At 38.5% G+C, this 62718-nt stretch overlaps 1 protein-coding gene across 1 annotated transcript; it reads right to left on the bottom strand.

Annotated features, from left to right (window-relative positions):
• Window positions 1-8306: 8306 nt before the first annotated feature.
• Window positions 8307-59008, bottom strand: TAPT1 (transmembrane anterior posterior transformation 1). Its single transcript, XM_082315982.1, has 14 exons — window positions 58753-59008; window positions 53820-53950; window positions 49418-49536; window positions 36226-36388; window positions 32263-32398; window positions 31286-31383; window positions 31072-31141; window positions 22835-22915; window positions 20708-20817; window positions 19045-19104; window positions 17601-17669; window positions 15997-16073; window positions 11857-12017; window positions 8307-9161 (listed from the first exon to the last, which is right to left on the bottom strand). The coding sequence occupies exons 1-14, from the start codon at window positions 58991-58993 to the stop codon at window positions 8932-8934; spliced, it is 1746 nt and encodes a 581-aa protein (XP_082172108.1). The 5' UTR covers window positions 58994-59008; the 3' UTR covers window positions 8307-8931.
• Window positions 59009-62718: the final 3710 nt, after the last annotated feature.

Raw genomic sequence — 62718 nt, 5'->3', positions numbered from 1 at the left:
CCCAGGAGATGGGGTCTCTGTTAGCACCCAAGCCTCAAAGGCACGGGAGAGGCACAGACTTAGCCAAGAGTCACTCACCAAGTGACCCTGGCTGCTCAACTAAGATACTTTCAGGAAAGGCTTGAACAGGAGAGAAAGTAGTGGTGATGTTGCTCTGGACTTGTGAATCCTAATCCTTCTGCTCAAGGATCGGGTGGAGCCAAATCCTTCCTGGAGACGAGCGCACAGATGATGTTTCCAAGATGGCTTTGTCAGCCACAGGGTGACGTTGCATCAGCTGGTGAGGAAGATGGGAATCCTCTTGATGAGGAAAGTCTCTTTGCCTGTCAGCTTTCCAGGATGGGGAAGCTTTAAGTAAGATTTGGGAGGAAAAGAGTGACAGGAGCCCATTGGTAAGCAGTAACAGCTTGATCTGGACTAAAGTCTAAGGACCAGAAGAAATCAGGTCCTTATTGTAAATCCAAGGGAAGGACAGGAAGGAATATGGGGGATCCCTCCAGTGAATGTTTTAGATGCCTGAATACTGCCTGAGCTGCACGCTGCTCCCTCTCCCCGAGCCAGCAAAGGACAGGGACGGGGCAGAGCCACAGCCCCCACCCTGTGCTTGAGGGCCATGGTGGGACACAGCCTTGCCTGGCTGACTTTGACAGGACTTTGCTTTCTTGTGACTGATTGCTGGACGTTAGGACATCACAGGATGCGTCAGAGGGTTATCTCATTTCTTCCTTATTCCTCCTTAAGGCCCTTTGATAAACATCGATTCTGGTGACAGGTTAGCACTTTCTGCCTTTTATCCCTGTAGCTACTTGAAGGCACATTAGTAAGGCATTGCACAACATCTTATGAGAGCTTCTTACTCAATTCATATCAACCTTCTTTGTGGGAACGCCACAGAAAGACAAAGCACAGCAGTACAAACCCACCATTCTCCCTACCCAATATACCACCGGCAGTTTCATGGGGACTCACAGAGGTCCTGGCACATCAGTACTGCGGGATGAGAGACGTTTTCACTCAGCTTAGGTCTTATCCTGGGCACCAAAACAACAAACTCGAAAAAGTGACTAACAGTCCTTAGCGGTTTTCTTGTGATTTAAAAGAGCAATCTTTAGAATGGGGAAAAAGGAAATGATAGATCAAACCAACTGCAGTCTTCCAGAATTTTTCTGGGCAAGTAATCAGATTTGGGTTTTGTTCTTTTTAGTGCCTGAAGAGTAGCATGATGATGAATGAAAGCCAGCATAAATTTGTCAGATCATTTCAAACCAGTGCATTTCCCTTCAACAGCGTAATACACCATAAGGTGACAAGCAGCAGATATCACATATGTTGATTTTCATGAGGCTTTTCATACTCTCTCACATGATATTCTCAAACTAAGGAAACGGTACAGACTAAAATTGTTTGGCGCAGTTGACAAAGCTTGTTGGGAAATCCTGCTTGCGGAGTATTTATCACTAGGTCATCATCACACAGCAGTAAGGTTCTGCAGAGGTTTCTTCATGCTCCCTTGCCATTCACTGTTTCTAATCAGTAGCATTGTGCTGGTGACAGAGAAGGGTGAAGGGCGGGCTGTGAATACACTGCACAACAGGAGTTCAAAACAAACTTGACTAACCACAGAAACAGATGGTAAAAAAATTAAACCGAAGCCGCTCTAATACAGGATTTCACATTTTTGCAGCACTACACTACAGCACAAGTGGAGGCTTGGGAACGATTAGGCAGTTCCATAGAAAGTACATAGGCCTCGCAGTGCATTCAAACTCTCCTGGGTCAGGAGTGGCATCCTGTTTTTAAGAGGTAAATCCCATACCAGGATATGGCAACTAAAACCTGGCTGATGTAATCCTCAGGCTCAGCTCAGCTGGGTAGGAAGGCAGCAGCTGGAGTTCAGTGCCCAGGATGAGCCCGGGACAAGCCGTCCGCACACAGAGAAGCTGAACTCATTGGGCTGGTTTAGCAAGGGAGCCTGAAGGGAAACATGAAGCAGTCTCAGCTGCCAAGGATGGCAGAGAAAGAGAGGGGGAGGGAGGAAGATGGGAAATTTATTCTCCGTGTCCGGGAGGGACAAAAAGTAGGGGGGATTAAATTTCAGTAAGGAAGACTTAAAACAGACAGAACAAAGCTTTCTACAGGTAATAACAGCATTTGCAGTGTACGTATTTACTGTTCAAGAAGGTTGTGGAATCTCTGTCATTTCAGACTGAGGAAGAAGTTAAGTGAATACCTATCGGACATACATGAATTGGATGCTGCATTGGACAGGACCTGAGCTAGAATAAGTAGCTCTATCCATCTTCTGATACTGGGAAACAGGCTTGATTAACAAGGTTAAAAAAACATAGACAAGTAAAACAAGCGAGTGCAGCAGTGAGCACTGGAACAAAACAGGCAGAAAGCAGCTGAGCAGCTCGGAGGACAAGCCTCAGCCCTGGCGTCAAGCTCCTCTCCACTGCTCTCGGGGCAGGGAACCCAGCCACCAGTGCTGGACTACGCAATGAGCACCACCACAGAGGAACAAGGAGGAAACCACAGCAGAATAAAACCAGAGAGATCCAAATTATGACATTGGCCTCCCAAAATACCCTAGCTGCTCTAGCCTAGTCTACTGGACTGTCTTCCCTGTTTCTTTAAAAGCTGTGACGGTTGTGTATGTATGGCCTAATAAGGCAAGTAGCTTAAAAAGCTCCAGTAGTGGAAGGGCTGGAGCTGCTCTACTTGTAGGATAACTCCTATAAATGCCTCCTTCGCCTTCTACGAGGCGCTGGCTGGAGCTCAGATGTTCTTATCCCCATCTCCCACGGTGTATGCCAGGCTGCTACGTGCCCACACACAAACCCACACCGCTTTACATGGGGCAACTGGAACAAAGCCCTTCTGCCTTCTTCCTGTGCCAGTCAAATCACACCACCATCATCACCACCACCCCAGCACCATCCCTCACCCCTCCCCTGGGTGCTCAGCTGTTGGCTTTGAGATGCAAGAGAAGTCTAAATGATTCTCTCCGGATGCGAGAGTACCGTTTACTTGTTACAACATGAGGTCAAGTAGGAAACTTCTGGGCCGTGATGCACAGGTGCGTTATTTACCGTTAGAAAGGGTCTTTGACAAAGGCCTCCATTTTCTGCTCTGTTCTCTACATGCAATCTACATCCAGGAGAGCCTGTCAGAGTTCACATCAGGCCACAGCCTCACCCCGGCGCCCATCAGCAGAGAGAAACCATACCTGGCCGAAGGAGAGGGAATATCTGCTCTTACGAAGTGCCGAAAGCCGCCCCCCGGCCCCCCCAGCACAGTCAGTCAAGGATTACACCCATCCACGGACAAGGGCCCTTGTTCTCATCTACATACCCAGATCTTGCTCCACGAGGGCGTCTTGCCCGGCATCTCAGAAAATGCTGCTCAAAGGAAGCCCTTCCCCAAGCCCTGAGCACCTACCTTTGCAGAGGCAGTTACATGCTTTGGAGACCTGGTATCCAGCCGGGGGAGCAAAAGCACCCAGGAACTAGCATGAGAGCCGAATTTCGTTCACAGACCGTTCGGTTGATTGGAAGGGGCTAGGCTGACAGGCAAAGTGACAAAATGGCACGGCTTAGGAGCTTAGAATGACAATGAAAAGACTTTACGTTGTCCCTACAACATAAACATACACAAATGTATCTCTGGAAACGTGCACCCAAATGCATGTTATTCCTACTATTACACTTGATAGATGAAGTTCTACATTTGCAGAGGCTATTTTCAAATATTTAATTTTTGTTTTTTCCCACTGGTTGAAGTTATTCATCAGCCCCCTCCCTCCTTCCTTTTTTTTAATAAATAAAATCATATACATATATTCTTTGTAGATCACTAGCAACCATATAAATGACACAGGCTTTAGAAGCCCCAGTCTGCTGAGCATTACCCCACAGTGGACAGGAGAAAATTCCTGATTATTTTTTCTGTGAAAAACATTACCCTGAACAATTTCTCTTCAAGACACTAGGAAAGACTTTCAAATGCTCCGTAATATGCTAAACAGAATTAACAGGTTCCATGTGGCTTGTAGGCCACAGCTTCTCGTTGATGAGGGAGCTCTGGCTTACAGCCCTTGCAGGATTGTGTTTGAAGGTCCCCAGGTGTCCTCATACTTGTGTTATCCAGTAATGAAATCATAACCCTGATAATTCGATACCCATCTCGCTATTCACCACAGGTTGCCGACAGCTACTTTGACTATTATGGCAAATCCAAAGCCAGCAATTGTCTTTAGAGGAAAAAAAGGTAATTACTATAAAAGTAAGACAACTAACATTTTTTTAATAGTCCAAGAGCCCTTCACTTCTCAAGTTAAATTCCAGTGAGAGTATTTTCCTCTACAGGCAAGATTTATTCAGTATCTTACCTTTAAAAAAAAAAAAAAAAAGCTGCAGATTATGGCCTGGATGAACACTAGAATAACCAATGAAAATTTGACATATCCAAAATGACAGCAGGCAGAACACCATTGCCTTGGGGTTTAAACTGTGAGGAGAATTTACAGGTAAACTCTAGGACCCGCCAACTGAGTGTACTGTGTGCTGGTCTCTTACTCCCAGTGCTCCTCCTGCTGCCACAGACTGCTCACACCAGAGAGAAACCAGAGATTACCTTGCTCCTTACAGTGGTTATGTGGAACTATGCAGCCTGTATTTTTGTTTCTTAGAGTTTGCAGTTTGGTTAGCATATCAAGAGCTCAGCACACCTACTGCCCTTAGGCCCCGTGGGACAAAAATCCACATTACTGAAAATTTGGACTACTGGAATTTTAATGTTTTAGAAACTAGACTTGTCAAATTAATTAAATAAATAGCAACAGAAGAAATGATGCATGTATTCAGATCCAAAGCTGAAACTCACCTCCCGCAATTTGCCATTTTGAATGTAAGAGGTACAAAGCAGGTAAATTAATTGCACGAGAGGACTCTGATGCCATTAGCAGCACATCTCCTGTACAGAATCACTTACTAAATACACACAGGGGCTTTGGTCCTTGCTTTCAAGAAACGGGGGTCGAGCACAAAAACTAGCTAGAGAATTTACTCCTGCCTGCATGGAGGCAAAGAGCCTGTGGTCACTGAACAGCAGAACAAGCGCCATAAACCACTGCCTCAGATGGAGCAGAATTCACTTGCCTCTGTCAAAGTAATTTTGAGTGACTAAAGACAACTCAGATTTTTAGACCAGCCTAACAGCTGGGTTCTCTGCTACTGTCTTAAGGACATTGTCTCCAATCAGTAGCTAGTGCCAAGCCTCAGTGCAAGATTCATCTTCATTACAGCTACGCCTTGCAGGACGCCAAAGGGCACCAAGCGGTAACTGACCTGAAAACAAGGTCCCACAGCTCCAAGGTTAGATACATACACACACGATACTTCAAGAACTGTTTCCAGAAGAGACTAGTTTAGCACGGCTCCTGCTGCCTTGGCTATAGAAAGACCTTGCATTCCTCCTTGCTTACCTCCACCAAATAGATAGAAAATTGTAGCTCAACAGCTGAGCTGGCGTAGCAGCCACAACCGGGCAAACACCGGCTTTACCAAGTGACCTTAAGAACTATGCTGACTTACAAAAACTGACTTCTAAACGAATATTTAGAATATAGAAAATTTTGAACTACAAAAACAAACAAGACAAAGTTGAAAAGTTTCAACAACCTTACTCTAAATTAAGAGGCAAGTAAATTAACAGTGCACTTGTGATTGTAAAACTACTTTGCCTGAGGGGAAATCCTGCTTGGCTGATGAACATCTGAAAGGCTTCCAAAGATTAATTAAATAATCTTATGGAAAACATGATTGTTCCTTAATGCTCCCATAATGAATAATACTAATTATGAAAATACACTGTACTCAGTGTGTGCTCTTGGAATTCATTTGGCAACTGTGACTTCCGTTGAAATATCAGTGCTTGCATCGGAACTGTCTAGGTTTTGGTGGGATTTATTAATTGAAGAACTCAATTTATTTACTGCTTAACCTCTGATGCTCTTATTTCTTTCACTGTTAAGACAAGAGCTTTTCAAGAAAACCTAAAGAAATAAAGAACTGCATCTATAGGTGAGAAATTTGGTCTTGCTGGGTTTTTTTTTGTTCTGTGGTTTGTTCCCCGCCCCACTCCAGCCGCCTCTGAGTTCCGAGAGGACCATCCGGGGTCAGAGAAGCAGCTGTGACCTTTCATTAAAGATGCACTGCTAGATATTCAAGGAATCCCTATTAATCACAAACAAGAACATGAGAACAATTTGAGGGCTCGGAGCAAGAGAAAACCATGACATTTCATGCCCAGTTGGGCCCGTACCAGACTTTCAGAGTGTTTAAGGGAAGTGTTGCATTTGCAATGCCTCAAGTATACCTTTGAATTATTTTGATCTGTAAGTCGACAAAGTTACACCTGCACAACAAACGGAGCTGCAACAGCCATATCCCAAAGCCCAGCTGTACTGTTTTACATCTAGTTATCATAATTCAAGTGTAAAAACAAAGCAACAAAGGCTCCCAGCCTCAAGACGAGGATCTGGGCCAGGACTTGGACTTAAGAGCAGTTGGCCATGACCCTTTCACTGTTACTGTCATGCGCTCAGGAAAGGATTTGCCTAAGCTTATACTGCAGTTACGTTTGGCTTTGCTGTGTAGGTGTAACTAGTCCAATTGTAGCAACTGACTACATAAATTACAACTCCCTTAAGACGTAATATTTTTTCATTTACACGGGTTTTGCCTTTAAAAACTAAATTAATAGGTATTGATGCGAACCTACTTCTTCCTACAAGTGGCAATAACCAACTGCCACAGAAATAAATCAGAAGTAATGCCATTAATAACCTAGTCCTTATGCACATTCATGTCCCACATTTGCAAGAATCTTACTTTATGGAAACTGGAATTTAATACAGTAAATACATTGCAAGTTCACCAACTCTGAATACTATGAAAGAAATGCTGACGCTGTACTTTTCCTTTTTTAAACAAATATTACAAAATTGAATTTTATTGAGTTTCACACAAGATGCACTTATAAAATTGATACAGAATGTCATTCAACAGAAAAAAAAAAAGAAAGCAATTCCAAGCTTCCTTTAGCATCTGCTAAATAATTCAAAAAAAAGATACAGCAAATTGACAGATAATCTGAATTTCAATGTGTGAACATCTCCAATTAGTATGAAATACATCAAAAAAATCAAAGAATTTCAGACTTTTCCCCAGCACAAGTCCTCTTCTTTTTACTCTCATCCCTGAACAGTAACCACAGATTTTGGCCATTACTCCAGCTACGCTTGATAGGAGAGGAGAGGCTGAAAGAGTGCAGCAAGAAATTCCCATCAGAGCAGACCACGCTAACCTGTATGGCAAAGCTGTCTCATTACCAAGTCTGCTCAGATACGTGATAACTCTGTCCAGCTGTCTCCATTTGCTCTATTACTGTAGTCCTGCAAGTTTCAGGCATTAGCATAGACATTAAACTTTCACATGTTCATAAAAGAAATAAATTTTTGGCTTTCCCGCTCTGACAAATTATGAAATCAGCAAAGAGCAAATTTTGTCTTCATCTGTCCAGCACTGAAGTACTTTTTTGACACTTTCCCTTGGAAAGTAAAACTGGTGCTTACTTAAATATCTGAAAGGCTTTTGAAGTTAATGCTGTCTTTTAACAATAATATATGAATAAATTATCATTAACTAAAGGGCGTCTTCTGATACAAGTCTCCCGCCTAAGTTTTGAGCTCAAATTTATTCCATTCTTGGTCTCAGGATTCCAAACCATCTTTCATCAATTCTCCCACAACTGCATCTCACACTGAAAATTAAGATGCATTGTTATGCTAAAATGCTCTTTATAGATCTAGTCCATCTACTTAAGTTTGGCTAAAACCAACCAATTAAAATGGATAATTCTGATTTGATTGTCAGGATGAGCTTTTATAGGCATGTCCTCAGGCAAGTTAATACACAGATGTCATTCTTATCAGACTTAAACCCAAAATGCAGTGTAATATTCCTTTCTGCTACATTAATGCCATACATACAGTTCCAATACAACAGTTGCTTGCTGCAATTAACACTGCCTTTCCTCAGCATAGAGAAGTGCCCCATTATAATTTTTTCCTACAGCAACAGAAAATCCTCAGCTTTTAAAAATAATTTTATAAATAATTTGCCTTGCAGGACACACAACACAAGAAATGATTATGCTTCATATTTGCCCAGTTAAGCAGAACCTTCATTACTGTGATCTTTCCTTGGTGTTTAGTATCTAGATAAAATAGTATGCAGTAAGTCTTTCATTTAAAGGCAAAATTTTATTCTGATTACAAGATTTTCAAGATACATCTTGAAAAGATTTTTGTTGACAAGAATAACTATCTTGACTTACTGGTTTATGTACCAATGCTTTATGCGTTTGTTGATATAAGCACAAGTTTTGAATTCTGCTTGCAGATGTTTAATAAAACAGGTAACTGGAAAGGCAAGCTTCCGGTCAAGTTGTCATACATTTCCAGGAATATCCTTACACTGGAGGAACCTTCATGAAAAGTAGTATCTTCTGGAAGCATGGTTTCATAATGCAGAACAGGATTATGCTTTTTTTCCAATCTATCTTCCAGAAAAGTGATACTGCAGCTCTGCCACCAGGCTAGAGACTCACGATCCACCACATTTTCCAAGAGGCAAGTTAAAGATCACTTACTTGACCTGACCAGATACCAAGCCAAGTTACTTGTAGAAAGAAATTAATATTTTTTGCCATTAATAATTTAAGTTTTTAAATAAATATTTATGTGCCTTTTTTGGCAACTGTCCATTCTGGTAGCATCTGCTGTCCCAACAGCTCAGTATCCTTAGCACATTGATTAAAAAAAAAACAAAAACAAAAACAAAAAAACCCCAGAACAAAACAACCACCTTAGTCAATTCTGTTTCCACAAATAGTAAACCTGTCTATCTCCAACAAGTCTTTCTTTGAAGACCTGTGTTTTAATTCTGAACTGTCTTGGCTTATATCTTTTTCTTCTCCATCAGGAGTTGTCAGAAATTGATCAGAATTGCTTGTGACAAGTAAAGATGGTGTATTCTCCTTCTGATGGACAGGTTGATTGGTAACTGATGTAGATCCATTTTCATCTGTGGAAATTCCTGTTGAAACATAAGACAATTACAAAGATAATCATGAATTTAACACAGACATACTGATACATCTGTAACATCCAGATTCATCCAAAGCTGTCCTGAAAAAGTGTGCTGCATCAAATCAGGAGAAGCAACCGAAAAATGCTTTGTGGAAGCCACTACCTCTTCTTAGTTTTACCATAAGAGATTTCCTTTCCTAATTTGGTAAAAGGATAGAAAATGAATTCTACAGAAGTTCAGATAAGGATAAAGAGCATAAGCAGCAGATGTTAGGATGTATACTGCATTCTTCTGGTTTACATACTCATTTTTGTTGGCTTAGGTAAAAAGATTTTTGACAGTCATTGATTTGACAATCACAAATATTTTCTACTGAAATGAAGAAAAGGAATCTCCGTAGAGGGAACTAGATGTGCCTAATCCTCTACATATGTACGATAAACCTGGCTTCTCTAGGGATAGGTAATGACTCATGCACTGCTACACACTTTAATAGCACTAGCTCCTAAAGCAGTTCTATTAAAGATACCTATTTTTATTCCTGCCTCGTACTTCAGTGGAATTGAACACTGGCTCCATTAACCTAAGATATTTGTAAGTAATATCCATGTATTGTTTCCACATTTTGTTAAAATATTTAAAGAATTAAAACACACAGGCAAATGACAAGGAAATAAATTTTTCTTATTTACTATCTACTCGTAAAGACTGAGTTATTGTTTCTAAAGGAATCTGAAAAAATCTGACTGATGTCGAGAGTACTGCAGACCAGCCCAAGGGAACATTATTTGTGAGAATGGAATCCAAATTACTACAAAAACTTCTTTCTGTATAGCACCTCTTCACAGTATACCATCTACTACTTGAAGGTACATGGATTACTCTCTACAGTCTTATGCAAGTCAAAGGTGCTAAACTTGCATTGAGAAAGAAGACAAGTAATGCTAATTGTAGAACTTCGTTACAAAGGTAAGTATTTTCTAACCCAGCAGCTTCCAGAGAAAGCTGGTCAGCCTATAAATCATTACCAGTAATTAGAACTTCCATCCTTCAACAGCAAATATAAAATTTTATCCTTCAAAATTTCAAACTGTTTCTGTGGATGAGGTGGAAAGACTTAAGAAAATAAACTGACTTACATTATAAACTGATAGAAAGTAGACCAGATTAATTCCCTCACCCTCGTCCTAGTAAGAGATGGGTTGAGAGACTGTACTGAAAAAAAGCTGCTAAGTGGGGCTCAGGGATTAATCGATATTGCAGAGCCTGGCAGTAATAATGCAGGCACACAGAAGCTGGGGAAGGCAAAATCATTCTTTCACATAATTGAGGTTTCTAGTAAACAAAGAGCTGTTAAAAGGTACAAAAACCCCTGGAAAAACTGTTAAAAATTGAGCTTTTTCATCACCAATGGAAGTTTATAATATTCTAAATAAAATCAGCAAAAGCTTTTTGATTGCTACTTTTTAATCAAAATCTTTCCATATGAGGAAATAAGCATCTCTGCTGACTGACCGGATAAACTTGCTGCTGCTTCAGCTAAAAATAGTCTTCAGGATTTATTTACTGTAAGTTTAAGGGTCAATCTAAGTAAGTACAGCTTATTAAGTCTCATATCCAAGCGCAGTACTAGAATCTTTTATTAAAACATTATCATGATAGTCATCTAATGAAATGCAAAAGGCATTCAGACCAATTCATACTACATTCTTTCATGATGAAACTAAAGCAGCTCTATGAATCTAAGCTATTTAAAAATAAATGTCTGCACCAAGTTTCTGCACGATGTGATTTGACACAGGTGAGGTATAGAGATTTATGACTGAAACACTGACAGATTCTTAACTCGACTATTGCTGGCGAGACACTATGATGACTAATAAGCACCTTACATTTCAAGCTCTTCAATTCTTTGGCAAGCAACTGAGTGAACACAATAAAAGCCTCCCTGTTAAGTTCTCTAGGGCTCTCATTGAGCTCTTCACAGAGGAAGATATACAATCCAATTCAGTTGACTGGAACAATGATGGTTTGTTTCCTTCTACAACGTCTCACAGGCATATAATAATGCCCCATTCCAATTATATATTAGCCGCTAATGCTGAGGACCCATATGAGAAAACCACACTGCACAGACTTGAAATGAAGCAAGTAGAGACCAGGCGAAATTCCTATTTGGATTCCATAAAGCTTTTCATTCATGTGCTCATGACAATTATAAGTAATTGTATCTATTGTGTGCCATGTTTTACATTAATTTCCGTAAGAAATGCATAGATTGCTTCCTTATTAAACTTCAGCACTGCCAGAGATGATGTGTAAATATTTGCTTATTCGTGTAGTGACATGGCAGAGGGGTTTGGACTAGATAATCTCTAAAGGTCCCTTCCAACCCAAACCATTGCATGACTATGATTTTCAAACAAAAGTGTGCTACTGTTCTGATGTTTTTATCACCTCCACATATCAGGGTGGGATCTTATTAGAGAGATGAGCATTTATAACCGAAAGAAGATGCACGACCTAAAAGCAATAAATTCTATTACATTTACAGACTTGCGTTCACAGCTGTGATATAGTACAATTAAGGTCCAGCAACAGGGTTACTGTGCAGCAATGTCATACATCTGGTTTAATATTAAATTTAATCTGAAAGCAATTTTCCTTACAGTTGAAAACAAAACAAGGCAGTTAGCCTTACCTTGGGTAGATTTAAACATGCTTTGCTGTTTGCCAGCCGGCTTCCCTGGTGTGGCAGTCGGGACAGGATTAAATAATTTCTCCTCCATTTTAGCCTCCTTTACATATTGACATGATTTCCCCAGCAATACAATACTGTTAAGAACTTTTAGAGATATTAACCTGAAAAAATAAAAGGATTTGTTTACATATTTGCATTAGTGTATTAAAATAATTGCGTATTATTCATACTGCAATTATTCATATTAAAACAATTGCATATGGTTACTGCTGTCTTGGAAGGATTAGCTAACAAATTAAATCCCTTCAATAGCAAGATCAAAAGGTAATTTTGTTTTCCTAACAATTTGTTTCAGATTCAATGCTTACATTTTTTTTTTTCAGCAGGCATCTAGAGAAAAACATCAAATTTTATCATAGTTTAACAGAAGGACTACAAGGACAGTGAAGGAGCCATTTAATACATCAAATATTTAAACACAGAACTAAAAAGGGCCCTCAACAGTGCAAGCCCAAACCAAATGCACTACTGTTGTGGTTTAACCCCAGCGGGCAACTAAGCCCCACACAGCCACTCGCTCACCACCCCCCGCTGGGATGGGGGAGAGAATCAGGATTGTCATGGAAAGGAAAATAACCGAGAGAGAAATAAAACCCCAAGACAGACAACTGATGCAAAGGAAAACCAATTGCTCACCACCAACTGACCGATGTCCAGCCTGTCCCCAAGCAGCGGCCCCCCCAGCGAGGTTTCCCCCAGTTTATATACCGAGCATGACGCCATACGGTATGAAATAGCCCTTTGGCCAGCCTGGGCCAGCTGTCCTGGCTGTGCTCCCTCCCAGCTTCTTGTGTACCTCCAGCCTTCTCAGTCAGTAGAGCATGAGAAGCTGAAAAGTCCTTGATTCAGTGAAAGCACTACGTAGCAACAACCAAAACATCAGTGTGTTATCAACATTATTCTCACCCTAAATCCAAAACACAGCATTATACCAGCTACTAGGAAGAAAATTAACTCTATCCCAGCTAAAACCAGGACGACTACAGTTAAAACTGTAACCTTAAGTGTGCCCAGCTAAGGATCAACTAGTGGACTTTGAGCCACAAGAAAGCAAATAGCTACCTTTCACAAATTACAGGCTAATCATAAAAAGTTGTTTTTCACATCACAAAAGATGGTCCATAAAACTCAACAAATCCAAAGAGACAGCACTGAATTACCATCATAGCACAGTCCTGTTGACGGCAGATTCCTTCTCTATTATCACTAATTTGCAGCACAAGCTTCAGCAAATCACTGAAGTCCCTTTTGTACCTGTCTTCTCATTTGAAGAACAGGAAGGTCTCATCTACCATCAAGTGCTTTTAGATTTACAGCTCAAATGAGCTTTGTAAAATCTAAGTTCCATTACTAGTATTACACAACATGCAGACCAATGTCCACTCCAGAGGTGAATGCAGAGGTGAAGCAGGTAAAGGCTCACTACAGAACAAGGAAGCAGTGATCTGTTCTCTGCAGGACGAATATAAATACGCTCTACGCACATCAACCTATGTAACAAAAGTGAACCAAATGCAGACTCTAAATTCATTCTCCACTCTCTGAAAAACTGTTTATTATGTACATCACTAACAGACTAAAAAGAAGTCTTGAAATGAACATTCACAGATCCATGCAGTGGGTCTAACTGCTTAACCACAAAGCGACCCAAGCACACTTCAGCAGCAGCTTCACTATCTCTCACTGCATTAATGTAATCAGAACTCGCCACACAGAAAAACAAAGCACACTGCACTTTTAAGGGAATTTTATGCCATACATTTACTTGTAGAAGAAATTGAGAGAAATGGCAGAATGAGCAGAGCAGACCACTTTCAGTATTCAGAAGAAACTGACATTTTAGTATCCAAGCAACCACAAAGAAGGTATCATTTTATACAAGTTGAAAGCCATCATTCTCTACAATTTTATTAGGTTATCAGGCCAGATTTTGTTTCTGAGAGCTGAGAAGCTCTCCTCCTTTTTTAATAAGTTTTAGAGGTGTTTTCCTACACTTTTTATGTAACATGCTTTTGTTCTGAGAGAGTAGGTGTTTACAGCATGATTTGACTCTGATTTAATGAGATCAGAAGTTGAAAAGGCCATAAATCAACACTTTACTGTATCAGTTCCAGTTTCTCATGGAAAATTACACAAGAGTTTCTAGCAATTCTCCTTTATTCTTTTCTGCCAGTCTACCCCAGGCTCAAATATCTAACAACAATGTAAATTTGCAGTTGTTCAAAATCCTAGAAAATGAAAACTCAGGCTTCGTATGCTAGGCAAGAGTCTTTAATAGTACAACTTACAGTATTACAGTTGTTAAATATCAATACAAAACAATGTCCTCCACATCACAGTCTCAGTCCTTTTCCCAGTTAACTGTTTCAGATTTTATCACATTGTTTCTCACGTATCTATGCTATAGTAACCTGATGAAAAGCTGAAAATTAATGTTCAGAACACAGTTACTTGAAAGGTGCAAGAGGTGAGTTAGCTCCAAATCTGAGATCACGGCAAAAGTAAAAATGTGTTCTCGCTCTTCAATAAGGACAAAATAAACCAAAATGTATTTACTCTTGTGACCTATGCCTTCAAAGAGCAGCATTTAATCCTTCACGTTAATCTCATTACTTCTTCCTGCCCTCCATCCTCCAAGCCACAGACACAGGGAAAAAAATCCAGCACTGGGCTGCAGCAGTGGAATGCTGGATGTAGGGAAATATTACATACACCGGGAAAAAGGAAAAACCACTGAGCAGAATGAAGGTGCTGAGCTTGGTATACCACAGCTTGAATGTGATGATCAGGGGCTAGTGCTTTCAATTATATAGAACTGGCTTTAGGGAGAACATGGGCACAGCAGGTGGTACACTGAGGAAGAAATCAAAGTATGGTGCAGAGGAATATGGCTAACATTTTAACATTTGGCCTATATGCAGTATCTCAAAGTCCTAGTTATCAGACACTAGAGAGATGTGTCTCTACATGATATGGACTAGACACATCAGACCAAGTCCTACTTTCTTTGCAGATCGAGGTCAGATTAGAGGTAAGAGTCTACCTGTTCATAAAAAAAAAAGTGTAGTAATCCCATTCTTTTTATAAGGTATTGTAAAACAGCAGCCACCCCTCTTCCAGCGTACCTGCTGAACCACCGCCCCAGACCTAGAAGTCTTTTACTTCCCAAGTCTTGCTGCCTTCAGTTACAAACACAACTTGGTAGGGCATTGGAAGAGGTATTCCCACAATACTGGAGGCAGGTTCTCTGTGCTGCGGCAATTTGAATCACTTCATTCTTTATGATCAATTTTAGGAGGACTCCAACATCAGTCAGTACTGAGAGACCACAAACACTGGCACAGCTCAGTATGTAGCTTTCCTAGAAACTGGTCATTGCCATATAGTCTACAGCAAGTGCCTCAAGACAGGCAAACCAGATTGGATTTACAGTACAACTAAACCCATGTCGGAAGTACGTATCGATTGGTGAGAAGTTGAGGATAACACAAGTATAAACTGACTTGGCAGTAAAGGGATATTTGCAAATCATCAGTTTTGGAAAACAAATTGCCATAGGACATTATATTCCTTAACTAAGATTACTTACTGACCCCACCCTTCCCAGAAAGGCGAGCCTTGCATTTACTTTTTTTCCACATAGCAGTTTGCTAACACAAAGAAACCTCGCGTGTAACTACCAGAGAGAAGAATTCATGATCTGCTCAGAGCACTTAAACTGCTTATTTTTGTTGGCATATTGAATCTTCAGTTCTTTTCACAGAAAGCTTCACTCCTTAGAATTCAATTTCCCCTTTTATGCAGAGGTAAGGTGCTTGTCTGTCATAAATTCTTTCATTCATTTTTCCATTAGTTATTTTCATTACTGAAGTTACTTATTGAGGGCTATAATCCCCCAATGCAGTTACAGTACTTAGGGACCAGTCTGCACTCTCAGTTTATGAGCATAAGTGTTTTACATTTATGTTCTACTGAACATAAACTGTGTTCACTTGTATACCTAGAAGTATTGACAGAAGCTTTTTTCACATATCTGATTAAACAATGGTAAATACTTTTCAATTGTGTGCATTTACTTACCCACAGTAGAACAGCACAACACAAACATAAGCTAAGACTCCTTGTACTTTTATTGAGCTTGTTACGACTCTGATGAGCTGTTTTAAGGATAAAAGTTAAACAGTTAAAACATATAGCACACAATTATTAATAGAATATTTTAACAGACATTTCTTATTTGGTAAATTCAAGATAAAAGTAGAAACATTTACATTAATAGAAATCTACTCTAATGTTCCCCTTGGTAGTGCTAACTAGTCAAGATCTTAGTTTGAATACTTATTATACTAGCACCTAGTTGCAATTTTGCCAAAATTACAGTCTGATAATGTTTCCTTCACCACTGACTTCTGAGTAAAATTACAAGTGAAAAAACCCTCCCCAAAAGTCAACGGCTGGAAGCTGAGTTAACAGTTTTGAAGGAAAATGTCAAGAGATGCTGATGCAGTAAGACAGAATCAGTATTTCGCACTATGCTAACATTTTGAATACAAAATTGCTTTGTGGACTAGCCATATGTATCCCAAGTTTCAGCACCAAATGATCCTGAAATCTCAGTTTTACTTCCGTGTTTCACAGTTAGGGTTCCAAGTTAGCAAAGCACTTCAGTTTGTTTTAAACCTATTAGTATCCAGGATATCATATCAGAACACAACCTGAAAAAAGCATTTCAATCAAATTCTCACTGGATGTACTTTACTTAGTTATAAAAGAAATCATGATTATGATCATAGTTGTTTTGTTTTTTTGGGGTTGTTTTCGTTTTTTTTTTTCCCCTTTTCTTTTCTCTTAAATCCTGGATAAAAAACTAGGCAAAGCCTGTCAATAGTATTTTTCCCCATCTCCGTGGGACAACATTACATTTAAAAGTTAATTCATATTGATATTTTTCCAGGAAAATTATGAATCAGCATCTTTGCTGGCAAAGCAAGGACACATTCCCAGTATTACGGTAACTATTGCTTGTCTACATGTGTGTATGGGGAAAGTCAGAGCAGCTATTTACAGAAAACATTCTGCAATAGTTTATTCAGAACAGACAGCACGTGGACACAATTCCAATAATGAAGTGATTCATTTTATAGCAGCATGTCCATGTAACACGGTCAACTATTTCAGAATCATGTATTCTGTAACAGCTCAGAAGCTCAGTGCTTCATATAAAAGAAGACTTAGTCATTAAGCATACCATTACAGGGACAACCACAAGGACTCCTATGAAAAAAATCTAAAAAAACTAGTACACTGCTGCTAACCTTCTGGCAACCAGCTGCTTTGACTATTCCAAATGAATGAACAGGATAATTGCCAAAATGAATAAACGTTTAATAAGCACAAATGTAGTTTAATTCCACTGCTAAAATTAAAGTGCTTATAAATTCTGTAAAATTAATATATATTCAATTTTCTATGACAGGCTGATAAACAGTAACACATTCGTGAAGTCATAATTAGGATGTGATAGAGGTTATACTGAATGCTAACTCAACCTTGCAGTATCATTTCAGTTACTTAAGGTGATCATTTCATCCTCAAAACATCAAAATGAGCTAGCTGTCTCACAGGCATATATTCTCAAAGTGAGATCTTATTGACATAGAACTGATAGGAAAGATGCAACTTACTAAAACAGCCAGTGGAAGAGGAATGAAACCCATTCTTCTGGAAACTGAATCACTATAATCTGTATATGCCTAGGAAAAAAAGAGGAAGAATAATGAACTATTTATGCAAAGGAATCAGCTTATTTTAGCTTGGCACACCCTCTAGATAAGAATCAATCTCTGCTACCAAACACTATACTGGTATAAAGTGCACCTATTCACATTTTGAAATTCAAATGCAGATAGCTGTACTCTCAGACAAAAATGTAATACTACCATGACCAGTAACATTAGCTTCAGTGCTCTAAATCAAGACCAACTGGAGTATAATACAAATCTCTAAAATCGAGAGCAATTAGGACACCGAATCCAAACACGCTATGATATTTCATCTGTACATTATTACTAGCTTAGAGACCTTTTTGTATTAATTTGACTTTTATCCTCAAATACTGTACAGAAAAACCCATAACAGGGATAAAAGAACAATTATCCACCACACTAGCAATTTTAAATCATTCTACAAACATCTATAATTAGCCTCAGCATAACTGTGTTAAGATAATTTTGAAAATATGTTTACATTTGAACTGTCAAAACACGACTACTTTGCATGACAGCTTCCATGCAGTATTGAATGTCATGCCAAAGTTAGTGCCTATGCGATGCTACCTCATTTTCCGCAGAGGATCCTCAGGAAAAGTAATGGAGTTTTCAGAACTAATAAACCCTTTAATTAACAAATTATTAATCATTAATTATTTGTAATTGAAAGTGTCTAACTTCTTTATGAGGTATAACTACTGCACTCCTAGCAATAGCTAGTACACATGCCCAAGAAAACTACATAAATTATTATAATAAAGTTAATAGTTAGAGCACTCATCCAGAGCACTCACTAATACTTAAGAGACACCAGGAAAGGTGTGCCATAAATAGTCTTCCAAAAAACAGCACTAATGAAAAACACAGCAGTCTGTGTGTTCTGTAAATACCCATGCCACAACAGTAACGTGCATGGTACAAACATCCCTATACATCTGTGCATGCTGTCTGTGAAAAAATAATATAAATTCCCAATGAACACTGTATTTTGATTCAACACAGTTAAAGCAAAAAGAACAGTAATTTAAAACTAAAGAACACCTTGTTAAGCTTACTTACTTCCAACAGATCTCAAAAATGTCAAAGTTGTTACAACCATCCCCTGACTAAAAGTATATTTGGAAGAGACTTCTCAACAATGTATTACATAAAGCCCTAAGTGACCTGAGCAACTGGATAAAAATAAGACCATAAATAAGAAGGAAATATTCCTGTTATCTTTTATTAAAAAAAAGCAGAGTAGAATTTCAGTTCTGTACAAGTGTAACAGCTCTGTATTTCTTTAAGTATTTGTTCCAATATCCCCCCTGTAACAATTATGTTACTTAACAGAAGAAAATGCCTTTATTTTCAGGCTTACATTTTTCTGTCGACTGCTAACAAGGTCAAATGCAAGACTGGCTCTGTATTCACTGTAGACCTGGAAAAAATCCAGCACATTGGATGTGTGATTAATTTGTTATCACACTTTATAGAAGCAACAGAGACATTCATAAAATATTTCTGTAAAAATATTATAAACACTTATGCACAGGCTGAAGGAGTGAAAGCCAGTTTTTCTGAGATCTAATTGCACCCTTCAACAGACGAGCCTATATTTCTGTGATAAAGTAACTTGTGTATGTATACACAACAAACAACACTATGCTATGTTTTAGGAACCGAATGAGACTTTATAAAGCATTTACTGAATTTGAGGATCATCAGAAACACAAAGAGAAATCACGTTTACTTTTTTCCTCACAGTTCATAATTTGTTTTAAGCTACATGAAAGGTAGCACTGGGATAAAATTAAACAAATGAGAGAGCTTACTTATATACTAAGCAAGTGATCCCATGAAAAAAGCAAATTGTTTCAGAAGATTAATGAAGCTTTTTTCCCTCTTTAAAACAGTTCTGCATATTAAGACAGAAAAGCATCTATTTTAAGGATCAAGTGGCAGGGCAACTTGTATTGCAGGTGTTCAAAACTTCTGAAAAAGTCTGACTTAGCAACCATAAATCTTTAGAACTTCATACAAAAAATAGAAAGTTTGTTAAATAAACCTTGCAAAATTGTCAGTCACTACCCCCATCCTCCAGCTGTTTCAGTACACTGAAGCATGCAACATTTTTTGCTATCATGACTTCATTATTGCTCTTTTCCACACTCTCTATATGAAAGTAGGGCATGCATAAATGCCTCTGGCATAAGGGGGCTTATTAAGTACATCTATTAAACTTGTTTCTACACCACACAATGCAGTTACTTTAGAGATGCTGAAAAAGACAGCACTTCCAAGTTCTGATCTCATTTCCTGAAAAGCAGCTTTAATAGTGAAAAAACAGTCACTCATCTCTTCACAAATTTATCAAGTGCATTTCAATTCACACAACGTGCAAGGCAAATGGCCAACGTATCATGCCACAACACACAAAAAGTAACCTCATCTACTACTTTAAAAGAACTGCATAATGCATATGGCCTAAGAAATTTCAGGAGTGGGAAACTAACATAACCTACTTCATATTAGTGCTCCAGGGACAGTGGAAAAATATATCTCTGATTTCAGATTCCACCTTTAACACACATGCAAGAACAGAGATTCAGCAGCCTCACAATATCTGTTTTTCCTAAAGCTTGAATTTTAACCTACAATCCATTCTGTTAGGAAAAGATACAAGCTCTGTCTAGACTGTAGAACAAGTAACCTTCTGTTGATTTAACTAGCAATCACTTCACAAAATGATCCGCCAGTTATGTGAATTGTAGTTATTATGTGAACTGTTATACAACACTTCCAATAATTTATGGATCTGGAACTACTAATTTAGAAGCAGAGGTGTTTGTTCCACATTATAAAGATCCTCAGAAGTATATTGTACCAGGAAATTACCAAGCTTTCCCAAATGATATCCTATATATGAAAAATAACAATTTTTACATTTTCTGCACTGCAATTAATTATAATACTTAAAAAAAATATTAGCAAAATAACCTACAACTTAAAATAGCACTCAGCATTCCAAACAGGATACCTACATCTGCTGTGATGTCATTGAATTTTGTTATAAAGGCATGTTTCACAATATCCACCGCAATTTCTGAAGCAACCACCATGCAAACATCTGGGAATAACACCCAAAGATGATCTGAAGGTTGGGAAGAAACAAGTTAGGCCATTTCATTTGATGCCAGTATACAACACAAAAATTATAACACTTTTGCTCAATAGAGAAAAAACCTCAAGAATCTGAAGAGTCTGTAACTTTACATCGCCACTCAGCATGTAGTGTGCAAGTTCTCACTTATTCCATTGCTGTTCTAGAAACTTGCCAGTACTATACAATCACACCACAATTAAGATCAGGTTCTAAAGCCTTTACTTTGTAAAGCTGTATTGGGTTTGCATGGCAAGTTTTTGGTGGCGGGGGGCTACAGGGGTGGCTTCTGTGCAAAGCTGCTAGAAGCTTCCCCTGTGTCCAACAGAGCCAATGCCAGCCGGCTCCAAGACGGACCTGCTGCTGGCCATGGCCAAGCCCATCAGCGACGGTGGTAGTGCCTCTGGGATAACATATTTAAGATGGAGGGGTGGGGGGGAAACCCTGCACAACAGCAATTGCAGCCGGAGAGAGGAGTGTGTGAGAGGCACAACCCTGCAGACAGCAAGGTCAGTGAAGAAGGAGGGGGAGGAGGTGCTCCAGGCACCGGAGCAGAGATTCCCCTGCAGCCCCTGGTGAAGCCCATGGTGAGGCAGGCTGTCCCCCTGCAGCCCATGGAGGTTAACGCTGGAGCAGAGATCCACCTGCAGCCCATGGAGGACCCCAGGCCGGAGCAGGTGGATGCCCAAAGGAGGCTGTGACCCTGCGGGAAGCCCGCGCTGGAGCAGGCTCCCAGCAGGACCTGTGGCCCCATGGAGAGAGGAGCCCAGGCTGGAGCAGGTTTGCTGGCAGGACTGGTGACCCCGTGGGGGACCCGCGCTGGAGCAGTCTGTTCCTGAAGGACTGCACCCCATAGAAGGGACCCACGCTGGAGCAGTTCAGCAAGAACTGCAGCCCATGGGAAGGACTCACGTTGGAGAAGTTCATGGAGAACTGTCTCCTGTGGGAGAGACCCCACGCTGGAGCAGGGGCAGAGTGTGAGGAGTCCTGCCCCTGAGGAGGAAGGAGCACCAGAGACAGCGTGTGAGGAACTGACCGCAACCCCCATTCCCCGTCCCCCTGCACTGCTGGGGGGAAGAAGGTAGAGAAATCAGGAGTGAAGTTAAGGAAGAAGGGAGGGGTGGGGGGAAGGTGTTTTCTCATTACCTTACTCAGATTTGATTGGTAATAAATTAAACTAATTTCCCCAAGTCGAGTCTGTTTTGCCTGTGGCAGTAATTGGTGAATGATCTCTCCCTGTCCTTATCTCCACCCACGAGCCTTTCGTTACATTTTCTCTCCCCTGTCCAGCTGAGGAGGGGAGTGATAGAGTGGCTTTGGTGGGCACCTGGCATCCAGCCAGGGCCAACCCGCCACAAAAGCTTTATTTCTACTAGGAAGACCACCTGTGCATGTACTAGACAGTAGATGTTCAGTATGTATGAGGAATAGACAGACCACCTGCAGTTTTAATGCTTAAGGTAAAATTTAGGTAGACTGGTAACATTCAAGCAAAATACACCACATGGATTGGGTCTCAAAATTATTAAAACAAAGTTTTAATAAAATAAAATCAAATCCAAGTTTTACTCAATATTTAATCAATATGGTATTAAAATACTAAGTATAATCAATATTAAATGATGAATGGAAATTTTTACATAATCTTCTACCAAATTTCAATCTCACTAGCCTCACAAAATAAAATTCTCTAGGGGATCCTTCATCCTCAATGTACTCCAAGGAAAGGGAAGGGCTGGGAAGAAATCATTCAAGACAATACTTGAAACATAACTATGCATGTTTGTAGCATAACACCATATACTTCTAGCAGTAAGGATAGAGTCACTCTTACAAGAAAGCCAGAAACAGAAAAATGAGAAGCTAAGGTATTTGACAAATTAAGATTCCTCACTTAAATGTCCTGGTTACTCTTATCTTTCAGATTGAGGAAAGAAGCAAGAGACACAGTTGTTGATAGCAAGGGAATTTATCATTTTGTATGTAATTTTTTTACTAGTTTACTCACCTGGATTCCATGAAAACTGTTCCATATTTCTTAGACATACAATCAGTAGCAGCACGTAATTGGTGAACCTCTCCTTTATATCTAATTAAAAAAAAAAAGCTGTCAACTCCAAAGAAACATTTATTTGCACACATAGATATTTACTCATTCTGAGGTTCTATCATTTATTAAGTTTGGGATTAGACAATCTTTTCCACAAATTATTGGATTGCATTTGAGGGGAGGGGATGCTGGGAACCTCACCATGGACAGTATCTCTGCAGTATGCTGTGGCCTGACTGGAGGTCCATCTGATGCTGCATCAACTCGGGGTTCCCAGCATCAGGAGGAACTTCACCTTTTCTAATATGTTAATAAAACAGTCATCTTTCTTGATAAAGTTTGTGCATTTCTTGTGGGATTCAAAAAGAACCAGCACCTCCTGGTGCAAAAATGGAGACAATATACCTGTCTGTCATTCCAAATTATTAGCAAGGCAAATTTCATTTTCTACAGATCACGGATATCCAAATTGCTATATAGTGGGTTTAGTAGTAGGGGAAACAAACAAACAAACAAACGTTTCAAGACAACTATTACACTTTATTTAGAAGGTTCCTACCAGTCTTTCACATTGCCACCTTAAAAGGGAACAGCAGGATACTCAGCTATCAAAACCATAAGAACTATAACACAAAAGCAGTCCAACTTGAAACAGAGTCCTATGACTTGCCCCCCCAGACTAGGCAGGGTCTTTTTTTCTACTTTGGTGCCTTATCGCCAGAAGTGACCCATACAGCTTGCTTCAGGAAGCCTCACATTTTTCTTAACATATTAAAAACCCTCCCTGAAATTGTATTATTGAAAAATGGGGTAAAACCTAAAACATACTGTCACCACAAATAAGCAAGTCTGAAGAAGTCTTTTTAGAAGACAGGACTATTATGAAAATCTTTGAAGATATTGTTACACCTGTTAATAACCAAGACAATAATTTCTTTGTGGGCAAGTCATCTCCAAATCCAAAGGGTTAATTTCCTTAAGCACCTCAAATATTCTGTAGGGTTCTACCTTCTGGTTTTAGGATGCAAGAAATAGAAATGTTCAGAAGAACACACAAGGATCAAGCTGGCCAAAGAAATATTTGACTTTGACTTTGTGTCAACAGCTTCCATCATCTCTGACTACAGACCAACAACAATGTTCATGGCTGCAGCTGCTATATTCTGGTATAACAATATCTCTTATTTTAAAAAAGAAGTTTCAAAATACTGGCAAGCCCGAAGAAAGTGAACAGAAAGAAAAGAACAACTCCTCCAAGAGAGGGGAATGAAAAGCACAGAGAATTAGGGAAGAATGAGATTGCATGCACATATGTAAAAAGGCACATTTTGGGGTATATGAACTCATCTCTCAGTGTGGGCTGGGGAAGGGTCAGAGCAAACACAAGTTTCCAAAACAGAACAAGTGGCATATGTATGTGGGAAGAAACAAGGAAATCCTTCAGTAAAATAAATTTAAATACCAGAAAAAACAGGACATAGGTGAAGTCCTAACCCTAACTTCTTAGTTTCCTGCCAATAATACTCCCAACAAGTCAAGTATGTTCTTCTATGCTTCTGAATCCACCAAATACTGCCCAAATTACCAGAAGACATTATTTTCTGATTAATGTAGTTATATCACTTGGCACTGTCACCAATGGATTAATATGCAGTCTAGCATTCCTTGATCTATATTCTCCATCACACCCATTAGCGACTTGAAAGTAATCACTGAGTTTTCAGACTTTTGCCCAAAATCTCAAAAAGGTTTCACCTTATATTTCCCACATTGCGTACTTCCACACTGCCATGACACATCATTGATCAGCAATGCGTAACACAACACTGAGATCCCATCTTTAGTGCTTCGGATCCCAGGGAGGCCTGTACAGCTGGAAATTCTCAAGTGGGAAGTAAGGACCTTAATTCAGGCCTAAACATTAAAGCATGTCTCAAGGCAATCCTTCAGACATTTATTACTTGCTCAGTATATGTTAGCTTACCAGCTGACAGAATTAAATCGAGAAGGGACATCTTTGGCCTTCAATTTCCTCTTATGCTGTAATAATAAACATTTTTCCCCCACTAATTTCTGAGACTGGATGACAGGCTGACACCTTTTTTTCCCCTCTGCTTATTTTTCCTGTTCTCACTGGCCTTCCTTCTAACCTGTTATCTCTGCTGCCACAACTGTTCAAGGCTGCTCGGAGTGCGAGGAATGAGTGCGGCTGCTCTTCTTCATCCTCATCCCTCTCATCAACTGATTGTCAGAGATGCAAGCAAGGGAGAAAGGGCATTTTACAGCACCTTCAACAGTAAACCCAAATGATTCAGAAATTCATTTCATTTCTCACCCTCATGGACAAGGACAAAAAAGGCTTCAGGATATCCAAACAACCAACAGTCATCAGTCCTAAATCCCAATTAAAATTTCAGAATACAAAATAGGTATAAATAATGTTTCATAATTTATTATGAACTTATTTGATGTTGTATATGTACATTAATTTTTTTTAAACAGGTGAGGGGAGTTTCCTATACCATGTATTGCCACTTCGTAGATAATGTGGAGAACTATCGAACAAGTGCGGCTGCATCCCCAAATTCACACTTACGGACATCATGCTCTTCAAGAAGAACAAAGGGAAAGTAAATTACTATATTTGTGAATCTGGGGAAACAGTGACAAGCCACCAGTGTTAGTGTGAAAGTTATAGAGAGCGCAGGTACTGGCAAAAGGAAACGTCTCTATTCTGCTTTAGCATGACAAAGAGTAAAGCGGAAAGAAAAGGGGATCTCTCTTCTTCATTCTCCATCGTGACAATCCTTAATAACATTGATATGAGCCATTTCAACTCAGTTTTGAACATATCGCACAAAGCGTTGGTGACAAGCATATCACAAACTCTTTTTCAGTTAGAATACAGTATAGCTTTAATAACCCTTTCCATTATAAGAAAGGGTTAAATGACAGCCAAAACAACAGGCTGAGGACATTTTAAACGGTCTTCAGCTACCTCCACAAGCACACCATTAAGAAGTTTACCTTCTCACTGTTTATGCTCCTAAGAGTTGAGGAACTGACATCCACCACTAATTCAGATATCCTTACCCCGCTGACTGGTCTCTTGTCAGCACGCACCATGCACAGACTGCAGTCTAATACCATGCTTAAGCTCTGCTCTTAATAGGGCTGGCCCTGAAGCCTGGCCACACATCATACTATATATTCCCATATACACACTCTTTAGACTATTTCGAAAGATGACGCTGAGTTTGCTTGTGCTTCCATTCACCCACTGGTGGTGCAAATGACTACTTATGATTAAATGTTTCCAGTTTCCTTTAAAATATGTATTTCAGTATATTGAAAAGAGAAAGGAAGAATCAGACATTCCAAAACTTAGTACATCAAAATTTAGTGGTCATGTGTCAAAATCTTATCACAATATACCTTTTTCCATGAAGATAAGTCATGTGTGCCTATTAGGGTTGTCATATGAATAGAGGTGGCAAACATTTATTTCAAAGCCAGTAACGTGCATACTGCCATAAATGCAAAAGGGGAAAAAAGCAAGATGGACTTTTTTCCTATTGGTTCTGTGACTGCACATAGCCAAATCAGATTTTAAATACTTTAGCCCCACTTACATCAACCCTGCCATTCCAATTCAAATGGAATTCTATGCCCGTATTAAGAACACATTCTGTTCTTCTATAAATCCTTCTGGAAAATGCAGACATTCAGTTTAAAGGACTGATAGCAACAGAGACCTGAAGTTTAATTGCTGATGTGTCAGAGGGCATCATCACTTTTAAAAAACATGTAAAAGACTACAGAAATGGATGTGATTGGAAATAAAGGATATTCCTAGGACAGCACTGCATCTAGTATGGACTAGTGTAATTAATTAGCCAACATTCCAAATAATTGATTACTGAACTCATTAAGGAAGGACCTGAACTCTGAAGAACTTAGGTACTTTGCAGTGGTAACTAACAAGAAGGGCAGTGAGAGCCCAGGGACAGAGATCCAGATTCTACTCACCTGGGTAGAAAATAGTCTATAGAACACCTAGTTATTTCCTTCCAGATTCCCTGACACATCATGCAGGAATCCTTAATCAGGAAGGAAAATATAATTTTGATCACATTAATCCCACTGTTTATATGTTTAGATAAAAAGCTGGTTATAAATCATAGTGTGTAAGAAGTGAAACAAGATCTCTTGGTTTACATCTCAGCAAATCTGAAGTAGCTCTAGTGACAACTACCTCTTAACAAGTGACCAGAGCACAAGAAAGGATCAAAGACTGAACAAGGAATCATCAAGGAGGCACCGATCTATCTTACATGTACTCCTGCCCCCAAATCCCTCATCCTTAAAATGAACAACTGGATCAGAATAATGGTATTAAAAAAAACTAAAGCCACATGAGAAAGCAGTTTGAATTCCAGAGACCAAAGGTAAAAATAAAGGCCGTTCAATATTTTGATCAAAGAGACTGATAAATCAGGAACAAAGCAGAAAGAACAGAATTAAGAAAATTAAAAAAGAGTAAGAAATTACAAAGAAAAAAATGGAAGTTCCTAAAGCTTCAGAATAAATGTTAAATTTTTGAGAGATTTAAAAAACAAGGAATAATCTGGCCAAACAGCCAACTGAAGCAAATAACATAAGGCACTGCACCTAATGTACTTCTTCAGATGACGTACAATTGTGTTTTGTGAAAAATTTAGTTTAGAGCACAGCTTGAAATTAAAGTAAGACATTTAAAAGCATAAAGGAAGGCAGCATGCTGTGCTTTCAACAGTGATGAAAGAGCTTCTCTTTATAATTCTGGTCTCCTCATTCACTAATCCTGAACCCTGCTTACAGATTTCTATTTCAAAAAGAGAATATATTATTTAAGTTTAGGGAAACATTTCTTCCTGCTACAACAAATCTAAGGTTTTTTGTCTTCTGTATAGGAGTCTCTTTCAATGGCCAGTGTTTAGATTGCCTGGGTGTATACAAATTTCCTAGTGAAAGTCAGGTTGACAATGTGAAAGTAGTTTTGCTGTGGCTAACAAATCAAAGCTGCAGGAGCCGATATGGTTGAAATCAGATTCTGCAGCTACAATCTCAAGCTGCTATACAAACCCCAAGATCTTTGCTGACCTCCTGCACCTAAAAGATAACAGGTTTGGTTTTGTTAGACAACTGTAACCAATGTATATCTCATGCTCTGTTCAATTAGTTTTTATGTAGATGACTCTCAGTTCTTTTAGTCCTGAAGTTTTAATGAATTAGCTGTTACAGCAGAATTTTAAATGCCCATACGAAGGTGAGAAGGATCACTGACTCTGCTGACACAAAGCCCAGAACTGGAAATACCGGGAAAAAGAATACAGCCACACATCATCTTGCTATCCACAAGCCAGTGCTGAGCACTATGCCAAGTCAAAATGATTTCACAATTTCCAGATCTAAACTGGTAGCTTGGTGGCACTTCATATCCTGGTGTCTTACTACATAGTGTCTTTAATACCATGCAGAGCTCTGCGAGGTATTTCAACGCATGATATAGGACGTGTCTTAGGAAGTACAACTGAAACAGTTCATTTCTGTTTTCACGCTTCTATTCATAAGATTATTTGCTTTTTAATTCTATTTGTAGCAATTTCTCTCGATCACAATGTCTACTCTTGAGATCACTGATATCTTACTTTTCTGCTAGTTCATATTTTTCTTTTGATTAACATGCTAAATAAGAAGGGAGTTTCACCTATTCGTGACAAGTTCCTCAGATGCCTCTATGAGACTGACCTTATCCCCCCTCCCCAAGAATTAGTACATTTAGCTTCTCTGTACTAATCAGTGCCTTTTCACTGAATTTAAACCATATGTTTGAAACAACAGTAATATTTTGAGCAGAGCCCCAGAAAAGGTGGGTCAAGGGGGCATCCATTCAGTCTGCCTAAGCTTCATCAACTACTGTTGCCATTGTCCTACAGCAGAGACTACAGACCTGAGAAAACAGCTGGAAAAAACTGAGAGAAAGGTGGGAAATACATCGGGCAACCTGTATTTAGTGCTTTATTTTAGCAGCTTCATTCAGTCCAAGCATGCAGTTTAAGCATATGTTCTAGGACGCAGAAGGCACTCCAAAGGCTAACTGGAAGCTCAGTCCACAGGACCAGACTAGCCTCACTTCCAGGGGTAGGATATAGCATTGGCATAGCATGCCAACCCCAGATGCACTACCATTTCAGCTGCAGGATATAAAGCATTTAAAGGATAACAAAGTTATCAGAATACATGAACTGAAGCAATACTGATCCATCCTAACTGAAGCTGTGATGCAGTAAATCTGTTCAAGTTCAAAAGAGGTGAAAATCTCTCCTAAAAACCTGTCTACGTTATTTATCTATGTGAAGAAAAACACTGCTATTTATAACCACACTGAGAAGTGATTCCAGGAAAAGTTATCTGTTTGAAGGGAATAAATTAGCTTGTTTTGTGCACTCTGCTATGTATGTACTCACCTGCTTCCATCCCCATATGGTACAATGAATGGCATCACTTTTTCCACCAAGTGATAAAGGGAGACCTGATATTGCTATTATGGGTCTTCAATAATAATGTCTAGCAATAAAATATTGATATACATTTCTTCTAGCATACTATTGCAGGTGCTTTTTATGGAGGAAATTACAAGCCATTTCTAATAGCAGTCCCTCATTTACTTCAACATTTAAATCAAGAAAGAGGCCTCACCTTTCAGTAGGAGAGGTAGGTGCATAGTTGTAACTATTTTCTGTATTGTGATTAATGAGAGAAAATTTAAGAAAACTCATCTATGTTTTCTGTCAATATTTTAGTAAACATCATTTTTAGATATTCTCATGGTAAAGTTAAATACATTTAATTTAAAAAAATGTAAGTATTTAAATCTTGGAACCAAAAATACATACTGTTAGCACAGAATAAACAACTCATCAGCCTGGGTGGGAAGATTATTTTTGGGGGGTTTTAAGAACTTCTATGAGGTAGATTAAAATTTAGTGCTAATTTTTCTGTTATGTGATATATTTAAGATTTTATGTAAATAGTCTTTCATCCAAAGCATCACAAAACAATTGCCAATCAACATTTGCATGTAATATCATTGCAGTTTGCAGATGAATTAGAGAAAAATCACATCAATAGCCAGAATTCAAAACCTGAAGCAAGCCTGCTGAAAGTTTAACTCTTGATAAAAAAATCTGAATCCTGTGTTTTTAATTAAGTAGCTACGTTATTTTTATTAACCTATTGAGCATTTGAGTTCTCTGGTTTAAACAACTAGGAGCTGGAATGAAAAAATATATTCTATTTTGTTTGCTTATCTCTATAAATAGCTCTGACCAAAAATGTGCACAAAATAACAGAAACCATCATGTTCAAAGATTAGAAAATATTACAAAGAATCTCTAGTACAACCTTGAAGTCCAATCTCTCCTATTCGTTTTGAAACCAAGATTTCAACAAGTATTTCAGAAGGCTGATATTGGTGTTAGAAAGAACCTCCATCAAAGGATACCTGTAACAGCTTTTCTTCATGAGAAACACTGAATAAGAGTTCCCAAACTTCATACTGAGTAGCAACACAGTTAAGAAGTGCCAGAAGCGTAACATGTTTCTAAGTACCCTGTACTATTGTCTTCCTAGCATGTCAAAAGTTACAGTCATCTCTGGTATTTCCTTCATAAGCCAGCTACTTCATCGTTACGTTCTTTAGAGGGGGGGGAAAGTATTTCAAGATCCATCCTCACAACTGCCAAACAACGTGCATTCTGAGATCACTGTCAACACAGCACACAACAAAGTCAACTTTTTGAAAACAGAGAAGACTTCAGAGACTTCAGAGACTTCAAAGCACAGATATTTTGAATACCATAACTGAAATCTGAAAGTCGTATTTAATAATACCTTTAGCACACAGCCAACAGTTTGTTTTAGCACCTCAAATAAAAACTAGCCATTTAAGGAGAAACAGCGTTCTGGGAAGTGAAATCCCAGTTTTGTCCCACTGAACCAAACAGTAATAGGGGAGATGAGGAATTCAAGTCAGAACACTCGAATTCACCAAGGTAAAGCTGTTTTAACAATAATATTAAATAAATGAATAAACAAACAAACAAAAAAATCAGCCTCTCACATTTTCTCCTGATTAGCACAGCTATACATACCACTATTTGACATTTGAAAAAGATTGTTCTTCTCAAACTTCTTGAAAACACTTCCTTTTATTTCAACGAACTGCAATTTTAAACAACAGTTAGTTAGTTTTTATTGTTAAAAATTGACATAAACAAATTAGACACTCAAATAATATGCAAATAGACAAACATGAAGGATGCTGAAAAAAATGAGGGTAGCTATAAAATAAAGCTACATACTTACATTATTGGACATCATGATGGTAAGCAGTGATTTATTGTGGGAGTTGAAGGCCACATTAAGGGTTGTTGCTTGAACCATTATAAGAATAGCATGCAGGACTAGACAGCAGGGTTAAGGAAGCATATTTGGAAATAATTTTTCTGCACAACAGTACTGAACAGCACCAAAACTCAAATTTCCTATTTTACTTCCAAAATTTAACAAAAAACTTTCTATCTCCCTGTCAATTAGATTTACAGCAAGACAGTAATTAAACCTATGTAATGTACCCACAGTGTTTTGCAGCATGTAATAATTCTGTTAATTTTTCTTGTTCTAAAGAGCCCAATGACATTAGTCAGGAGAAACAGCCATACAACCTGAAGGAAAAAAAACTGAGATAAAGAAAGATTCAGAATTAGTCTAAAGATTTCACACAACACAGAGGAAAGTACAAGAATTTAAAATTCATCACCACATCTATCTGACTACGTCTCTCTTTACAGATCATTTTCATCAGTTCACTGTAAGGCTACTTCTCACTAAACTCATTTGCATCCTGAATATGCACGAATGTATCCCCTCATTTCAAGAAAATGTTTTCAAGCTAGGCATTTGTAGTGTTCCACTAAATAACAAAATCCCACTGTCTTCAAACCCTGTGACCCAAAATACTCAAATACAAATCAGAAAACAAAGCTTCCATGAACTATCCAATTTCTGTTTTTCATTTTACTACACATTAGGTATTAAAAAAAGCTCTCTACTACTGCAGTGGTATACCATTATGAAGGGCTTTTTTTTTTTTAAAGCAGCTTTAAAGGTTTTGCTCATTCATTTTAGAAACCTGTAGTACTGGCAATCTTCCTTTGAAAGTAAAGGAACACTGATTTAGGAATACCATCAATTTTTCAAATATATTAAAATAAAATAATGCAGAGCAATTACTGTGTAATTTAATTTAGAAACTTTTGCAATTTGTTGAAGAAAAAGGATACAGACATACAGCACTGCCATGAAGAAGTGAGGAATCACACCTATGTGCGCTCTTTTTCTTTCCTTAGGTTCTGTAGCTGTCCAATAAAGAGCATCCAAAATATCTTGTCCAAATGAAGAAAACAGACGATCAGCCACCTAAACAAGAAGAACTTTTTACTGCCTTAAAGCAATATTTTTCTCTCTGACACTTGAATATGCCACTGTAAGTACAGCTCAACCTAAAAAAAGTTTCACATAATTATCACTTTCCATCCCTTGTTCATTCCGTTTCCACTGTGGGTTTCACAGTGATATTGTTTCTTTCATATACTCAGCAGCTTACTTCCCTCTCAAATTTACTGTCCCCTTTTCAACAGTATTTACAATATATAACCATGTAGTGTTATCTTAGATGCTTCCTGGGAAGACATCCATGTACAGTTCAAATTTCAGCCTTTGATAAAGCAATATGTATGCTGCATCAAACTATCCTAAATGTTTTTTCCCATCCCTCTGGGTTTAATAAGGGACAAAAAAAATAAAAGTAAATTTCAAATGTGTGCTAGGGAACAACATCAGCTTGCAGGTACAAAAAGGACTGAAATTAGATTTGGCTGTACTGTTTCCTTACATCTTGGAATGAAGCATATACTCAATACATGTCTCTGCATAAAGCAGAATTCAAAATTAAAAGTACTATAACACAAAAGCAAGTCATCAAGAGGGACTAGAAATTCTGCCAAAAAGGGAAAATTAGTTTGAAAAAACTACAAACATCTGCAGTGTAACCCAAAGAATATATGCACAAGTAGGAAAAAACCCTAGCAGTAATTATAAGGTAGGAAAAAAATAGACAGCAATCTGAGCTTGTAATTCAATACCACAGCAAGAAAGGTCACATGGAGTTCCACCAGTTCTCAACACTTCATCAGCAAGCATGTAAAACTGAAGATCATTACAAGGAAAGACATTTTTTCTGCCTATACACTACAGTTCAGTAATTTAAAAACTAAGCTACACAGGACAACAAAAATAGCACTTCAAAAATTAAATTCAGTATCACAAGGCACATGTCTGGCTAAAAAAAAAAAAAAAAAGAGATATCTTTCATTGCTTACTAACTCAACCAAACAGAAAGAGTTAAATATGAAAAACTGATTATCTCTACTTAATAAAGACAACTGATATTTCCTCTTACTGTCTTTCTGTAAGACAACAATTTTGGACATGTAAAAACAACATGTAGCAGTATAGAACTAGGTGCACAATGTACCTGCAAATATTGAACCATACCTATTGACTAGAAAATAAGTTCTCAGGACAACATAAGTAAACCTAGATTTGTGATCATTTCCTGACCTCGTTAATTAAGAGTTCTAAATGTAAAGATATTGAAGGGAGAGAAGTCATATACTTTAACTTATTCAAGCCAATATTTATTGAAGTTTTCTAAAACATGAACACTGAATTAAAACAAATTTTGACCGGATGTCTCAAGTAAACCGTATTATATGCTACTCTTTAAGCATCACCTATGAAATAAAATGAGCAAAACCATGAGCTGATGAATTATCACAAATCTGAAGTTCAAAAGCCCATCAGTTTGAGAGATATTTACAGTGGTATTGTTTTCGGCTTTTAAATTTTGTCAGTTAAGTTGGTCTGCATTATTTGGTTCCTGCTCATTGTGATGACCCATTGAGTAATTACACCTGGTGCAGTAACACCGACTATAGAATGCTTGGAGTTCGGTAAGTTTTTGTTCACAATATTGTGAGGGTTTTAATAGAGAAAATGGTGGCTTTGCTTTCCTTTTTATTTAAATAGTCCTTGTTTCTTAGCTGACAGGATAGAAAACATTAAAACCCACCACACAATATTGTTGCTTGCTTTTCCATATGTGACTTACCTAAACCCTACATGCCGGCTCCAGGCTCCAGCAGAATTCCATGGTGAGTGCTGTCACCAGCGTAACGCACACTGGGGCTTCACAAGGAGCAGGAGCCGGTGGGTCTGAATCTAAAAAAGAAAAGTGTCATTTAAGCCAAATGTGCTGAATGCTCCCCTTAGGCTGTCTATCTGGAGCATTCAGCACATAATTTGAAGATTTTGCATTCCTCATATCTGTCCAGGACAATATACCCTGGACTTGTCAACAGCCGAAAACATTAGGACATTGTAAACATCTCTGTTGCTCAGTGATTTAACTAAATTAAAAAGATATTCCTACTGTGAAAACGTAAAGTTTATTACTTAAAAAAAAGATTATTTTATAGTTCCTTAAAAAGCATTGCTTGCTTTAGTAGCAAAGACTATTAACAAAATTCAAAGTAGTCTAAGCAAGCCAATATTCAAACTGTTGAAAGCTGGCTATCAACCAAGTCTTTCAGATGGATCCCATGACATTTTCTGCCAATACTGTGGCTGCGACCTACCATGGTAAAAAAGCCCCTTAAAAAACACGCCCTCTGTTTGCCATGTTGAGTTTCATGAGAGACCATGGAAATTAAATACCATTTCCAACTTCAAAGTCTATTGTAATTTTTCTAATAACTATGGGTGGTAACAAACTTTCTCCGTTCCTTTAGAAAAAAAAAAAAAAAAAGAAACTCAGGCAGCAGTTCTTAGTTGAGACACACTTTTGGTTCTGCCAAACATAGCAAAGAAACGCAACTCTTCATTCAAAACAGAATGGCACATGGCTTCGAATTCACAGCAAACACTGCAGTCTCTCTTCAAATTACATGGTAAGCACATAGTGCTGTACTTTCTCAGCTTTAAGAGAAGTGACTTGAAATAGTCTTGAAATAGAGAAATTACTATTTTGAGCACATGGATTTATTTAGTAAGTGATAATCTCTGACAGATTATGGAACTATATATGGATGAATATTTCCCAACAAAACTAAAATCCACATAGTAACTCAGTGCCAATTTAATATTTGTACATGTTTTTCAGCAAATCTAAAATCAAAGGAAACAAAACCCTATGAATAAACTACTGAGGTGGCTTGTATGATATTTATTTTGCTTAGGATAATGAAGTGTGTTCCTTATGCAATATCGTCATATTTTATGAGGAAAGAACAAATGTCCAGACAAACTATTTGGATTTTGCACAAAGTGTAGCCCCATTTTAGCAGTCTTCAAACAAAGGTACAACAGATGTCCAAACAAGGATTAATATGTTATTCAGAGATCCCAGAATCCTAGTAGAGTTGTGTACAAAGCTCTGATTGAGTCCTTTTAAGAGGTCGTATTCCTAATATGTCCTATATTTGCAGGATGGAGATAAGATTGTAGCTATGAAAACATTATTTACTTTGTGAATCGTTGCTCATAGAAGTGCAATTAAAAATCTCATGCTTTACATTAATAAAACAGAAACATTTTTTTTCCCCCAGAATTTCTTTATCTTACCTCCCAAACCAGAATTTACTTTTCTTGTTTCACTATATTCATTCAATGGATTTTTTATGTACTCAGGCTTTTGTCTGCTAGCCAGGACTGAGACAGGTTAAGCAGTAACACGTGTCCTTGCATACAATGAAAGCTATACTTCCATAATGAAAAATTAAAAACCCAGTTCCACGTCTTCTACCATTTTCCTTCTCTGCTCTCTCTCAGGATCTTATCACTATTCCAAATCAATAGTTTCTACTTTTCTCAATTAGTTCAAAACCTCATTCATTCAATTTCTTGCATTTCAATTTAAAACTTTTCTTCTTCCATTTCCAGTTCTCAATTTTCATTCAACTAAATTATTAATAAGCTCCAGGAATTAGGCAATATGAAACAGTATCTACAAAACTTATTTTTCACTAACTTGCCCGTTTCACTGCATCTAGGCTTCTCATCATGGGTGTGTGCACATTTGTGAGAATACAATATTTGACATATGCTAAGCACAAATACTGTAACACAACAATATTGTAGATAGTCTGATAAAAGCATGCTTGATATTCTGATGCCAACATTCTTACCTCAAGCATGTTATAGATGATGTAGAGCTTTATGACAGACTGTCCCCTTATCAGATGATACATCATAGAGTAGTCAACATAGTGCATCATGAAGTAGCAGATGACCAGTATAACTCCCTTGAGAATGTCACATACCTGAGCAGGTTGTAGCAAACGTCTATCACTGAAACACAAAAGGGCAAAAAGTTCCACTAAATGCCATATACCCACAAAATACAAATGTTACCAAGTCAATAGGAATTTACAGAAGCTGTTAATCAAGGGTATCTTTCAATGTAGTTTATTACTGCCCATTCCCCTGCCCCTCACTCCAACACATAAGGAACACCATGACCATGATACCCATTTAGAGATCACACTCCTGAACAGGATCACATTCTCTTATCTGCCACATCCATTTAGTTAAAATACTCTATTTGTTGGGTAAGAGCTCCCACTTGGTTAAGAACCTTCCACATGCATGCCCTTTGGTTTTTAATTTACCTTCCCTCTACCGGCCAATTCTACTTATCATTTTGACTTCCTCAGTTAAAGAAATTGTATTTGCTATAACCAAAAGAAAAAGAAATGAAGCAGACATCTTCAATTTCAGTATAATGAACCAGATGCTGAGGAACATGTTCTAAATGCAATTCCACATCATCTTTTAGCTCTAAGCTCTGCAGCAGTAAATGCAAACAATTTGACATCAGAGCTTGAGGTTGATCTTGAACCAATGCAAAAGTTTTCCATTTATAGTCCCACAAGTAACCCAGAAGACTAAATGAATCATTACACAATTTCATCCTATAAACTAAAACTACAGGAAGAAAATAGCTTTATCTCAATTGCCACAACAGCAGCCATAAGCATAATGAAATTGCAAGGCAGTATTTACTTGTCTATTTAGTTTAGTATTACTAGGATGCAAAGCATTTAAAAAGCCTTTGAATTAAATATTAAAAAATAGAGAAAAAATTTCTATTACATATATTTATTTTTAATATACACTGAAAGGCTTTTGCAGAAGTTAACATTTCACAAAAGTCGGAACCAATTAGCAGAATGTCAGTTATGAATTTTCATTTTCTGTATTCTTAAATCACTAGGTTATCCAGAGATTAGACAATGCTCCCATAAACTGATAACACGTTTAGAAAAAAATTAAGAGTAAGTTGATAAAAATTCACGCTGTTTTTAAAACACATTCAAACAGTTACTTAGGACCTCTGGGAGTCAATACATTCTACAGACAGGTCAAAAATCCCAGCTACCTGACTCATTCTACTTAAATACAATATCAGAGCTAGTGTGTTATACTTCGGGTTTCTTTATTGTCTTCCATTCAAAAGAAAAAAGCCCTGAAGACAGCATTCATGCATTATAACACTCACGGAACCACACAGCGTCATTCTACAATAGGCAAACAGATCACGCTCATTCTAGGAATATGAGCGAGAAAGTTTCCAGAACTCTCAGATTTACATTATTACACTTTGAACAGAGATCAATTGCTCCTTTTATTATATACTTTTTACTGCATAATCTGTATTAATTATATTCTAAATAATAGAATTCAAGCTGGTCCAGCACACCAGAACTGCTTAGAGTGGCTTTCTCGCCCTAAGAGACATTTTCCTGCTCTCAGAAGTCATCCAGTAACAGTAACCACACCACATTTTATTTCAGGCTAAGTCCTTGACAAAAAGCCTCAGTGAATTTTCTTCCTTTCCAATCCCAATTGAGTTTTAACTGAAAACACCAATTTAAAAACTTAAAGAAAACTGAAAGTGTCCATTTTCCAGCACATCCAGTATTTGCCTGCGGCTTGAAGAACCTATGCCCTTGCATGACACACAAAAAAAAAAGCACCCTCTCCAACCTGCAAAATTACATTTTGAAAGTTTATTGCCCTATTTAACTACATCTGACTTAAATGATTATACTTATTTAAATATATTAGCATATATTGAAACATTAATAGTATTCAAGCAAGCCCATGATTATGATCACCACTCATATGCTGAGCAACACAGCATGTTCCTTTTTCTCCAACCTACTTCAATTTTGGAAATGTACTCAGAGTCATTTCAGTACAAGTGCCCCAACCAACACTCAGACTTCACAATGCAGACTGGGATAAAATGGCAAAGGTAGTATTACTCCACAACAGTAATGCCAGGTCTTAGTATTTGAAAAAGAGAACTGGAATTTGTTACTGAAAAAAAATCAGCATCTTCATTCTTCCAGCTGACATTTACCTTACCATTAGAGAAGTAGTGAGTACCTGGTAGAGAAAACTTGACTAGAAAAAAGAGACACCCACTTCCAAAGTCTATGTTTTGAAGGTTTGGCAAGGTACCAATTTTTATGATGGTATGATCTCTTGTTGAAATGCACTAGTAAGCAGTACCTGTTGTTTATGAAGTTTCTGAAGCAGTCTAGAAACATTCTCACAGAAAAATGCTTTGATGTCCACAAACCCATACAGACTCAAAATTATCATGCTAAAGGTTTTCTGGGTTACAAATAATATCAAAGATGCTCAACCACCAGTACAGTCACAAGTCAGAGTTATTCTGTACTGTTAACCCTGTCACTCTTCTGCTTGTGTTGATTTTCATCAGTAGGACTACGCTCACTTGAGTAAAACCAACTCAGGAGAAGCCAGTGTAAACGCAGAGAGCAACCATCACAGGGGAATACATACTCTAAGGACGGACTACACACAATCAAGAGCACAACTGCTCTTCTAAAGGTTGTCTCAACTGAAAACTAACTCAGGAGACTAATGCCATATGAAGGTACATCCAAACTTGCACGCAGCATCCTATACACTGGAAACATGAACATATTTTGAGAACCTGCTGGATACAGAACAAACTGAATATCATACGATTCAATTCAAAGGCTGCCCAAAAGGGTCAGATCAACTACACTTGATTGCTGTGCCTTACAGGAATTAAGCTTTTGTAGAATAAAGTACATTCAAATAATGTTTTTAGAGAATTTTACCTCTCAAAGTGACTTGGATTTAGTTTCTCAGTAGTCTGTATATCCAGAAAAAACTTCAGTAAACACTCCATTCATTCTTTTTCTGATGTTTTAACTAAAAATACACTCTATTAATGATCTATTCAAAGTTGTGCAATAACTTCTTGTGCTTCTCATCCACATGAGAAGCAGAACCAACAGTAATGCTGTGACAACTTCTTCAAAACATATCTTTAAAAGAAGTCGCAAAAATATCCTCACATTTTCAATTTACTCAGTTTGATGACAGAAGAGCTGTCAGTATCTCTAACTCCTAGTCAGTACAAGGGATTATTGCAAAGGCTGAGTACAGAAAACTGCTTTCTAGAAAGTGAGAAGAGTAAGAAGATCCTGGCATTTAAAATATACGCCAGTGTTCTTTCGTTGCACACTAAGAAAGACCCCTTCATATTGACTAGGCAAGTAATCTATGGTCTACAACTAACATGTTTCTGATTCAGAGAGATTAACCATGACTACTGCATAAATCCACAAAAGCACTTTTATTGCAGCAGAATCCTTTTCCGCTCTGGCTAATAACATTTACAAAAGGATTTTGAGGTGTGGCTCTGAATATAATATAGGCTAGCGATAATTATTTCCTACAAAGCCAGGGAAATCAAGTAAATGGATTAAGTCTAATGGTTTGTCACCTTTTGGCAAATACGCAGAACTAACTGCAAAGCCTGCAGTTATGAAATGATGTAGTCAGTGTTCAGTGACAACTGAACATTGCAGTTTTAGTACGTTATCAGGCTCGCATTGGTTCAATCTGTACTTGACACAAATCATTCCTATCCTTTGCATTAAACTGTTTAATACATCGAAACACACGCAGGCTGATGTGATTTTATGTCTCTCATAGAAAGTCTTAGCCCACCCATTACTCACATTACATTTTCTGCCTTCATTTTTCTCAATATATGCTTCTGCTTATTGTCTCCAGTAACTACTCAGTGCCAACACTGGACAGTACTTTCAGAACAATCTTGAGCACTAAGTAATCAGACCTCGTGATTAATATCACATACAAATTCATAATGCTGTATTCATCCACACCATGAGTACTACAGAACCTCAAAAAAAAAAAAAAACCCAAAGAAAAAAGCTGGTATCGGCCAAGCTACGACAACTATACAAAGGTCAAGAAACAAACAAGAAATATATAGCATAGCGCTGATAATACTTTCAGTATCTCAGTTGAAAGTAGGGAGCCAAGAGGTAAGAACTAGACAATACTGAGCTACTGTACAACTCCAGAAACCACTGAACAGAGATATGAGAAGCTGAAACAGCTTAGCTCATTTCAGGAGATTTTGTAGTTTTACAGTTGTGCATGAAGCACACTTCATGCAGAATACAGAGAGAAAGGTTTCACATTAAAATTAGTTATGGGTGCTTTTTCTCATGAGTGAGAAAAGGAGAACAATAAATAAAGAGCATAACAACTATCTTATTTTATATTTAATCATTCTGGTTACAAAACCGCAAGCAGTAGAATCTTTCTATAGAAATCAATTGGTCTTTTCCTTCAAAGATATCCCAGGCATACAGTGATGCTGCAGAAGTGAATTAAATATTAACACCTTCCTGGCTTTAGTGAACTCTGCTCTTAAAAGTTAGTACCAGGAGAGCCTTTGTCCAAGATGCAGTTACTCTAATATCCTACCAGATTCCAGAAATAATGTTATGTGAAGTGCTTCACAATTTGGCTGATTACACAGCTGAATATAACAAATTACAACTTTCACCTCTCATAAACCAGTAAATACACAGGTTCAGAGCATTTGGACTGTCCTTCAAACACGCCTTAAGATACACGATTTCTGTCTTTTCACCTAATTATTTTCTGCCATTATTCCATTACTACTACTAACATTTTTGCTATAAGTCACGCTCTCCAAGATGCTCTTTACAGAATTTTACAAGTGGCTTCATTATGCTAAGCCTCAAGTTCCCATGTGTAGCTGTACAGACCAGACTACCAAGGAATCAAATTTTTAAATTAAACTTCTTCAAACAAAGTACCTTAATAGTAAAGAGTAAGGCTTATCCATTCTTTCTATTATCTGCTACATAAAATATTGTATTGCTTAACTATTACTACTGCTGAATACACCGAGCAGTTAAACATGAGATGACCCTTCAATCTGCAGGAATTCAGAGTGAAAATCCAAGCATTGCTCTACAGATAAACTCTCTCAAACTGTAACACTAACTACCAAATTAAGACAACAGAGAAAAGACACACGCAGGGACTTCAATATTCTACAGCATGTACTTAACAAGATCTTCAAACTCCTGAGCCTTTGGGTACATTTACCATTACGTCTACTAATTGACAGAAAATCTCCACTGAAACAAACCCTTATGCCTCCAAATAATATAATTATACAAATGCATGCTTAAGGGGATATACAAGCTTATTATTCATTTTAATTTAAGAAAGTGACATGCAAGCCCTACTACTATACCTCCCTATTCCACCACAGCATGCTTCTCTTTCAGCCCAGTCAATAAGCAAAAGGAGAAGCACGCCAAACTCAATGCTTACCACACAGTGTTTGAGGCAGTTCAAAGTGAAACAACAGCAAAATCTATACAGTGCACGGACTGACATCAACCAAGGACTAGGAATTCAGAAAACTGGTCTGTTACAGAAAAGAATTACTTTTTTTCAACACAATTCATAAGCTCAAGTTTTAATACTCATTCTTCAAACCTCCCAGTTTATGGTTTGTCCACCCTGAGACACGTTTAGAAAAGGTGAATCCAAGTCTTTCCTCTGTTTAGAAAACCACTGGATCTGTGTATGTCTTCCCCCCTTAGAAAGCTAAACCCAAGCAACTTCCCTTATAAACAGTTAGGAAGAATTACTTTGCTATACTATAAAAATTAAATTAAAATACTATCAAATTAGAATAAACAAATATTCTGGCTACCCACAAATTTGTTCTATAAATTTTAGGGACAAAAAAAATCTAAGAATTTTTCAGGATTACTTGTGACATTTGTAAGAAAACCCACTCTAAGTGTTACAAAATTAAGAGTCAAACTTATTTCAAGATATACATAAAACAGCTACTCAGTGAAGAAAAATTTGGTGTGAAAAACAGTGTTCGTCATAAGCAATCTCCTTAGCAAGTCAAAGTTTAAGGAACTAGTTACCTGACTATCATTTTCAAGGTATGTCTATTTGATACCATACCCAAAAGGCCATGATCCACATTTCATACAGTGATAAGAGTTCTGTCTCCATCTACTGGTTGAAAAACATTAGGTTCAATCGTTCATACAGGCCATTACCATACAAGTGTTCATACTACCAATATATGTTTGTGGCTGTTTCAGCTGAACAGCATGTTGGATTTCACAGTATTTTTCCTTTAAGTTATTAAGGAAGCAAAACAGCTGAAGGCTTTCAGTGTATTGGCATCTACCCCACCAATCCCTTTTTTGTTCCAATGGCTGTATAATTGAAAGTTACTTAGCATTAAGTAGAGCATCATTAAAAATAAATCACAGTTTACTACTATTTGGCTTTAATATGTTACAAATCACAGGTAGCTAATGCACAAGTTTGCTTAAGTGACTGACTTCCAAAAAAACCCAAGATCGGGTGTTAAGTGTTTTAATAAGCCTTACTTATTGAATTTAAACTGGTTAAACCATTTGGAACATAAAATGCACCCCAGGACAAACAGGAATTTGTTCTTACTGTATAAAAAAAGTCTAAAAATCTCACTAGAGTCACCTATGGTATGCTTTTCAGCAACTGTCATTGCAAAATGAACAATGTTTTCACTACATTGTACACAAAGTAATCTGTAGACAAGTACACTTGTCTGAGTACTTAATTACTTTAGCATCTGATGCATAAGCACTCTGCATATATTATTTTAAACTTAACTCTGCACAGACTGTCATATGCTATCATATGACTTCTTCACTTTCGTCTTTCAGACTTTCTGATGGTCCTCAAATCTTCACCACTCTGATTAGATATGGTTTCCCAGTCACCTTATAGAGTTGTTTCGGTTTTGGCTGTTGGTTTTGGTTTTTATAAACTAACAGGAATTCAACACATTTTTCTTAATTAATTTTACAGTTTAAAGATGTCCAATAGGATGACTGCATTTTCAATTGGTTCCTTTAGTACAGACTCATCCAAATAATTCTGATTAAACAATTACTCCTTCGTAGTTAGCACAGACAAAATTTCCAATACTGATGTCACAGGCACAGTAATTTAAAGATACGAATACACTATCATTGCAATAATGGATTTTTCAACCTTAATAATGAACTTAACCATCTGCATACATTTATAAACTCTAAAGACAACAGTATTATTTCTATAAATGTTATTGTACTTTGCACTATTAAAATAACCTTTTCATTTATATAGGCTTATTGTTTGGCTAACAATGCACTGAAAAAGTGTTTTAGCACTGAGGTTACAAGTTTGAGCAAGTATTTTACAGCAAACCTAACTGTATTATTTATTTGATATTAACACTTTGAAAAAGCTAGACAACCAATGAGGTTTATATTAATTAATAATATATTTCAGCTCTTGAAATGGTCATCTAGTTAAAGTTTTGTTCAGGTATCTTTTCTTTCTCCATTTTTACATCACAGACACTTTTATGAAAACTGAACTGTGGGATTTTGCTTTACATGTAGGGATTTAGTCCTGATCAAAGTCTTAATCCTTCAACGTATCCTTCATTAACGTACTGTGGTATCGTAAATTTCTAATCTTATATGAAGGATTAACAAGAATGATCAGATTAACACGTAAAGAGATATTTTTCTGTTAGCATACTAAGCAAAGATGTCACGGAAAACAAAACCCAAGCAAGTTTGTCTGAAGGGCACACTTGCCCATATAGCTACACAGCTACATAAGAATTTTCAAAATGCGCAAAGTGAACTATTGGAAGTATTTTCCTACAATTATGCTCAAGTTTGGAATTAAGTTTGGCTTCAGGAAGAAAAGCTACTTTGATCAAATCTAATATCCAGTTTGAGACTTTAAAAACAGATACAGCTTACAGTACGCAGGACTTCACTGTTGTAAAATTGTGAGATATACAGGCTAAGTGCTGATAAAAATATGTCCCAAATGAAGAATTCTAAGATACGGAGAGCTGAGTTTGCCAAGATTAGATGGCATTTCATTTCTCAAACAATAAAAAGCCTCTACATGCACACGACACAGCACGAGACCATGCTAAGAATGAAACGAAACCAACCTTGCTGTTAGGCCCCGATGAGAGCTGTCTCAAAATAAATAAAAAAAATGAGGTTTCAAATAAGTGACAACTAGAATTAGCTTTCATTAAGCTTTTACTTTTTTTAACAACAGAATCAACTATAACTGAAGTCAGTAAATGAACATATGCTAAAGTGCTGTATTTTATTATGCAGAGAATAATCTTCAAGTCTAATACTAAGATACCTAGCAATGAACTTTCAGAACTCCCCAAAATTTAAACATTACAAAAAACTGCTTAACATACACACAAAAATATAGCTATGAACCTGACTGAAGCATTGCTTAGCATAAATGCAAAAAAGCTTAAGGCACTATAAACTAAGTACAGCAGGGGCTATAGTTTTCCAAGATATCCTGTTTTAAATTGGGCCGAACTGGTCCACAGGTGCTCTACATAAAAAATGTTTCTAATCTATTAAGATCACAACCTACTTCCACAATGATGCGAAGTTACATATGAAAATATACCTACCATAAACAGCACTGAATCAATTTCATGTCTTGGTTATTACAACTAAGTGATGGTCTGTCCTTTGAAGTATGTTGGTTAATTTAGCTATACTATTCATTTGTAATCAGTCTTTTTACTGATTACATGTAGATGTGTGAATTTGGCTGACAGCATAGAAGGAAAAAGAAAATCAGGATTTACTCACCAAGGAGGAATCCCTGTGACACCACATTCCATCCTATAAAGGAAGTGAAAGTGCTCTTCCCTTCGGTCTGATTTACAAGAAAGAAAGAAAGAGAAGATTGTAATGTTGCTACACTATGCACTGTTATGGAAAGGAGAAAGGAGTACTTGATCTGAGAGTTTACTACAGAAAATACTGAATGCGCCTGGCTTGCTTTGGTTGGTAGAAAGCCACACATTTTGGTGGACTGGTGCACTACTTTCTCAATGAACTTAACCAGATAATAGGAAGTTTATGTATTTAACAGCTATAGCCCTTAGCAAAAAAAAAAAAAATAGGCTTGGGAATAAGTGTGCAACAGAGGTTCAAATTTATTTAATAACCTGATAATATGAACAAAGAAATAATGCCCATAATAAGAATGCCAGTATATTTGTTTGTTTTGGTTTGTTTGGGTTTTTTTTCTTGAGATGCTTTCTTTATACAGTTTCTTTCTTGAAGTAATGCCGTTCTATTTATTTCCTAATGAAAAGCATAAATCTATGATTTCACAGGAGGGCAATGGAAATTTTAAGAGGTACATATAATACAACTGAAGTTAATGATGTTATTGCTGACAGGACCTAAATTCACTTATTTCAGGGAGAAGAGAGCAGAGTAAAAAACACAGAACACATATTTATAATCTGTATCTATTTCCACATGGAAGAAATGTAAAGATCTTGTCAATCAATCTTCACATATAAGAAAATTCATAATCTACTTCTGTATTTTCTTGAGAAAGCTAGAATTTGGAGGGGAAAAAAAAAAGTCTCACTTTCCATAACAAGTCCTTAGTTGCTTTGTGGACAAGATGTAAAATGCTTTTAAGTGTAATTAAATTGGGAGTCCCATCAGAGTTTCACTAACATACCATTTTAGCTTTCATATCATGGTGTTTTTCAAATAATACAGATGAGCTTTTCCACATTCCCACAAGAGCTTTTACTGGTGTGCAACATATTTTCAAGAAAAACAGAAAGTTAGCTCTACAAAAGTGCTCCAAAACAAGCACAGATATTAATCTGCCCAGAATCTCTGGGTCTGAGGTATTAACAAAAAAAAATGTGCCTGAATTGTAAAAGGAAACCGTACGTTTCAACCACAGGTAGAGTTAGTTTTAGGAACCCATCATCAAGGATTGTAATTCTGAAGAGAACTCCACCAGGTCCACTTCTCTCTCTACCTTAGATTTGCTGTTCCAGCAAAGTATGTGCTTTTATGTCTTTATATTAAAATATAAGACTATTTTAATAAAATGAGAGTAGTTTATAACATTCGAAGAGAATAATTTAGGAAACTTCCTTCCATGACTTGGAAGAAAATATAGCAGAGCTGATTTTTTTTTTTTTTTTTTTTGTAATTTCAGAAGATGTAATTTAATTTTGTGAAGTGTTTGTTAATTTTTTTAAGAGCACCCTACTATTTACAGAGCACAGCAGTAATGAAGTTGCACCTGCCAAAACCACCACAATCTGATGATTCAGCCTCTGCCAGTTTGACCATAGCAATTTAACCAGCAGTTTAGTTAATGACAGAATCTTGGATGCTTCTGACTGAAATTTTCAAAGTTTTAGAGTCTCTTTAAAACAGCTATGTTAACACCAATGTAGCTCTGACAAATACACAGAACTAAATTTACTCAAGAGGAAAGATCAAGTGATGAGGAATGACGACTTAGCAAACTGAAGCACTTACACTGTCTAGGGAGAAAAAAGAAACAAATTTCCTTAAGATACGTTACTCTTTGTTCCCTTTCAGAGCTCTGTAAACCGGAATATTAAAACGTGTGGAACAGGCTATAAAGCACTCCCCCTACATTTAAGCACTGCACACAATACCATAGACAGGAATTAGCCCATCTTACGTAAGATGTGGTTTTACTGTTTTAAAGAACTAATGGGTAATATAAACTTTTTCTACACTGAGAAGAGCAGAAAGAGTTATGAGGAAATAGATGGAACTGGAGTAAACTGGGAGGGAGACAGAACACTCACTGCTCAATCACTTCACTGAGATGTTGAGAAAAGAGTCAAGATGAAGGGAGGAGCACTTTTATTTACTACACAGAATGGAATATGATGTGGCAGGTTCAAATAACAACTAGTCATGTCTCTCAACACTTACTTGACATTTGTGAGGAAGAGCAAGCTAAAAGATAAACAGCCACCTGCTTTATAAGTACCTTTTATAATTACAGACGTGTTTTACCTATTGAACTCTATTTTGTTACAAACACATAAAAATGTATTTCCTGAGCTAGAAGAAAATCCCAAATTTTTTTTTTCCATAACAAATCAAATCAGCGTAACTAGAACAACAACAACAAAAAAATCCCCAAAAGCAAAGTACACGTTCTGAATATCTGGAAATAAGAATCATTACATCTGAAAAAGTTCCATTACATACTATAAACATGAATTGTGAACCATCCAATAGAAAGCCACCAACTTTAAAACATTAATGAATTAGACAAAGCCTCAAGTAGTGAACAAGTAAAGAGATTCTAGGGAAATGAATTCCATAAACATTTGAGGAAACTGTGACAAAAGAAATTGCTTCAGGAGTTGTTACAAAAATAAAGCCTTCTTCATTCAAGATGATCTCAGTTTCACTGCATCTTACCTGATAACACTTGAAAGTTAACATAGCCAAGTTGATAAGATTTAACTGCATTCTATCCTGCCTTACACACTAAAAATACTGTCAAGCAAGCAGACTAAGTTTTAACATTGCAGGTGTATGTACATATATATACATACATACACACACACACACACACGTGAGTGTATATGGTATTTTCAATGTTGCTTTCTTCAGTATATTGAACAATACCCCAAACCAGCAACTGGTCTTTCAAATTTTTAATTGTAATTTCAGAAGAGCAGCAAATTTGTTTGTCAAAAGCAAAGCTGAGTTTATAGACAAGGAAGAACACTTTTTAAAACAGAAAAAAGTAGTAAGATCCAAATGATAGATTAAAATCCATTACATTGACCTTAATTTTAATATTTTAGCAATAGCATCCATCCATATTTACAAATAGGCATAGAATTTGACTTGTCATCAGGTTAAAACTAAATAGCTGCCATATTTTTTACACAGCTAGGAAAACTTTTAACATAATGAAAGTCTGAGATTCAGCTCAAAATTAGCGGCACAATAAAATATTAGAGACTGCCACCTAGTGCCTATGTTAAGCATCACCCAAGTGCAAACATTTCAGCTTAAGACTATAAAATATTATTTCTTATGCAACTAGACTAGCATTTTCTCTGATCAGAATATACACTCTAAAGTATGGATCTAAAACCACTTCACATATAAAAGACTATTAATAATGCAAATGCAAGCAACTCAATTTTAAAAGTAAATAAATAAATAAATCAGCTACTGTAAGTTAACTTAAAAGTTTGGGGGAATCCAGAATGAAAAGCCTGAAGTCCTTATTTATTCAAGGAAAAATTACAACATCAATACAAATACTCCTCTTCTTTTAGGCTACACCTAAGACTTACATAATCAGCTTTATCACGAAGTAGCCACTTTTATCAAGGAAATTAATTCTATCCAATTTTTGATGCCTTCACCAGAAAGGCAAAGCAAAAATCCTATGTATTAGCAACTTCTTCTTAGTATTGATCTGAACAAAAAAGCAAGGGGTTAAGATCTAAAATTTCTTAATATTATTCTGATTAGCTAGTCCCATCCAATTACTCTCTAAGACTCTCTGAAGGAAAGAAAATAACAAATTTTACACAGGGATCCTTTGGGCAAAGTTTACCATGGAAATAAGGAAAACTTTTGTTGTTGTGAAAAAATCAAATGTTTGTTTCAATATCAGAGAGTCTATCAAAAGACATGAGCCAAGTCATTAACTCAAGTCTAAGAAATCTCAAAACACTGTTCAAATAGATGTTAGTTAAAAGAACAAAACTACAGGGTAAGGTTACATCTCTGTCCTTTACTAACCTGAATATGCCTAAGTGGTGCTGTTATCAAACTGTTGTGTCTGAAGGAAACAAGGATGACAGTTGGTGCCTGGTGGCAAAGCTTTAAGGTCCCACACACCTTTGCTTGCGCTAGTTTAGACCAAAACTTCTACTTTCAGTGGAAGAAGTCATTAGTAGTTCAAATGGCACTGAAAAGCCATAAAATTAAGCACACACATAAACAGAGAAACATTATTTAAGGGTATCAACACCTTTCTCTTGAATCAACTTACCGTAAGCCATAGCAAGGCAAAGTGATGAACCGGAACATTGCCAGAAAAACTCTCAAAGGAAGCAGGGTGAATACATACAGAAAAGCATCCAGGCACAAAAAGATTCCAAAAAACATCAACTATATTACAAAAATAAAACAGAAGTACGTTAGTAGTTTATAAAGAGTTACAAAAAGTTTATAAAGAATTATATTATTTTATGAAAAATACATTTACATAAGACTAATTAAGCAAATAAGCACAATACTCTCACTTGTTCAATCAGATGAACTGTAAGAAAAATAACATGCTATGTACTGGAAAGACTATTCAGCAAAAATTCTGCACCACAAGGTCCAAGCAGCAAGGCTTCTGCACACTTCCATGGCTCACCGAACTCAGTCTTTATTGAACAGATGAACTGCACTTGGATGTAACTGTAGCTCATTTTCCAATGGTGACTTTCCTCTAAGGTTACAAAATGTTTTTAACCTTAGGAAAAAAATGTAGAGCTGTGTGTACATGTGCACAGCCATCTTCTGCCTACATCCTTTTTAATAATTTTTTTTTTTTTTAACCTTGTTAGTTTTCTATTGCACAGTTAATTACAGCTGTGGTAGTTCTCCTTCAGAGAATATCCACCTTTTTCATACAAGGAAGAATATAAAACATGAAGAGGTAAACTTCCAGTTGCCCTCAGTTTAAATGCTTTAACCTTAATTTACAGAAACAGTTAAAACCATTTCATTACAGCCAGAAGCCAAGCAACTCTATGATAATTAAACTAGACGTAAATTCTGCAATTAGAAAGCTCTTATATACCAGACTCTCCCCGCATGACATTCCTTCTTTATCTGCTCTTTGAATCTATCTAATATGCACCTGAATGGGGCTCTAGGTTTATGCTTTTATGCCTCTGTCAGACCAGAAGCTAGTGGTTTTTTCTGCAAGGAAAATCACATAAAAAGGCAAGCTTAACTGGCTACACAATTAAGGCTAGCAACAACTAAGCTGGCCCAGATATCCAGGACAGGTATGCATTTACACATGAAAGTTGTAAGTATTGCTGATGGGAAAGGAAGACACTGGTTGGAGGTGGGGGGGGGGTGGGGGGGAAGTAAACCAAAGCACAAGTAAATTACTTTTATCTCCCACAATCTCTTTGCCTTTCAAAACACCTTTGTTGTCAGCTTGCACAACAGCCAGGTCAATGTCCAATGAGCTCAGGTCACTGATGAGAACCTTTCTCTCATGCTTACTCCTCTCATCTTTGTACCTTTGAAAGCAGCCCTACAGAGTACATTCCAGTACATCTATCTGCAAGCCACAGACTGACTCAGGCATAAGAGCACGGCTATCATCTCTAAGCTGTTGCTTTCCCTTATAACACTATTTCTACCTTCTCCAGTCTGTACTTCAATACCATCACGACATTAAGGTCTCCACCCTGATATTCACTTATTCACCTCTAGTACCACTTTGTAAAATTTCAGCAGAGAGTTATCATTCAAAATTATCAAGAGCCGTGGTTACAAATAATAGATGAATTTATGCATTGCATTTTAATATGCCATCAAGTTACCTATTTCTTTGCTAACTTTTAAACCAGGTGCTGACTACTGGAGCTGAACATGCTTTTTTTTTTAATCCTTAACCTAAGCAAAATATAAAGATAGCCTGTCATTTTGCCCCTGTATTCTTTGAGGGCATCTTTAAAATCTAGAAAAACAATTCGGCATTTTCTTTTTGATTCAGACAGACTTTTTCTCTGCCTGAGTATAATCATGTTTTTTCCTATTCTATAAGCTTGCATTAATATTTGCAATTATCGTTTAATGTCCTCATTTTCCTAATTTTTTACAACATTGCACTTGCACACTTACATGCACCCGCTGAAATATAATCAGCACTGAACCTTCCACTTATTTCTGTAAGCCTTATGTTTGCTGTTACATTCCAGGTACTGAGGAGCTAACAGAGAAGCTTACAGAGTTTTTACATCATCATAACTGTATTTTAGCAAAAGAGCACAAAGTTTAATTTTGAGATCCATTGACAGGTGTTCCCTTAAGACAGCAGGAATAGAGACCACCTTTTCCTTTAGTATATATAATCTATTACAATGAAGAGCTGCCACTGACACTGCACAAAAAGCTCAAGTGGAAGTAGCGTTTATATTACAAATTATCTAGCTTCTCTAAATAAAAAAGGAGTATTCAGAACAATAACAACAAAAATACTACCCTTTTAACATCACACCCCACTCTAAAATTACATACATGTAATAAGTGCATGTTAAAGAATATCTCCTGAGATTAAGCATTGATAAATTTATTCCAGTTTATTCTCACTCTACCCAATTATGATTTTCATTCCTAGTCTGTAACTATACTATTAGGTAGTAAACAATACAAGCCATTATGAAAATTCTTCTCTTCCTTTCCTGGTGTCTCATGTGCTTCATTTCAATTAAGCAGACTTTTGAATCACACAGTCAAGCAATTCCTCCAATAGGCAATGATTTGTACACTATTTAGTTTGCTTTCTAGGTGCTCATCATCATACTTTTTCAATTTTTTTCGACAAGTATGATTCAATTTGATATAGCTAGTATGTATACTAACCTGGACTAAGCCCATGCAAAGAAGTAACAAATTTATTTCATAATCTCTCTATGAAAAGATAACTACGACTTTTTAAATCTATCTGCTTACTACTCAGTTTCATATTCTTTCATATTCAAAGTACACACTGAAGTTTGATTTACCATGTAAAAACCATCAATTTCACCACTTACAGCATCAACCTTATTTATGGAAGTCTGTTGGCCTTCACTTGTTCTTACATACTGAAAGTTTTATTGGGAATCTATGGTGATGATCCTTCAGAATAATTTCTGTGGCTTGGAGACGGCACGTAATAGTCTATATAATTACAATGGAAATGATGTAGAACTGCTATACTGTTCAGCTGAGACTCTACCATAATTGGAGTATTCTACTGTAAACTGGAATGGGTGAACAGTGAGGATGCGAAGACACCATCCCTGGAGATGTTCAAAGCCCAACTGGATCTGGTCCTGAGCAACCTGTTGTCACCTGTTGGTGATCACTACATCATCGCCAGAGGTCCAGCCCAGTCTCATCCATACTTACTCATACATACAGTTACTGCAGTAACTGACTGGGAACTTAGTTTTGTAAAACCAGGTCTCATCATGGTCCAAGGATGAACTTAATGATACTGAAGGGGGAACCTGAGTGCTGCTGACAAAGGGTATCCTACTCTCCCTCCCTCCTCCACTGCTCTTCCATCCTTTTACCCCTACTCCAAGCTATACAGCTCCCCTTCCGCCCTTGTGTAGGCTCTGGATTCTCAAGAATATTGGCTGAGCAATTCAGCTCACTATCCTGGCAAAGAACAAACAGAGCAAGAAAAGTGAAGCATTCACTGCCGCATGAGCTGATTTAACTCCGAGAACGGTCCTACAAGCACCACAACTCATGCAAAACAGGCAGCATGCGTAAGGCAGGAGACTGAAGTGGGAGGAACAGCGAAACAAGACTTTTTCCTTCAACATAAGTTAGGGATAAATTGACTTAGCTCTACCGTGTAACTTCATCCGTAGAGGTTTTGAGAATTTTAGCAATATGACTTTTAATGTTATCGTTACACTGCAGGCTAACCTTATTACCAATATTGCCGTACTCCTCATTCTTGAGCATATTCCTGCTGCCTCCCAAATCCGACACCCTCTTCTACAGGGCTTCAAAATGGTTAAGCCAGAATAAAACTCCCTTCTACATTACAGCACTGGAATTTGCTCACTGCAGGGCCAGAATTATATCTAAGCTGACATAAAGGAGGTGGCAGGAATGCCTCAGGAAGGGCCATAGCACTGGGATAGAGAGGGAAGATGCAGTAAACAGTGGCAAGAAGCAAAATAGAAGGCTATGAAAATTAAGTTAAAAACCTTAGACAGAAACTCATCCATCACCATATTTTTAAAGGACTGAAATCTTCCCACCCTCAAAACATTTTAGACTGGAAAGATCTTTAAACAATTTTTTTTTTTTAATGTAAAATTACATTTTGCAGTAAAAAGTCTTCCTTTGCTTGACTATTCCTTTAAGGATCAGTGACATCTTTATATTTGAATTAATTTGTCATCATCTGGACTTGAAAATTACCCATGTCAGTATCTACTAATAACATCAACAAATGGCCATGAGTTGCCAGCAGCAACAAGCAAACATAGGCAACAAAAACTGAAATACAAATGTTTAAGTTACTGACACTTACAATTATAAATGTTTAAATCTTTTTAGTACCAAAAGTGTTTGAAAAATAAATATTTCTTTAAATAATTTAATGCAACAGATTTCATCTCTAAATTAAAATGAATCTTAAAAGAATACTTCACCTTTTCCAGTTCTTTTGGTATCCGCATGCATGTGTATACTCTCTCTCTCCGCTCCGTGTATTTTGCTTCATTGTGTTCAAGGAAGTAACCTCTTGTTAGCTCAGCACTGATGAATCTCAGCAATGAAAGATCTACATTCAGGAACACACATAAGCAGAAGACACTTCAGGCATGACCTCCAACGAATGAGAAGGGAGCTATGCTTTTGTTACTTGCTACGTGCTTCATTTACACCACATCTAGCCCAGAAGGTTTCTGCTGATAGTAACCACAATGTCAAATAACTTGGTATAGAAGGAGCTATATGAGAAGCTCCCAACAAAAAAAACCAAGCTACTTTTTCTAGTCAATCATTTTCATCAGACATCTCACTTCTCCAAAACATTACTCAAAGCAGCTGCACTGAATGCGATATGCTGAGTGGATCTAATCCTTAACATACTGATAGTCCACCTAAATTTACTAAACTCTATTTTAGACTTTTTAAAAGCTATTTTCTCTCTCAGCAACACTAGCAACTTGTTCTTTATTTTAAAGAACAACTTTCTCTAAGATCAAAACGTTCATGGATACATGATCCCAAGTGATTCAGTGCACAAACAGTACAAGCATGCTCATCATTTGATTATCAGACCCAAGCCTTTCAAGACCAAAAAGTAATCGAGCGCACACAGGTCTTCTGCATTTTAAGAGCTGTAGGTAAATAAGCCAAAGGCTGACTGACCTATGTTTAGTCAACTCATAGGGCTTCTAAGAAAAGCCTTTGTACAGCATAGTCTTGCAAAAGGAAATAAAATATGGAATTATAATTATGAAAATTCAGGCTGTCAGCATAAGGAGGCTGAGCTTAAGCTTCGACACTCACTGACAAGGTCTGACATTACTACCTCCTGGTAACACTTCAGCAGTGACAGAACACTACAATAAAGTACAACATTTCTGGTTATTGTTAGCATTTAAAAATAGAAACTCTCAGTGTTCACACAACATCCAAAAGATGGAAATCACTTATCTAGACAGACACGTGAAAAGCTACAGTGCATTTATCATGACACAAGAACATGCTCACAAATAGTAAATTCACATTTTAGCCAAAGTGTTAGTGACTACTGGTGGTGGGTAGGGGTGGACCTTGCATGGTACAATGCTCCACATCTCTGGAGTGAGGAAGAGGCTGGGTAACACACCCCTGGTAAAATAGCCTAGATAATAGCTGTTAAGAAAGGACTGCAAGTATAGGTGCTACGCGTGAAGAGTTCACCCAAAACTGTCTGAGGTAGTGGCTTCTCAATATTCATCACACTGAAGGTGACGACAACCATTAGCTGGAAGAGTAGCCAGAAAATTATGCAAAAATTACGCAGAAAATTAAGTTTCAAAGCAAAGAAGAAATCAGCTCAAACAGAAGCACAAAAGAAGCAGAAGAGGCAGGGTGTGCTTATAACCTACACTGCCTTGGGTGGGGGGCACGTGTGTTCAGTGTGATTAGAACTTATGGGGATTACAAACAGGCATTTTGAAGTTTGCAGTGCTGTATTAACATTCTGTGTAGGTCTAGGATTGTGATTTATCATATTGCTGATACTGATCACAGCTATATAATTCACTGACTGCTGGTTAATTATGTATTGTTAATAAATCATTTAAGTCATCATTTGCTTTAAACTATGTGAACTTAACAGTTTTTCCCTGTATGAGCTTATTTGGATAGTGATTTTGATGATTTATATATTACAGATCCACTTCTAGTAATTAGGCCAAAGCTACTGTAAGCCTTAAAGGTATTTATTTTAAAACAAACAAAACCAACATGCAGTTTAATAAGTAGTAAAAAACCAATATTGACATGTAAAGTTTCAATCGAAGTTCATTCCAGTGAAATACGGCAGAAGTTCATACCACTAAATCATTGTTCAGATCTCTTGCAAACCTGTTTTCTGGAGTCTTCCTTTGTAACACTATCACTTGCAACTTTTTTGTTTTTCCCAATTCTTTCTTGTTTAAAAAGTTAAAAGTAAAAACCTTCAGTATAAACACACAAATTAACTACTCTGTTAACTGCCCAAGTGTATTTTCTTCCACCTCAGATAACCGACCTTCTCTAACTTAAAAATAATGCATCTCAAACAACTGAAGTTTCCTGCAAAGTATGGGCAACCATCACGACTTACGGGTCCCCTCCAACTTGAGATATTCTGTGATTCTAACTAATGAGCTATTTGTTCCCCACTCCTTACCTCACACAAACTGGTTCATGGGCCTATTGTTAAAAAACAAATTATTTTAACTTTCCTCCACCTGGCTAGACTTTCATGCCCTAGGTATTAAGAGAGAATCACTCCTCATGACTGAGGTTGATCAATACACAAGCTCCAGACTGTGATTGCAAAACAATCTCTCCAGTGACAGCGACTGTGTACACTGAAGCACACAGTCGCTCAGCCAGCTCCTTTCTGAGCACTTACTGCCACCCAGCATCAGCCCTACTTCTGTGCCAGCTGTGAAACAGATCAGTGGCTGACCCTGTAGGAAAAACACGGCAAGCAAAAGAACAGGATGAGACACCAAGGCAGGACAGAGTAATAAATCATCGGAAACACGGCTCAATTCTGCTATCAAAGCATCATTTTCTTTTAAAAATAAGTCAACACTCTTATTCCTACTTCAAATTCCTTCCCTACTTCAAATTTCCCTCCTTTGCAGTCAGAAAGTTTTAGATTGTGGCCTAAGTTTAAGCTGTTCAGATAGCACACTCTTAACGCTTAAAGTATTCTCATTTATCTCCCCACCTCAGGACAGAAAAGCACAAGCATCTTCAAAACATAAAAGACCACTAATTCCTTCAAGGTAAAAAGATAATGATTTACTCAAGTTATACTCGAATGCATAGCTACACAAAGGATAACCATTAACCAGAAATGGAGAGGAAAATTTGTGCAAACACGAAATGCACTGGGCCACAATAATTTTCTATTGTTATATAATCATAACTTTAATCCTAAATGCAACAATTCCAGGCACTCACTTCACTTCCATCAGTCCTAAATACACACTTCTTCCACAAACACTCAAATAATCAATCAAGACTAAAACAGCACATTATTTTTTTAAAAAACAAGTATTTTCTTCTCCTCTAAACAACTTCTCTGCACAGTACTGGTCCTGCTTTACTATCTTGAAAAAGCCCTACTTCTACCTACTAGTTAACATATTGCTACCATTAGATGAGTCAGAATTTTTAGCTGCTCTATCAAGCAGCCTGTTCTTCTAATGTTTTCTTGTCCTGAAGAGTCAGAAAGCACCAATGATTTTTAACTATTTTTTAATTTAAAATCAACTGCTGGAAGATAGTTAGGAAATACCCCCCCACACACAAATAAAAATTTCCTTACTTTTCACAAAGTTATTCAGTTCAGCTCTCTTTCAGGCACATCAGTATGTATTGTGACCATTCTTTTTTTCACCACAAAGCAATTCATAATACTACAATCAAGCCAATTCCTTACAACTATGGAAATTACATCACTTTCATCGATAGCACAGAAGTGCAGTCAATGATGCTGCATGTCCTATGACATAACACGTGTCAGAAATGGACATAGCACCTGTCAAGCTTAGAAGGAAACCACTGAATTGTTGGCAGATCATTTAAGTTAAATACTAATTCCCATTTTTTCCTTTTTATATTAGGTAAGACCTGCGGTATCACATTCAAGCCAACACTGACGCAGAAAGCCTGGAAATCTGAACACCACTTTGAGCACCTTCCACATTTTCAGCAAGCCACTCAATTAAGAATATGGTGCTAATAAAGTTATTTATAACCTTACCAACGCTAAATCAACCCTGCCGCACATGGGCACTGAGTGACAATTTTGACAAAAAAGGCAGGGCTATTTTCAAAAATTACTCTGTAGATACCTGAAATAACCAGTTCAAGTGTAAATGTAAATATAGCTGCACGTTGATAGCAAAGGCCATGATATTTTCCCTTATTTCTCCCTATAAAATGCTCAGCTAGTAAGCTGCATTTAGTTTAAAAGACTTTTCATAATCTGCATGCAACTTCAAGGCTCTAACGGCAGCGTTACTTTCAGTAGCAGAGGCAAAGACTACTGGACTCGCAGCTCCGCGTACGTAACAAGAAACGCGAAGGCGATGAAGCGTTTCTCGTACTTGAGGAAGAAAGTTGGGCGCGCCCGCAGCGCCCCGGGCCCGCGGGGCTCGGGAGGCGCAGGGCCCAGCTCCCACCCGCCCCGCTCCCGTCAGGAACCGCCGGGCGACGCGCTGCTGCGGTCACGCCGCGGCAGGTGCCGAGCCTCACCACCTGAGCTGCAGCTTCAGCGTAGAACAGGCACACACCGGTGGATGATGCCCTTGGGGCGTAACAGCCTCCCGACGGTTCCCAACTAACGTGCTGCCTGCCAGGGCACAGGGACTTCGCTGCCGCCGCTCCCGGCAGGGACGCGGCCAGCCGCGCCGAGGGGCGTTATCTCACTGACGCGGGCGAGTTCACTGACTACGCTTACGGGCAGGGGGCGAAGAGGCAGCGGGGCCGGCGGGAAGCTGCCCGCCCGCCCGGCCCCGCTGCCGGGGCGGCTGCACGCCGCCGCTCCCCGGGCCCGCGGGGTCCCGGCGCACTTTTCGAAGTCGCTCGCCGAAGTTCGCACGGGCGGGCGGCCGCGGCGCCCTCAGCCCCGCCTCAGGCACCCACCCCGGCCCCGGCCCCTCGGGCGGGCCGGGCCCAGCCGGGCCGGGCGGCGCCGTGAGGAGCCAACGCTGGCGACGCGCCCCGGAGGCGCCGCCCGCCCCGGGCAGCACCGCCGCGGCCACCCCGGTCCCCCGTGGGGGGCAACCCGGCCGGGTGCCCTCGCTGCCCTCCCCGCGCCCCGGCCTGCGGGAGGAGGCCTCCCGCCCCGCCGCCGCCCCTCACCCGAGAGGCTCCGCTTCTTCTTCCTGCCCCGGTCGCTCTCGTAGAAGCCCAGCGTCTCGGTTCGCTGCTGCGGGGACGACTGCCCCGAGCCGGCGGGAGGCGGCCGCTGCTCGCCGCTCCCCCAGAGAGTTTTCGGCTCCCCGCGGCCGCCGTCCTGCTGCTCCGGGGCGCCGCCGCGCCGTCCGTCCCCGCCGCTGCCCGGCGCGGCGGCGGAGGCAGCGGCGTCGGCAACGCCGGCCATGTTCGCCGCCCGCTCCGCGCCCGCCGCCCCCGAGCCGCGCGCCGCGCCGCGCCCCTGGCGGTGACTCATCACCGCGCGACAGCGGCGAGGCCCGGCCGCCGCGCGAGTGCCCGGCGCGGGGGGCGGGGGGGAAGCCGGCGCGGCGCCATCTTGCTGCGCCGCCGCCGCCGCCGTTAACCGCTTAGGTGCCGGGAGCGCGGCGCTCGCGGCTCGCCTGCCCTCAGCGCCTTCCTCCGCCCGGCCTCGGGGCTTGCCCTGGTGTTACAGGCGCTGCTGGGCGCACAGAATGGCTTTGTGTTAGGGCAGAGATCTGGCGGGCCCTCCGCCGTTGTCGGAAAAAACAAGTGTGTAATGGCCACGGTTTCCCCCGCCGCACAGGCCGGGGAGCGGTAGTTCAAAACAATTGCAAATAACGTCATTAATCTACCCCGCGCCATGCAAATAAAGACCTTGTTCAAAAATGGAAAGCGAGAGGTGAATTATTAACTGTAAAGCCAACAGGACTTCCATGAACTGCGTAACACGTGTTGGACTGGACCGGGCACCTGAGGTCACCGGCCCGCGCTCCCCGCGCTTGGGCAGCTCTTGGCCTCTGGAAGGAGTCCCTGCTGCCCAGCCCACCCGCGCGAAGGACGAAGGACGGCTGCTGTCGTGGCCACCTGGCTCGCAGGGCGCTCACAACGCCCCGCCGGGCGCAGGAGGGCAGGCGCCCGTGCTCGAGGAGCCCGCGAAGGTCAACCAGCCCCGCCAGCCTGAGAACCAGGGTCTGAAATCTTGTCCTTCATGAAAAGCTGAGGCTGGAAATGCTGCTAGTTACTGGCAGCGTGATACTGGCGGTGATAAGGCTTGTCAGAGGCCATACTAATGAAAAATAATTGTTCTGTCTCAAAGTGCTTATAATTTGTACAAGAGTAAACATGAATATAAGAAGCAGGGAGCTCAAGGTAACAGCGAAGCACTTGTTTGCAGAGGGAATTCACATGGGCATGAGGACAAAATACTTGGCATGAATTTCAAGTACAAAATCTCCTTCACATTCAGTTCTCATGTTCTTATCATGAATTCAGAGGCCAGATTCGGTCAGCTTAATATTTAGCCACTCGTCCTGGGAAAACAAAGAGTGCTTTATTCTTTCTTTGGAAGGCCATAGTAGTCTTCCTCTATAACTCTAATGTAATTGTACCGTTGTCTCAAAGAGCATTTCAGGCTTTGGATAGACTAGAGGTGCCCATTTCCATTGCCATTAGTGGTTCTAAATGCCTAAAATCCAGCAGGATTAATCCAAGTCTTGATATTTTCAGGCAGTGGAGCGCTTTTTACAGGCACTCATAATGTGTAATAAGAGTATCAAACCAGGAGCTACCAGTGAAAGGTACTATACGTTACCAGTTTGGGCTTTCTTCTTTCATCTTTTCTCCGCAGATGTAAAAAACAGTTGGAAAAATAGGATGTGGAACAAAGAGCTCCAAAAAGAGCAGAAAAATTCCCTCAGCAGAACTGTTGCAGTCCATGCAAAGTTATATGACGCCCTGAGAGATAGTCTGCTTCTCGCCTTCCAACTGTGTATAAAAGCTATATCCATCCATAAAATGCATTGCATGATGTTTAAGGACAACAAATTGTCACAACCTTGTTATCAGTCTTACCTAAATGAAGGTGTTTGCAGCATCAAGCATCATCTAACAACCAGCTATGTTCTTTCATCAGGCCCACTGAGAACCTCTCTAATGAATTGCAGGCACCAGTTGTGTCAGCACATACGTTTTCTATTCAGGGGTTGACCCAAGATAACCTTGCTTAGTTTACAAGATCTTCCAGTTTTCTGCTTGAACTTGTTCAGCTGAAGGCACGATAATAGTATGACTGCAATACCGTTCAGCTAAGAATTGGCGCATATTTTTGACGCATTGAGCAGCTACCCTCAAGTTTCTACCCACAGAGTCTTTCTGTATGTTTTTTCTGTACTTTATATCCAGTTTGTAACCCACCATTGGCCAGAATTTTAATATGTTCTTTTCCACATGCGAAGATGTGTGCATTTCAACTATTACATGTGATATTTTGGCATGGTGGCCACTTCCAGAAGGTCAGCCCAGCTGCAGCAAAATCCAGTCTTCAGATATTTGAGCCTTTGAACTAGCCAAGTTAGAGGGGAAAAGTTGTTTAGTGAAACATGTTAGCAGTGTTGATGTAGGAAATAGTGGTTCATTATGATATCTGCTGTTGGGAGTTATCTGGGACCAGCTGCTGTTTGGGCATGAGAAGCTGTATTTTGTTGCTTTCCATAGCTTATCTGCCATGAGACATGCCATGGAGTGACTCTGCAGCAGGTCAGAATCCACTTTGCAGTTTCATAACCATTCACCAATCTTTTTCCTGAAGCGATTTTCTTAGAATAAGACACAGCCCTGTCTATGTTCCCACAGCTGGAGTGTCACTTTTTTCCCCCAAGGGATAATTAGCAGGTGGGGGGAAAGGGAGGATTGTTTCAAAATAATCACTGTCTCCAAGGAGAAAAAACAGTTTCATTCATACAACAGCAAAAACCGTGAGGATAGTCGCACAGTGAATACAGACTGGGAATTAAGAGTTACTTGAATTTTATTAGAAATGTCAGCACTGCTGATCTTTGGAGCTTTGCGCAAGCTACTTCATTTTTTTTGCCTTAAATTTTCCATACATATAGTAGAGTCACGTTTATCTACCTATCATGTATCTTGTGCATAATCATCACAGAGGAATTTTTGCTAATTTGATATCAGGAAAGTTTATTCTGGCACTGTCAAGTATTAAAACTTTTATAGTGTGCCTAGCTCAGCTGTGCTTTAGTCCCTGAGTACTCATTGCTGCAATTACTGTCTCCTAGTGAGGATGGTCTTTTTCTAAAGAACATTTTTACATGGTCTAAAACTCTTCCTTTTTTGTAATGGATTTTTTTTCCCCACAAGACCCAATAAAAGGTCATTAAGAAGAAGACTCAGAAAATGGATAATAATTTTTTGTAGTGCTTTTTGCTGGCAGAATTTTATTGTCTTTTCAGACCTTGCCATCTGTCATTTACCCCCACTGACTCAGATATCCCCGCTTAATATAGATGATCTCTTAGTGAAGTGTGCTAAAAAGAGGTCAAGTAAGATCTTCTTTTTAGAGAGCAATACAAACATGGCAAAAAAATCTGTCAACAAAATTATATCTCATATTAGAAGTAAATTATGGACATACATTAGGAAATACAAAAGAAGTCTAGAGAGAAGTGTGGAAACTCAGTGTACTGTACTAAGCAGAAGTGGAACTGGAGAATACATTAATTAGCAATAAAGAAGAGGCAGGTGTTAAAATTATGATAATAACAATGTGATACTTATAGCTGTAGGAAACAGTTATGAGTAACTGCAATACTCATAACTATATGAAAACATCTGGTATCTATCTTCCATTGTAAGCTTTTTGTCAGTGAGGCTCAAACTTATTTAGACTTTGCAATATCATTCAAAAAAGACTAGATACTAAAAATGTATGCTTTAATGGTTTAATTTCTTGAGTTTCCTGCAAGAATTATATTGAGTTATAGTCTTCATTGTGATTTTCAGTCATTCTTCATTTTTAAAAATGTCATCACTGAGTACATGTTCTGTGAGGAGGCAAGTCAACAAAACTCATGATGAATTCAAAGTGCAATAATGCTGATTTTTTTCCACAATAAAATATTTTCAGGCCCTTTTGTA

This window comes from Platalea leucorodia, assembly GCF_965183815.1.
Source record: "Platalea leucorodia genome assembly, chromosome: 6".
Classification (NCBI taxonomy): domain Eukaryota; kingdom Metazoa; phylum Chordata; class Aves; order Pelecaniformes; family Threskiornithidae; genus Platalea; species Platalea leucorodia.
Note: the sequence above shows the minus strand (reverse complement) of the source record. Positions and strands in the feature narration are given on the sequence as shown.

Bases quoted from the DNA above. Each gene is read 5' to 3' on its own strand.
- TAPT1 (XM_082315982.1), bottom strand. From the start codon at position 58,993: ATGGCCGGCGTTGCCGACGCCGCTGCCTCCGCCGCCGCGCCGGGCAGC. The intron at 31,384-32,262 runs GTATCCTTTTTC...CCTGCTGTCTAG, and splicing joins CATGGCAGTGCTGTATGTCT to TCCTGCATGCTATTCTTATA. The intron at 20,818-22,834 runs GTGAGTAAACTA...CCCAACCTTCAG, and splicing joins ACAGTTTTCATGGAATCCAG to ATCATCTTTGGGTGTTATTC.